Source organism: Xenopus tropicalis, chromosome 7 (genome assembly GCF_000004195.4).
Source record: "Xenopus tropicalis strain Nigerian chromosome 7, UCB_Xtro_10.0, whole genome shotgun sequence".
In the NCBI taxonomy this organism is placed as follows: Eukaryota; Metazoa; Chordata; class Amphibia; order Anura; family Pipidae; genus Xenopus; species Xenopus tropicalis.
Genome location: NC_030683.2, coordinates 92,545,940 through 92,600,509, shown reverse-complemented (window position 1 = coordinate 92,600,509; position 54,570 = coordinate 92,545,940). Strand labels below are relative to the sequence as shown.

Sequence of the window (54,570 nt, the reverse complement as noted above, 5' to 3'; positions counted from 1 at the left end):
GCATTTCTCAGCTGTAATATGCTGGAGGCATTGCATGCTAAATGCTGCAATTCTCTAACCCATTAATTCCCAAACAGTGGCAATCACTGCCCCCTTTGATGTTGTTGCCAATGGCCTTAAAGTAGGTGGCCATTTTAAATTTCTGCCTTGAAGACAAGTTTTGACACATTTTTACTCCAAGCAGAGCCTCCTGCAGGCTACCAAACAGCCAATCGCAGGCTTTATTTGGCATTTTGGCATCCCCAAAGAACTTTTTTTCTGCTTGTGTGGCTCACCAACACTTGAGTGTGGCTCACAAGTAAAACAGGTGAGGGATCCCTGCTCTAACCTATCAGCTTGGTACCACCCACCGGCAATAAATGGAGACCGTCAAGATCTTTGGCTCATACTAAGTTCATTGTTACTAACAAGTCAGAGAAACATAATCATACTGTTATATAAAATACTTACTCTTGGTTTGAATTATTTATGAAGGAAATTCACTGCTGGTCCTGCACTGACTGGTTAGATTTACATAAGTGTAAAAACACAACTGTGTGCTTGATCAAAGAAGTGCATCACTAATATTAACACAAAAATGGTCACTGCTATTAAAGGGGCAGTATACACCCCTTTTCAACATTAGCTGAACAAACAGGGTTTTTGCTGAGAATACATTTTCCCTTTAGTTTTCATTAAGAAATATCTCTGGTTTGTTATTTCTGGCACGAAACAAGACTATGAAGTTTCATATTAGTACTTCCTGTCACTTCTGGTCCTAAAGAACTAGCTAATTAGAAGTAGCTAATAAAACTAATTACCAGTCCACAGAGAGGCCCCTGATAATGAGCTGCTTTAAGGCTCCTGATTAGTGAAGGGAGGGGTTTGTGTGTTCAAAGGTAGATAGGGAGCTCAGAGCAAAATGCTCTGTTTATAAAGGAAGGAAGAGTTCAGTGAACATAGTTCAACTTTCAAATAAGTGTTTTATAATGGAAAAAAACATGATTTTCTTTAAATTAAAACATTAGGTAGAATGTAATTTCAACAAAATTCTTATTTATTGTGCTCATTTTTAGCAAAGGTGTTTTTAGGTGTATACTGATATACTGTCCCTTTAACACCCTATTTTTGCCATTAACACCATATGTTTTGTGTGGCTGCACCAAGGCACTAGGAAGCAGTGGATTAAATGTACATACAAGTGTGGTTGGGCTGGTGGGACCAGTTACAGCCAGAGATTGTGCTTTTTATTTGTTCTTCTAGTCTGGCATGGCAGACTGTGCCTTTATCCCGACACTGTATAGGCCAGAACACAGCACGCTGTAGCAGCACATTGGGTTGTGCTCATGTTACAACTACAGTCTACTTGAGTTTTCATTGTTAATGATCAAACTAGTTGTTCATTCTGCTTGGTAGTATTGAGGCACATCTCCTTACCCTTAGACTGACTGTATATTTCCCTGCACTGTTCATTGTTTTCTATTATCACTTTTTGTATTGCTTCTAACCCTGACATGTTATTGTTGCACAGCAGAAATCATTTTGTGGGTGGAAAATAAAAACAAACAATAAGAAAAACCTTGATTGTCTTTGCAGCGCTGTATCTTGACTTTGGCAGTGGAGAAATGAACTGATAATCCATATATATACTCTTCTTATTTCTAATCTGCTCTTTATGAAAAGAAAAAGAAAAAAAATATTCTGTCCTTATCCACAGTAAGAATGTGACCTATATAGCTGGACATGGTTTTATAATCATGCAATAAATTATACATAATGGGAGCCCCTCCTTAACCAAGCATTTTAAGTTAACGTTAAGTATGCTATAAAATGGCCAATTCTTAGCAACTTTTCAATTGGTCTTTATTTTTTATTTTGTATAGTTTTCGATTTATTTGCATCTCTGACTTTTTCTGGCTTTCAAATGGGGGTCACTAACCCTGGCAGCCAATAAATCTATTATTATTATTATTACTTTTATAACATTTTTAGCCATGCCCTCTCCTATTTGTATTCCAGTCTCTCACTCAAACCACTGCCTGGTTGCTAAAGTAATTCAGACTGTAGCAAGCAGATAGGTGCTGAAATTCTAAACTGTAGAACTGATCAAGAAGCTAAATAATTGAAAAACCACAAATAATAAAAAATGTAGACCAACTGCAAATTTGGTCACGGTCAGTGACCAAAACATCTGTTTTTTGAGCCAATATATTTATATATATATATATATATATTATTATAACCATTTATTTATAAAGCTCCAACATATTCCGCAGCGCTGTACAATAAGTGGGTTGGACATACATTGGACATACAGAGTAACATATAAAGCAATCAATAACCGATACAAGAGGTGATGATAGCCCTGCCCAAAAGAGCTTACAATCTATATTATATAAATATATAGGGCGTGCTCCTGTTTTTGCATTTTATACATATATATATATATATAATGAATATATATTATACACGCTAAAGGAAATAGAACCAACAAGCTACCAGCATCCCAACTTATGCCATAGGCAATTACTTTCACTTTCCATTCAGCACTCCCTTCACCCCCTTCTCTCTCTAATTGTGTAGCCAATGCATGGTCATGGGCACCAGGTCCCCCATTCTGGCACATAAACAAGATTTTGGCATGATGCAAATCTTGCCTTAATAACAGTGTCCACAAAATGGCACCTGCCTGCTTGCTGTAGTTGTGTAATTCCAAGGCTGAAGGAAACAAGATTTATATAATTTATATAGTGTAAGTGAAGTTTATTTTGCTTGACAAACACAATAGAAAAGAATTTAAAATTATTTCTTAGGGTGGCAGGTCCCCTTTAACCTTCTGCAAGTTCCATGAGATTGTGGATAGCAAAGAATCTAAGTACAAACTAACCAAGGATTCAATTACAGTGGAGCACAAAGAATTGCCGTGACACTCCGGCTGCATGAAAACATTCCTTCTGCTTTATATATCTGACCATTATTGGCAATGAGCATATCCTTCAGAGCGGAGCAAACCAACACATCTTGCAACTGAGGGGACCTTACCGAGGGTTTGTATTTCCTAGTTAGCCAACTGTAAATTATTATTTTACATGTTACAACGTAACAACTTAATGTTTCTTAAAGATATTTAATTCTTTCGCAATATTTTTAACACAATTGCATCCCTTAATCCAGGGATCCCCAACCTTTCTTACTCGTGAGCCACAGTCAAATGTAAAAAGACTTGGAGAGCAACACAAGCATCATAAAAGTTCATGGAGGTGTGAATAAGAGCTATAATCAGCTATTTGGTAGCTCCTATGTAGACTGGCAGCCTACAGAAGGCTCTGTTTGGCAATTTCACTGGGTTTTTATGCAACCAAAACTTGCCACCAAGCCAGGAATTCAAAAATAAGCACCTACTTTGATGCCATTGGGAGCAATATCCAAGGGGTTGGGGAGCAACATGTTGCTCACGAGCCACTGGTTGGGGATCACCGCCTTAATCTGTCGCCTAAGAAATATGAAACCACGAATGAGCAAGCGATGCATCAGGGCAGTTTCTCATATGTGCAATGTAATTGTACCAGCAGCAGCTTCAGTAGTTCACCTTTTAGTACAGTTAATGGATCTTTCATCCAAAATGCTCCAGACCAGGGGATTTCTGGATAAGGGATCTTTCTGTAATTTGGATCCTCATACCTTAAAGGTGAAGGAAAGTCATTTTGGCATTTTACTGCCAATAGATTTGCCACATTACTGCCACCTAGAACACTATATTTATTCAGCAGAAACCATTACCATACCCTAGAAATTCCCTCTGATAGCTGCTGCCATTTTAGCTTCCTTAAGGTGGGGGAAGTGAGTTCTTATGCATACTTATGGGAGGGGGAGCAGAAGGGAGAGGGAGAGAGGAGAGAACTGAGCAGACTCAAGCCCCAAACCTGAAGGAGCCCTAAAAGAGAGGAAGTCCGATACCGAAGAACATGTTCACAAAAAAGGAGACAAGAAACTCAGTGCAGCGTTTCTGTGAGTGCTTATGGCTGTATTTACATAGACCTTTCTGATAAAGCTTACCGAGTTTTTACCTTTTTTCCCCCTTTAAGTCTGCTAAAAATCATTTAAACGTTAAACAAACCCAATAGGATTGCTTTGCCTCCAATAAGGATTTGTTATATCTTAGTTGGGATCAAGTACAAGGTGCTGCTTTATTATTACAGAGAAAAAAGGAAATCATTTTCAAAAATCAGATTTGCTTTTAATGGACTCTATAGGAGATGGCCTTTCCATAACTCTTTCTGGAGCTTTCTGGATAATGGATCCCATACTTGTATATTATAGAATATCTAATTCTGATTTGGTCTTCACTTATTGATTTTGAATCATTAAGCTCCGTATTCTGCATATTTTTATCTTTCAGATGGGGGTTACTGACTTGGCAATAATAAAAAAGGCTATTTGACTTTGAGGCTACAATTTTATGATCTTTACTTAGATTTCCATTTAGGCCCTTTCCCTATTTCCCATTTAGTCCACTGCCTGGTTGCTAGGCTAAACTGAACCTATTTGTTGCAGACATACCAAACTGGAGAGCTACTCAACAAAAAGCTAAATAATAAAAAAAAAAATTTGACTAAACTTATGTTTGCAGAATATCAATGCCCACATCATACGTAAGTTAATTTAAAGGTCATCTAACCCTTAAGACAGTTATGCTATATATCTGAACCTATACTGGCATCAGTCTTTCACCTGTGTGTTCTACAATGTAGGGCTTCTCTGTCCTCTGTGTAACAGACATAATGGTATAACATCACTACATTAGGAACAATGTTGCTATTTCCCAAATGGCTCCCACTATACCTTGTCTGTGTACAGTGCTTTGAAATATTTGCAGACCAATATAAAGCATGAACAGAGATAGAAACCTGTATGCAAGTCATAATTTTATTAACAGTATTTTAATAAATTAGTACACTCACAAATCAAAGAGATGGTAACAGATAAAGTCACACATAAAAAGGGAGCAGGAAGGAATGGTAGATGATGGTTTCCCTCTTACATGTGTGTACACCATTAATAAATGATTCTGTCATTAACGTGCTTAATCAAACATGGATTAGTATTTGAACAACTGAACCTAAGTCTGCAATTCAGCCAGACTATGGGAGTAACAGGGAATGAAACTAACATTGAATTATTTTTAGCTCTTTCAGGGTAAAGCACTGATGCCCACATAGGAGATGCAGTAAAATAAATCTTTAGCCAATTAATGTGCTCTTCTTTTTTTTTTTACTTTGTTCAATTGAACTGAGCTCGTTTTATAAAGATGGGGATATTTGACAACAGGTAGGAATTTAATATGGATAACAGATGCATGGAATTTACTAATGATTTTGGGTCACCATAACCATAACCCTGAGAAACCCTCTGCAGCATTCACCAACACATTTACATTTTATTAAAGGAGAAGGAAAGTCTCAACTACTAAGGGGTGCAAAAATGTTAGGCACCCCCCAGTGATTGCAATCACTTACCTGATATACTGGGCTGGTGTTCCTTTACCCAGAAAAAACACAAAGACCCAGGTACCTGCTGAAAAGCTGAACAACTTAAAGTCAGCTTTTATCACTTTATTGCGAATGTGTTGGCCCCGGATTCTAAAGAAACCCCGGTGTGCTGCAGTTTTCAGCTAACAGGAGCACCGGACTGGGGTATCAGGTAAGTGATCACTAACATTTGGCGCCCAGTGATTGTAACTTTCCTTCTCCTCTATCTGAGTCCCTCGGGCACTAAGAGGATACAGACCTCATACCAATTATGCTTTTTGCAACATAAACATCTTCATTCTGAACACAGATAACTATTTTTACAAACACAGGTTTTAATATTTTTCTGCTTCCTCAGCTGCCATTCCACAGACAAAAGCACACACACACAGGCTAACACACGGGCTAACAACAGAAGAATCCCCTGTGCAGCAGGTCCCCTAACACCTATACAGGGTCCAAGTGTGTAATTTTCAGGTGTTCCTGGAAGTTGCGGGAAGCTGCGGTAAGTTCCTGGCGGTAGTTATAGATGGACTGATATTCCTTGCTACTTTTTAGAAATTCGTTATTTTTGCGTGCCTCATAGTGGAACTGTGAGCTTTTCATCTCATACCTGCAAAGAAGCAGAGGCTAATAAATGTAAGGAATTGTGCATGGCTGTGTGTTGTGTCCCTGGTTAGAAAATAACAAAATAAATAAGTAAAAAGGGGAAGAAGAAAGCAAAATAATAAAGGAAAAATCTCCCCATGCTCACCATTTGGGCCTTGGCCCTCTGGTTCGTTCCAACTCTTGCTGCCTCTTAATTTCCAGTAGCAGGTCTTCTTCCACCCGAAGACGCTCTAGTCTTAGCCTCGCTAGCTCCTGTTGATAGGGGGATGCTTCCAATACTGATCTTCCCACACCTCCCTCAGTAAGTGTCTGTAAGAATCTAACACAAGAAAAATCACACTTTCTGAATGCACTGCAGCCAGACATTGTGGGTCTTGCAATAGCAGTATTGGGGAGCTCAACTCTCTCTTAACTTACCCAAACGGGTATAAGGTGCAAATACTGGAAGAACCTCACCTTGCATGGGGGTCAATATCCAACAGCAAAAAAATCCAGTAGCACACTGAAGTTGCAAGCCGTGAAGACAGTGTTTTATTTGCCCAAGTACATACAAAAAACAAGAGCAACGTTTCGGGCCCCTCCGGACCCTTTCTCAAGCTTGATTTTTTTTGCTGTTAGACATTGTGGGTCTTGTCACAGCTGCCATTTTCTAGGCATTCTATACAGTTTGTATCCAAACAAAATAGCGTGCAGAACATTCATAATGCTACTGAGGAAACAACGAGTGTTAAACATTTCTAGAAGCTACAGTGAAGCTTACAATCTAATCTTCATCACATTCACATACACTAGGGTCAAGTTTATGTGTTCTTGGAGTGTGGGAGGACCCCTTAGGAACACAGGAATAACACACAAACTGTTAATGACAGTGCCCTGGACAGAATCGAGCTGCGAGACAGCAGTGCTTACCACTGAGCCATGTGAATACACTCATATACACTAGTATAAAAACTGCAGAATGTGTCTACATGTATGAAAAGTGCATTTAATTCTAGGAGCTGAAATCATTAAATATAATGTTAAACACTTTACAAAGTCTTCTCTCCCATTCTATACATATAGAGCAATGTTCAATATTTAAGCTCTGGGTTAACTTGAGCGCACACACATTTTAATGCCAGTGCACACAAGAAATTGTGATGCGCACAAAGAATTTTGTGCAAATATACCATTTTGCATTTACTCTGACCTGAGCATACATTTTAAAAAAATGCGCATACAAGCTTAAAATGTGTACACAAAATAATTTATCACATAGCCAAAAAGGAATTAGAAGGAATGTTAGGATAGAGAGACATGAAACCTACCATTGGAACATTATAATAAAATATTGTGTTTCGTGTTGATCAAAACATGGTTACTGTCTACATATAATGGCTTGGGTAAGGCCAGGCAGGCTTCCCCCACTGTCTATGATAATACAGCCAGCAGCATATTGTCATACAGCCTTATAATCATTTATGAAAAACCCCATGAAAACCATGACACTCATTCCCAATTAATGTATGTTTTATATAGTAAAAAGGGTCACTAACCCTATCCTTTACAGCTTTCTTTTTTCTATTACTATAATGAGGTAAGGGAAGAGCAAAAGGTCAACCAAATTAGCTATTAATTTATAAATGCAATGCCTTCTATTACTGTAACATAGTACTGTACAGGGTTTACAATAAGTACAGAACATGAGCTCCCAAACAGTGGGACTGAAACGCAATATGGAGGCCCAAATCCCTAGAATGTAAAAGGGGACTCTTACCAAATACTGATGCACAAAGGGGCAGACTATGGGGCTTGCATTTACTTGCATTCACTTTAACAAAACAATTATTTCATGCCCTTGGCAGAACTGTTAAAATACATTGCTGTTAATGTGCTCTAACACCCTATATAACAGATTTTGTCACATTCTATTGCTTTGATATGTATCTCTAGTATAAATAAATTTAAAGCAACTGGACTTGTTAAGTAATCATTGAAGACGTTTCACTACTCATCAGAGCAGCTTCTTCAGTTCAACTCAGCATATATACTCTATATATGCTGAGGACTTCCCATACCAGTCAGTTGAACTGAAGAAGCTGCTCGGATGAGTAGTGAAACGTTTTCAGTGATTACTTAACAAGTCCAGTTGCTTTAAATTTATTTATACTAGATATACCATGACCTGGATGAATGAAAATCTTCATAGACATATTTGATATGTATCATTACTTTAAACAATTGACTGATCATAAAGAATGCGTAAAATATGTTGAAAGGCCGGGCACCCCTTTGGATTTCCAGTCTGATATTTTGTAAATCGTGCCATTATCCTCAGTACACTATACTTGTTTTTGAAATGTTAATTTTCCAGTGACATTTAATAAGGACTGGAGTTGTATTTTTTGTTAGCCCAGACCCTTCCTGTTCCCTTCCCATTGTTCTGATTGGCTGATGGGGGGGGGGGGAGATGATCACTCCAACTTGCAGCTCAGCAGTAAAGTGTGACTGAAGTTTATCAGAGCACAGGTCACATGGCTTAGGCACCCTGGGAAATGAAGAATATGGCTAGCCCTATGTGAAATTTCAAAATTAAATGTTAAAAAATATTTCAAACAGATTTCAATGCAGGATTCTGCTAGAGAAGCTCTATTAACTGATGTGTTAAACATGTTTTCCCATGACAGTATTCCTTTAAGTTGAAATGGGGCAAAAAGACATGGATTAAATCTCAGATAAGCTGTGCACAATATAATGGGTTTTAGCTTTTACAAAAGAAGATATTTAGGCATCAGATGCCATTCAAAACTACAGAATTAACCCTCTCTTTTACTGGTATGGAACCTGATATCTAGAATGCATTGCATCTCAGGTTTTCCAGATAAGGGATCGTTCTGTAATCTGGGTCACTATACCATCAACATTATGTCTGCTAAAAATAATTTAAAGGTTAAATAAACCCAACAGGATTGATTTGCCTCATATAAGGATTATTTATACTGAAATGTATGTAGAATATTATCAAAATTAGGGCCACTTTGGAAACCCAAACAAGAAGGAAGATAGGAATATGTTTGCAGGCTGTTACTGGCAGCCATAAATATAACTCAAGATGAATGGCAGTTTTGCGATAAATACTTGCCTGACAGCTTTCCTATTGGAGAGACTTACTTAAGTGAACGTGAATCTGATGTGAACAGGAAAAATAGGCAAATGCATAATAAAAGCCTTTTCTTACTTACTTTTCGCTAATTTCCTCAGCACTTGGTGCAGATATTGAAGTTGACGGTATACTATAAGGACTCCAGGAATAACTGAGATTACTCTTTGTTTTTCTGAGTGGCGTGACAGATCTTGTAACCACAGAGCCAGGCCTGTAGAACCGTGACCGTGATTGTCTATTGGAGGAAGAAGTTTTCCCACTGCACTTTAGTCGTGGCGCTGGTTGTCCACAGGCATTGGCTTTGGCAGAGTTCGGCCTCCAAACACGATTCGGTGATTGTGAGCGTGATCTCGGCCATCTTGCTTTTTTGGAAACGGGGGAAAATGAGTGAGAACGGTCTAAGGATTGTGACCTTCCTCGCACAACTGAGGCTTTCGATTTTTCTAGAGAGCGAGAGCGGACAGGGACTTTGGGAGGCAGAAGGGATTTGACTCCAACTACATGAGGTGCTCCAAGCTTCACAGGAATTTTTTCACTATAGGTCATATCAAAAGGGGACACAGATGAAGTCATTGAATCCATCCCTGAAATCTCTCTTCCCACTGAATAATAAGATGATGTTGAAAATGTTGGCAAACCAGCACTCTGAACTGCAGAGTAGTTTTCCTGTGCTTTCACAAAGTGATTTGGCTTAAGAAACCAGTCAGAATCTGGTACTGTCTTTACAGAGCTACTATTATATATTTCAGAAGAGGTACCATTAATATGTGTTGACCATTGAGGCTTGTTTACATCTTTAGAGCTATAGGGGTTGGTATCGTTCTCATAGTCCAAATTAAGACTAGAGGCCAAGCTATCTACTTGGACTTTAAGTTTCCGCAAGTTATCCTCTAAGTCATCAATGCTTGGATTTTCTTTGGTGTACTGTGATACAGGACTGCCTAAAACAGATATAAATCTCAGCTTAGCTTTTTTGTTCAAAACAAATCAACATATCAACATATAACAAATAACATATTGCTCCTCAGGTCTTAGCACTCCCAGAGAAGTGGCATATGAGAGGCAAATTCTTACTTACTGATGATTTCTTTAGGCCGGTCATAGCTGGCGTGTAGTCTGCGGTTATGGGCTGCTCCCTGAAAGCTGAGGTTGTGGCTGCTGGTGGTTTTCTGTGTATTGCTCAGAAATTCATATGGCTTTTCACTAAGGACAAAAAAAAATGTATGTTCTAAAAACAAAAACTTACAGAATCTAAGATAAACTAGTGACTTTTCCACAATAACTCATTTATATACATCTGTAACTGAACTTGTACATTTATTCATTGCAAACAATTGACAGCTCCCTCCTACAAACCCCTAGCAAATATTCATTCATGTACATTAATGTGTTGTTCCTTTGATTACTTTATCATTTACTATATTATTCATATGCTGAATTGTCACTGTGTACTCACAAACAGCTACTTTTACATCATAATTTATAAATCTACTCTGCCAGGATCAAAATAGTTTAGGCTTTTTAGGGACTTTTTTTAAAAAGTCACATTTTTTTATAATAGCATAATTACAGTGCAATTGGCTCCAGTATTCCAAACATGTATTTTTCTCTCCCAGCCAAATTTAGTGGTCCATTGGGACTTACTACTCTTTCATATTATTACAAGCAAGACTGGTACCTTGAGATGGCACTCTTTATTATTATCCTTTATTTATATAGCACCAACTTTATCTATGGTGTTTTTACAGAGATTATATATATTCTCTTACATCAGACCCTACCCCAGTTGAGCTTAAAGTCTAATGATCCCATCTCTCTTGCACACATACAAAAGTCAGTTTCATCAGTAGCCGAAAAAAGCATTGCACAAGATGTCATCTAACCCAGATGTGATCCTTGTTCCTTATGACAAAACTTTCCTGTATGTGGAAAATCCAGGGCTACAAGAATTGTGGATAACGGATCCCATTCTTGTACAGGTAAGGTATCTGTTATCCGGAAACCCATTATACAGAAAGTTCCAAATTCGGGAAGCCCATCTCCAATAGACTCAATGTTAAACAAATAATGAAGACTTTTACAAATGATTTCCTTTTCCTCGTAATAATAAAACAGTACCTTGGACTGGATCCTAACTAAGATATAATTAATCCTTATTGGAGGTAAAACAATCCTATTGGGTTTATTTAATGTTTACATAATTATTTAGTAAACTTAAGGTATGGAGATCTGCAAAACCCCAGGTTCTGAGAATTTTGGAGAACAGGTTCCATACCTGTACCATGTAATTTAGCCCATAGATGTTGTGTTTGCTTAAGTACAGTACATACTTTGTCTATGAAAAAATAATTTAAAATTAAATAGACCCAATAAGGATTAATTATATTGTAGAAAGAGTCAAGTACAAAGTACTGTTTTTTCACTGCAAGAGAACTTTCTGGATAATGGACCCCATACCTGTACTACTCAACTAAATATGCCCTATATTTAATCACCAATTTCCCCACAGGCAATTTTCATTTACTGTTTAATAACCGGACTGAACTGTGCTGCTAAAGGAGTTAAAAGTGCAGGCATTATGGGGTGAACATAAGAGTGGATTAGCAAATCTAACCGTAAAAAAAGACAATGCTCCTAAAATGTCATTGCTGACAACCTATTTGGGAAACATCATCATGTGTTATACTCAGTACGTGAACCATTTGTTGGACTATATAAAAACTATATAAAACTATATACTAATACATTTTAATTGGTCCTAAATATCATAATTTCTGCCACTGTTTAAATGGTTCTGCACTGTATGGTGCTTAGAGGGTTACAACACTGCAGAATGTTCCAGGTCTTGTTCTATAACAGACTATGTGGGCCCTCTTAAGAGGTTTCCATGACAGCCAGTTATCCTACAGTGCAATCAACCCTTTCATATGCAAGCATTTTATCTATCACTAGCATTGCAGCAAAAAGAGCTGGGAAACTAGAAAAGGTCGAAAAATGCACACTCTGGTCTGAAAATACACATTTTAAAGTTAATAAATAAAGGTTACATGTTTGGGTTGTATCTCGGGAACCGCTTGGATTTCACATAATATGTATTATCTGTTCCTGATAGACTATACAGTAAAATGCTGATCAAAGCACATGGAATGCTGTTTTATTAACCACTGATTTTTTGTTATTGCGGTTACCAATCCTGAAATCTTACAGTTGTGCCTGTGCATCTCAAACCTACACCTCTCAGTCTGTGATGACACTGGCGACAGCCGACACAGTCTGCTAATTTACTTACACTGAGTGGAGTTAGAGGAACAGTGGCACACTCTAGGTTTTAGCAGTTAAGTGTCTCTATGCCTACATAAACCCCAGTGCCCCTATTCTTTTCTGAGGTGCTCCCCTGCCTCCTGCCAACTCACCCAATACTAACCAGTGTCAGTCTTCACAATGGCAAGTTGAACAGCTTCCTGAATGACGGTTCGCTTAGGGGCAGGACAAACGTTAACAAGGTCTCAGCCTATGAGAATATTGCCCCGCCCCTAAGCATTGTGTGAGGTGGGGGGAGGCGAGGGGCACCTCAATTATAAAGAATAGCAGTGCTAGAATTTAAGTGAACTTACCAATTATTATATATGAGTGGCCTTTTTTAGTTCATGCCCCGTTTGAGGCCCAACTACTGCCAGGGCTCCCTTTACCCCATAACCAGGTTACAAACTAATGAAAACATTGCTGTATCAATATTTAGCCTTAGTCCTAAAACAACCAGGGAATCCAACAAATATTCACCCTAATTAAAGGATAGAAAAGGGAATTTTACCCAAATATGTCCAAAGACCTGCCTTCAGGCAGGGATATCCTACCCTCTTGGTCAAAACTCTTAGAGGGACAGCCTTACAGTTTGGTACTACTGCCACAGAGATAAAATGCATACAAGAAGTGCCTACATGTACTACTTAGAAAACCATAATTAGATTAGCTTAGTTTATAAAAAGTTATTATTTACCAAATAGAACACTGCATGTTATGATGGTTAATGAAATAGGCAGCTTGCATTACTGTTCTTGAACAAAGATCTATGCATTGCAATCACACAGAAAAATGACAAATGACAATAACCTCTGCCGTGTATGTGTGTGTTGTGTTTCTGTGTATATTATGCCTAAAGAAGGGACCTAAGTAGTCCCGAAAGCTTGCATTTTTTTTAATCTACTTAGTTAGCCAATAAAAGGTATCACCTATATTACTTTGGATTTTGCTCTATGGCTGAAAGGGTACAACACTCTGCTATTATGGGGGTGTTGTGTTTATATATATATATATATATATATATATATATATATTTATAAGTATATATATATTTAAAAGTATATATATATATATATATATATATATATAAGTTTTATACAAACGGAGTGTGGCTCGATTGGAAGATATATATATATATATTTATATTATCAGTACTTCAAGTATTTGCATTCAAATGCAAAGACCATTTACAGTTACAATAAATATACCAAAAATTATATTAAATAGGTACATGCTATAAAAAAATGAGACTTGTTTTTTACTCTTGCATAATGTGTTGAAAATAAAAGTCACATTTTTTTATATATTTTATATTATATATTTTAGTGATGAATTTGGCCAAACTATTTGCAGGACTAGGATTCCCCAGTGCCTAACCATACTGAGCATGCAAAGTAGATTCTGCAGAATATTTTGTGAAGGATTACCAACATTCTGGATTTGATGCTTCCAAATATGAATTCAAATAAGCAAAAAAAAAGGCAATGTTCAGCATAGAAAAAAATCAATTTCTCTCATGGGAACTAATCTTCAAGAAAATGTATGTTGGAATTCCTGTGGAGCATGGGTCTTCCATGAACAGATGCTGTTCCCAGGTCTGGCATTACCTACATGCTTAGTGCCCACCACTCCCTGTGATCTAGGTACCCCCTTCCCATATATATATATATATATAACTCTTGCAAGTAGGGCCCTCTGACCCTAATGTTACTCTGTAAAGCCTTGTTTGTTAAATTATTGTAAGATCCCTGTTCACTAAAATTAATTGAAAATCCTGTGTAAAATAAATGATAATAATATTGGGATTATTATTATTGGCAATGTAAGACATGGTGAGGGACCTCTGTCCATTTATATACTGCCCCACAAGAGACACCTGTAATGCTCTATGTAGTCTAGACAGACAGATAGACAATACACAGAGCTATGAGCAGAGGTATTAGCCCCTGATCTACAAGATTACAGGACTCAACACAAAAATGCTATTGAGATGTGCTGAGAGATTAATGGCGCCCAGAGTAAACACAGGTTACCAAGCGCCAGGATCCCATACCTGAGCGCCGCTTTCCTGCCGTGCAGAACAAACGCTCCATCCTCCCTCTGAGCCATGTTGCCTTCTTTGCAGCGCCTCTGCTAGGTAACCATGGGAGGAGCCAAACAACGTGTTGCTAGGCGGAAGTATTACCCGCTTGGTTAGACACTCCCTTACCATCAAGGCTGACGTCGTTTTGCTTTCCCATGCTTTTGACTCTACTAGGCATCCGTCGGAGTTAGTGTCATTTCAGAGGCGTGTGGTACATAGTCCGATGCCGGTTCCCTTTCTACCAATGATATCGCAACACTGTTGTAAACGTCATGGAATGGGCAGGGTGTACAGAATGTGACCTTGCGTTGAGGGTGACTGCGCATGCGCGTTTCTCAGTGGTGAACCCACGTGTGTCAGTGAGAGGTTAATAGTGACTGATCCGACCGGGGGGCTCGCACTGCACCTCTCATTTCACCATGTCCTGGTTATTTGGTCTTAACAAAGGGCAACAGGGTCCACCCAGCGTACCAGGGTTCCCCGAGCCCCCCAGCCCTCCTGGTGGCAGTGGGGATGGAGGGGACAAAAACAAACCCAAGGACAAATGGAGCAACTTTGACCCTACTGGCCTGGAGAGAGCTGCCAAGGCAGCCAGAGAGCTCGACCAGTCTCGTAAGTAGAGTATATATATATATATATATATATATATATATATATATAATGTATCACATATCCTCCAAAATTATATTTTACATGTGTGTATATATATATATATATATATATATATATAGATATAGATATAGATATAGATATAGATATATATATATAGATATAGATATAGATATAGATATATAGATATAGATATAGATATAGATAGATAGATATAGATATAGATATAGATATATATATATATATATAGATATAGATATAGATATATATATATATATAGATATATATATATAGATATATATATATATATAGATATATATATATAGATAGATAGATAGATAGATATATACAGGCATGGGACCTGTTATCCAGAATGCTCGGGACCTGTGATTTTCAACATAAGGAATCTTTACGTAATTTGGATCTCCATAACTTAAGTCTGCTAAAAATCATTTAAATATTGAATAAACCCAATAGGCTTGTTTTGCCTCCAATAAAGATTAATTATATCTTAGTTGGGATCAAGTACAAGGTACTGTTTTATTATTACAGAGAAAAAGGAAATCATTTTTAAAAATTAAAATTATTTGCTTATAATGGAGTCTATGGGAGATGGCCTTTCCGTAATTCGGAACTTTCTGGATAACGGGTTTCTTGATAAGGGATTCCATACCTGTATGTATGTATGTGTGTGTATGTATGTATGTATGTATGTATGTATGTATATATATATATATATATATATATATATATAAGTCTCGCAGAAAGCACTCCAGGAAAAAATAAAAGACAAAAAAGTTTATTTAGACCCAAATGTCTACGCGTTTCGATCCATGCCGGATCGTCATCAGGACCCGGCATGGATCGAAACGCGTAGACATTTGGGTCTAAATAAACTTTTTTGTCTTTTATTTTTTCCTGGAGTGCTTTCTGCGAGACTTTATACTATTTTATGGTTAGCACCCGGACATTGGTGTTTCTGGTTGGTGAGTGCCGATACTTTGAACTTTATATATATATATATATATATATATATATATAATATACAAAATGGAAGGTACCGCACTCACAGGACTTAAAAGGAAAAGATTTATTTTACTTACAAAATTGCATCTAACGTTTCGGCTGCCACTGCAGCCTTTCTCAAAGACATTTCTGCATTTTTTGTACTGCACCCAGGCAATTTCCATTGCCTTATCGTGAGTGCCTGTTACACTACTGAAGATATATATATATATATATATATATATATATATAAATATATCAAGGTGGTATAATTTTACTCCTGTAACACCTACAGGTACTATATTTGCCATTGATAGATGCATGCATGAATGAATGAATGGAGAGATTAGCACAATGACCTTTATTTGGTGACAAAATAGCTTTTTAATTGAAATCTTATTGGATTTTTTAGGTCCTATAATTAGGCCTGCTATCATTCTTGTGATTAAACATGTCTATATTTAGCCAGTAAGATCACTTTAATCCCCAGTATTGCTTATTTTTTTAGAGTGTATAACTTGTCAAGGTTTAACCAGAAAGCTCTGGTAAGCCACAATAAAGGGTGTTTCTTTTCCTCTGTCTTCCTTAAATGCCTTTGGAGTACACTTATTGCTTTTTAGTGATACAGTTATAGGATCTATTATCTGGAATGCTTGGGACCTGGAGTTTCACAGATAAGGGATCTCTTAGTAGTTTGGATAACCTTAAGTCTTCTAAAAACCATTAAACCTAACGGAATTGTGTTGCCACCAATATTGATTTATGCAACTTAGGTAAGGTAATGTTTTATTATTACAGAGTAAAAGGAAATCATTTTGTAAAAATTAGAATAATTTGCTTACAAAGGACTTTCAGGATATGGCCTTCCTGTAATTCAGTGCTTACAGATAGTAAGTTTCCAAATAAGGGATCCCATACTGAAGTTACATGGCCTTTAAGCAACGTTGCATCATTCAGTTGTAGCAAAAAAAAAAAAGCTAAGTTCAGCTCAGGATCTCCTGTTAATCCAGACAACAACATATGTGCTGTATCATCCAACAACCATCCCAATAATTTAAGGGGAACTGTTATGCATAATAAAAGAAATTATAATTGTTTGCAACTTTCAAATACACATTGATTAAACAATTTCAGTGGATTTAAGGTTTTTTGAAAATGCAGTGTTCTCACCAGAAAGTTATGAAATTGTAGCTAGCTGGAGGGAAATAATTTATGTATAAATAATCACCTTATAACACTGCTTCTTGAAGCCTCTGTAAGCCAGAAGCTCACAACAGCCCCTTTCATAGGAAGAAAAGAGGAAAGTATGATGGGGGAGCTTGGAAGCCCTGTTGCCACTTTAGAAGGTGAATTACACAGTAGAGAGGTGAGAGCAGAGCTGGGTGTCTTTCAAAATAAATGCTGGGTGGCGTACCCAGCTAAAAGCACCTGTCTATATTGTCTGCACTTCTGGTTCTAACTCCTGTAACAATGCAGCAGACCGGTGTGCAGGAGAGGTGACTTCTGCTACAGAAGTCTCAGAACCAGACACAAGAAAGGGATAAACAAATACTGCCTTTAGTAGACTTTACATTTACAAATAACTTCAAATCTTTATAAATGCTTTAATGTATATTGGAAAGTTGCTTGGAAGTAAATTTTGTTTTGTTATGTGAACAGAAATTATTGCATGCAGTTGAATTTGTTGCTTGTGTGAATAATTAGCAGCTTTTGAAATACCTTATTTTGGTGGAGAGTCTGTTAGTTCTGAATATCAACAAAAAACTTTTCAGTCAAAGGCTATCCTGCAAAAGTTTCTGTAAAGTAACCTTAGGGGATGATACCTTTTAAGCTTTATTACACACGTATTGATGTTAGGGCAGTCTGCAAATCCAATTTTCTCTTGTCATTTAATCAGAAGAACAAACGGGTTGAGAGTCTGAATGGAATTAACAATATAGGTAAACTGCACAGTATGTTCAACAGTCAATCCCCTGCCTTGAAATTCTGCTATACAGGGAGAAAATATGACCATAGCTGAACGCAATAGCTTATTCATTTCTGACAAGAAAATGCTTAAATGTTTGTTTTTTCCTGTGTGCCCTTCGATTGTCTGGCACATGGGACTGAAGTTAATAAGCTAATACTCTTTGAACATGTATATCTGTTATGCTCCTTTTTGGTGGGGGTACCTGCACTTGGCAATTCTCCTTCTAAGCTAAGGTTTTCTTTAAGCCCTACACTAAAATATCTGCCTTTAATTGTTGTTTCACTAATCATTGAAATTAAGATTGTCTAAAGTACAAAGGAACAATTCTGTTCTTTTACAAACATAATTAATTTTTTGTGGAAAAGACTTTTGTACTAAGAGTGGCTTCAGATAATGAAGAATAGCAATATTGTGAGGCAGTAATAGACCCATAAGAATTATTTATAAAAGAATGGAATTGACCACTTTCGTATATGTAGCCTGTAAATGATGAAGTCCTGGTTTCAGAAGAAGGTGGCATTCTCTTGGGGTAAAGGTATGTGAAAAGCAGGTGAGTTAACTGTAAGAAGTGATGCTGACATTGTTGCAGTTTGTGAACTGTAACTTAAGGCTTGAAAGTACTGACCATACATACTGCTTTTACTTAACTTTGTTTTTGTTGGTCTTCTTTAAGGCCATGCCAAGGAAGCTCTTAACCTTGCAAAGGTGCAAGAAGAAACACTGCAATTGGAACAGCAATCCAAGATCAAGGTTAGTTGCTGGATTTTTCCCTCCTTAATATGACTGAGAAAACTGTGCCCAGGTTAACCTTTCAGAAATACGTGTATTGAGAAAATATGCCGTGCAATTGGTAGTTCATTGTGTAGCCAACATGTATGTGGTAGCATGTTACACCAAGAAAAATTAGAAAGACAGTGTAACTGTTTACTGTTTCATTAGAAGGCATGTTTATACTGATTCTCTGATCGACTTTCTGGTTTAGACCCGCATTGCTAAAATAACTTTTTACCAACACAGAAAGGCAGTTACAAGTGTTTATTGAGTAAATGGACTCATTGAATACCTGCCACCATTCTGCAGCAGCACAACGGCTTAGTCCTGTTCCATCGATTTTATCCTTCCCTCTTATTGGGCAAATTTAAACTTAGATGTTGTAACTTTTAAAATGACTAAAGGCTTTATCAGTATTCTGATTTTGAAAGCTTTAGTAAACACACATATGTCGCATTATTTAACCTTGTACAAATTCTCTTTTAAGTGCCCCTTTCCTAATTTAGCAAAATGATACAGCTTGTAAAATTGATTGGCTAGATGTCTTAGTCCTCATTGCCTAGAAAACTGCTTCCTAATGTCCTGCCAGTGTGCATGGAGGAAGTATACCTAAACATGGAATGTAAAGTTGTTTATAGCACATAATTATATGTTTGTTGCCTAATAGAACAGTAGCATCAAAAAATGGAAGTGTTTAATTGTAATAAAAATATAATGTACTGTTGCCCTGCATTGGTAAAACATGAGTGTTTGCTACACAAAGACTGCTATAGTTGATATGAAGAAGCTTCTGTGTAGCCATGGGGGCAGCCATTGAAGCTGGAAAGAAGGATAAAAGGCACAGGGTACAGAGCAGATAACAGATTCTCCGTAGAATATAATGGTGTTTTATCTAACTTGTGCATTTTCCCTTTTTTTTTAATATAAACTATGGTAGTCTTTCAGAGGCAAACATACTAGTTTTACTTTTGCAGGGCAACAGTACATTATATTGTATTTACTTTTATATACTTTTTTGTTGTTACAGTTTTGGGGCACAAAATATTTCCTGTCAAACCTTAAAGCTGCAGCTCTTCCTATACACTCATTCTGTACTGCATGCAGTACTAAGTTATGCAATTAAAAGCTAGAAACAAGAAAGCTGCCCCCTATTCTTTATGTACAAGGCCAGTTAGGGCTTACCTCAGAGTGCAGTCAGAACACCAGTTATGTTTTTTTTTCCTACACACTTGGTAACCTAACCTCTCTGGAAAGTCAGTTTAAGACTTTAGGCCCCCTGCATGTAAAAAGCATGATCAGACAGCAGAAGTTGGCAGTGGACTGGTGCAGGGGTATAATGAAAGGCCTATGTATTAAGGTTTCTAGAATTAATTTCTTTGTATTTCTGTTGCCTCATTAATTAAGGGGAATGTTGTCTTGTAAAAGAATGCTTTTTGGCTGAAGTTTTTGGAAAATGGCACAAATATTTTTATTTTTCATTTGTTAGGAATATGAAGCAGCTGTGGAACAGCTAAAAAACGAGCAAATCAGAGTGCAGGCAGAAGAAAGGAGGAAAACATTAAATGAGGAAACAAAGCAGCATCAAGCGGTAAGCAAAGCAAGACGTTACTTTCATCTCTAAATTTCGCCTTTGTCACCATAGAAATAGACATCAGTGCATCTTCGTAACTTTGGAACAGTGGGGTATTAGGATTGTAAATGACCTCTAATGCAGGGGTGCAGTCTCCCCTGTCTGTCTTCAGCACTCTTTTTCGATCTCCACCACTGCTTGCAAGTAGTAGTTCAAAACATAAGTCATTTGTTCCTTACAGTCATGTGCTCCATTTAAAGAATCTAATCCAAAGAGCATATTTGCTATTGCATCTTACAGAAATAATTTTTTTATATAAAGTGTATATTGAAGAATTGATGTCTCAGTTGACTTAGTAAAACTCTTTTGCTTTGGTCAGCTTTCCATTTTACTTATAATATGTGTTATTACTACTAAAACATGGGTTTTGTAACTGGTTTTTACTAGGTTTACTTTAGGCTGTGTATTTCATTAAGAACATTACTACTTTTGTAACTAAAAATTCTATAGACTCCAAAGAAACAGCAATCCTAGAGTCCAAATAATCAAGATATACTAAGGCTTGTTTGACATTTCGTAGCAATCAAAGGGGATATAAAACCCCCAAAAATTTGCTGGGTGCTAACAAAAATAATGCATCAAACTCAACAGTAGAAAGCACTCACAGCTATGGCATCAATCAAGTCAGTGATTTATTTCAGCATACCATCTACGCGTTTCGATCACCACAGGATCGTCATCAGGATGATATACAGGAAGTGAAGTGTCAGGTTAAAAACCAGCAGTATCCAATCAGTGTTTATACAACATTAACCCATTCAATAACATGTGCAAAGTGTAATCAAATACCAGGCACTTAAAAATCCCCATATGATCAAAAATAGAATAATTATCAAACATCTAGACTCATGATAATACATAAACTAGGACATACCCCATATATATCAATGTAGTAAGCCACATGGCAAAGCTCATAGTGAAATATAGCTGTGAGTGCTTTCTACTGTTGAGTTTGATATATATATATATATATATATATATATATATATATATATATATATATATATATATATATATATATATATATATATATATATATATATATATATATATATATAGTTCCATGAAGTACAGCACTCAACTGGTTTTATGCAAATAAAGATAAGTTGTTTTTATTTTAATTTAATTTACAAACCCGACGTTTCAGTCACTGCTTGTGACCTTTCTCAAGGGAATACGGCAATTAAGCCCCTCTCCCATATATAATTTAGAGTATATTATACTATATTTGTAAATGCATTATCAATCTATCCCTTTTTTTGCCTTTCTACGTCTAATTATGAAATCAGATCTGCACCTTGCATGTTACTTGACGGGTCTCTTAACCAGCCTGCTTGCAGTAATGCAGAGAATTGCAAGGAGAAAACCGATTCTGCTTTTAAAGGAGAAGGAAAGGCTAAGTCACTTGGGGGTGCCAAAATGTTAGGCACCCCCAAGTGACTTAGATCGCTTACATTTTACCCCGGGCTGGTGCCCCTGTACGGAGAGAACAGCACCAGCCCGGGGTAGCAGCGAGAGCTTCCTACTTCCTATTCACTTGCGTGCGCATGCACAGTAGAGTGAAAAGCCGAACTTAAAAGTCGGCTTTTTTCTCTACTGCGCATGCGCCGGCCCACGGATTTCACCTGCAGAAGAAAAAGGAAGGAGTAAGCGCTTCCTACAGGTACCCTGGGCTGGTGCTTTTTTCTCCTAACAGGGGCACCAGCCCGGGGTAAAAGGTAAGCGATCTAAGTCACTTGGGGGTGCCTAACATTTTGGCACCCCCAAGTGACTTAGCCTTTCCTTCTCCTTTAAAGCTGTTTGTAATTTACATTTCCAAATAGCTTTAAAACAATTAATGTATAAATAATATATAAAGGAAATATTATTATTGAGTTGTTATTGCTTGAGTTATATTTTGGCAAAATGTTGTTTGAGTTTAAAACCTTTTTTAGTTATGTGGACGTCCCTTTTTATGTCAAGAAAAGCTGCAAACATTTGTTTCATGATCTAGTACACTAAAATATTTGTGTTTTTTTGGGGGGTTTTTTTTGTTTTGTTTTCTTAAGCAGCAGCTAAACTGTACCATTCACAACTCTGATTTATTTTCTTTTTCCCCTAGAGGGCACAGTACCAGGACAAACTTGCCAGGCAGCGCTACGAGGACCAGCTGAGGCAGCAAGTAAGTGGTAATATTTTAATATCAAAATCACTCTCTTGTGGAGTTTTGGCATGTATAAAAGTGTTTTTTTTTTATATACATGTGTTTAGCACTGCAAAGAGTCACACCTTTCACTTTTGCATCTGACCAAAAGCAGTTACACCAGTGATTTATAGTTTATTCATAGTCCATCAGCCACGTTTTGATAAACCGTACCACTATTTAGCATAGCAGGGCCACAGCAAACATGTATTGTTTCCATATTAACTTCACAGCTGATTACTATACTGTCACAAGAAGCACACTGTTAGGGATTGGGAGTGTTTGATTATGCTGACATGATGAAACTTTTTTAGCATGATATCCAGAATGCTCGGAACCAAGGCTATTCCGCATAAGGGGACTTTTGATAATTTGGATCTCCATACTTTACATCTACTAAAAAAACAATAAAACCTTAATTAAACCCAGTAGGACTGTTTTTGCATTCAATTAGGATTAATTATATCTTAGTTGGGATCATGTTTTATTATTACAGAGAAAAAGGAAATACATTTGAAAAATCTGAATTATTTAATTAAAATGGAGTCTATGGGAGACAGGCTTTCCGTAATTTGGAGCTTTCTGTTTAACGGGTTTCCAGATAATGGATCCCATACCTGTACTTAGAGACTGTAATTAGGCTTATTGTTTTTTTTTGTGTTTTTTTTTTTTTTTTTTTTTTTTTTTATTATTTTTACTTTTTATTTTTTATTAACAATTTATTTTATAGCTCACCAATTTGTCATTTGAAATTGTATCTGCTTGCTAGGCCCCACATAACTGGCAGTATATTGAGTAGTAAATTACTATTCATATTTAGAGTGATGTCCTTATGTGTAGACTATTGCATGGGTGTCTGTTACCAATGTAGATGTTTTAAATTTCTGATCTCATCTGTATTGGACAGTTCCTGATGTTGTGCAAATATTAGATGTCCGCTTATAAAGCATGTACTTCACCCTTTGCTTTACTCCTCTACAACTTTGTTGTTAAGTAAGTTTGTATATATTAAGTATATAACTGTCTGTCCTTTCAATTTCGAAAGCAATTACAAAATGAAGAGAATTTGCGAAGGCAAGAAGAGTCTGTCCAGAAACAGGAAGCCATGCGCAAAGGTAAGCAGATTGTTTGATATTGTGGATTTAAGTGGCTTCAGAATAAACAAATCTTTTTATTTGGACTACAGATATTATTTGGCTACTTCAATAATACTATAAATACTGACAACAAGGACCCATAATATTTATTACATAATTCCTGGTACTTATATTAAGTAGATCAAAGGAGGAAACACCAATAAATAACATAATTATTATAAATTCCCCACAGTACCATTCATTTAAATTCATACTGTTGTGCAGATAGATACATTGATAGTCCTGTGCTCACATTCTTAAAATCACACAATCACTCAGACACTACCTCATTCGCACGTACCGATAGTAGCTGCCTATAACGGTCCCTTGGACCGATTCGGCAGCTTATCAGCCCGTGTATGGGCACTTCCGACGGGCCTGCCCGACCGATATCTATCAGGTTAGAAAATCTAGTCGCATCGAATTATAATGACGGGCGTAGGTAAAGTCGGTCCGGGGACCGCATCAACGAGCCGGTGCGGTCCCCGGACCGACTTTACCTATGCCCATCATTATAATTCGATTGTTTGGCCCCAGGGATCGGATTACCCTGGATTCTCCCGATATCGCCCACCCGTAGGTGGGGGATGTCGCGAGAAGATCGGCTCGCTTGGCTATCTGCCAGTGTATGGGGACCTTTACTCACATTTGTGGTCTTGCACTCACTCATCACTTATTTCCGATAAGCCATACCTTTGCACTGTAACTTGCACGCTTATTTGCACATACTGGTACTGAACTTTGTGCAAACTCACAATTCTGCACACTTTGTCAATTACATGAGAGTACAAGACACATGATCATTATTCTTGCTTTATTTAAAATTAGTCTGCAGAGGTAGGAGATAATGAGGTTAAAGGCAATGACAGTTTGAGCTATTTGATTGTTGTGCCTTTCTTCACAGAAATACATGGTGGTCCAGCAGGGGAACTGGTTCCTTTTCCTGTCATAACTGTAGCCTTTATTGAACACATGCAAGAGAACCCCTGTTTCCATCTTGTGTTAGACATTAGGTGCTTACATGAGACATAAGCTGAGTTTTTTCCCATATGAAGTTGCTTTCTTAGACCTCTTTCAGGCTTGACCTTGCTTGTCCTTTGTGTTTTATTGTCCTCAATATCTGTATTTCAGAAGGCCTAGAATTGTATTGTAATTCCACTGAGAGACATTTTTAGATACTGTTCCACTCTGTTTAAAAAAAATTTAAACATGATTATCTATCTATCTATCTAGATATAGATATATATCTATATACACACACCTTTATAGCTTTTTAACCGGGATGGTATCAGGTCATATTCAAACCAAATGACCTATAGTATTGTAAGGAAATAAACCACACTAATGGGCCTAATTATCAATTATCTAGTTTGTGAATTCAAGATTTTGTTTTTCTAATTCAAATAAACTCACATTTTGAATTTTTTTAATCATATTTCAAATTGTGCGAATTTTGGCACTAAAAAACTTGAATCGTGAAAAAAATCTCAAACGTTGATAAATCATCACCTAGAAATAAGAACCTGTTCAAAGGTTTGGCAGTGTATCTTTCAGTGGGAAGAATTATGCCTCAAATGCATTGTGGCCTTTTAAACTCTTTGAGGCTAAATTCCTGCCAATACTACGTTACTGCAACAGATCAAAGCCCAATTCGAAAGCTGTCATTGGTCTGGGATCACAAAATAATTCCTTAAAGGAACAGAAACACCAAAATATGAAAGTGTATCGAAGTAATTAAAAGATAATGTGCTGTTGCCCTGCACTGTTACAACTGGTGTACTTTAGTTTATATAAACAAAGCTCCTGTGTAGCCATGGAGTCGGCTATTCAAAGGAGGAAAGCAGGGCTGTGGAGTCAGAGTCGGAGTCGGCAAAAAATTAACTCTGACTCCTCGACTCCGACTCCACAGCCCTGCTTTCCTCCCCTGACTCCTACTAAATTTAAATGGTAATAAAAAAAAAAATAAAGCAAGTTTAAATGTCCCAATTCACAAACAGTCATAATTACTTCTCTGCTATAAGAATAAAGCCCAATGCACGCAGTGCATAAACGAACACGTTGAGTGACCATGAAGCATGCTTTTCATTGACTGTATGAATGTATAAAATACATTGACAGAGGAGTCGGAAGTATCAAAAACTGAGTCGGACAATTTATCTACCGACTCCACAGCCCTGGAGGAAAGTCACAGATTACTTAGCAGATAACAGAAAACCCCCCATTATATTCTACAGAGCTTATCTGTTTTCTGCTATGTAACCTGTGCCTTTTCTCCTTTTTCCAGCTTGATTGACTGCCCCCATGGCTATAAAGCAGCTTATTTATATAAACTATAGTAGGGTTTCTGTAGTCAACACACTAGTTTTCCCAGTGCAGGGTAACAGTACATTATTTATTAATTACTTTTAAAACCCTTTCATTTTTTTGGTCTTACTGTTCCTTTAAGGAAACTCCACCTTCAGTAAGATATATAAATAACCTAAATATCTGCAGGCAGGAGTGTAATGTTGCGCATTCCCCCACCAAATCACTCAACCAGAATAAAAAGGTACTTGTATACATTGTATATCGCTAACCTGGAATAGAGAGAAAGCTTTCGTTTTTTTGCTGTTGTTGTAGTATTGCCCCCAGCACATATGCACACAGGAAGTTTGTCTCTTGTCAGGTTTCATCTCTATTCCCAAGTTCTTTACCTACACATTAACAGCCAGTAAAACATAGGTATCTCAGAATAAATTGTCATTTTAATATTTTTTTTGTGGATAACAGTTGAAATTGTTACGTGTTCATGATGATTATTACGGCATCAGTATTATTGCTTGTTTTCACTGTTCAGCTACTGTGGAACATGAGATGGAACTACGGCATAAGAATGAGATGCTTCGCATTGAGGCAGAGGCTCGCGCTCGGGCAAAAGTGGAACGCGAGAATGCAGATATTATAAGAGAAAATATCCGACTAAAAGCCGCTGAGCATCGTCAGACAGTTCTAGAATCTATCAAGTATGTCTAACTTAATCTTCTGTATGATACAAGGTGCATATATTATATTGTATACAGGTTGCACTATTTTCTTTACCTGCTTAATAACATTTAACATAATATATATATATATATATATATATATATATATATATATATATATATATATATAATATATATATATATATTTGTAATTCGGATCTTTCAGGATAACTGGTTTCAGAAAAACTTATACCATACCTTTACTGGCAAGCAGCATTATAGTAGAGTGCTAAATGCTATATCTGTCAGGATATTATTTAGGTGTTTTAAAGCATCTTAAGACTGATATCTTATTAAAAGAATTTATTTTAGTGTATGTGCCAGTGAATAGAAGAGTTTTCCAGTGTCCTCCAAAACTGTTGCGCAACAAGCAGATTAAATTAAATATGTTGTCTTCTGTTTTCAAAAGACTATGTATATATGGCTTTATGAATACATTTTATGTGTACATTAAAATCCTAGTGCATCTAATTTATAGGACTGCAGGAACAGTGTTTGGAGAAGGGTTTCGGGCCTTTATCTCAGACTGGGACAAAGTAACAGCAACTGTAAGTATTAAATCATAAGTTGTGCTGAAATGTCAAATGTTAAATGCAATGCCACATGGCATGTGCAATAGCTACTGCTTGTATCTGTGATCAAAATGCCCCTACCTCCTGCAAATTGTTTCCACTGAGAGTGGGGAGAGCAGGGAATAATCACAGAGCAGAGGGAGATCTTAAGTAGTGGCAAGCAAAATACTCTGTGTCCTTGGAATTAAAGGAAAGCCCTTTTGGCATGTTACTGCCAATAGATTTGACACATTAGTGCCACCTAGAATGCAATATTTATTCTGCAGAAAACTTTATCATACCTGAGTAAAGAGCCCTAGAAGCTTTAAGATTGCAGCTGCCATTTTAGCTTGATCTTTCTAGCTTCCTGCTTGCACATTCCTAAGGGTGGGGGGAGTGAGTTTTATGATTTCTTATGGTAAGGGGGAGCAGGAGAGAGGACAGAACTGGGTAGACTCTGGCCCAGGGAATGAAGGATTTTTCTGAGAGGTCTTCTTTTTTTTTTTTTTTGCTGAGAGAAGTCTGATACCAAAGAACATGTTCTCAAAAAAGGAGACAAGAAATCTTGTTTCTTTTGATAGAAGAAAGTAAGCTTTGATAAATCTTACTTAGTTTTTACCTTTCCTTCTCCTTTAAGAATTAATAGAACCCATGATGTTGTGTTAGCTGGAAATAAACTATTACTTTGCTTTTGAAAACCTGTGCTACTTTTATCAATTAAGCAGAAACCCTGCTTGAGTTATGGAGCTGGCACAGGGTTTTATGCAAAAATACACAAAGTTTTTTATTTTTAAATTTTATTTTTCCCCAAGTGGGCTTTCTTAAGTAATAATAAGTTTGGTAGCTTTTGGGAATTTTTCCCGAAACCCCACGTGAGTTTCATAACTCACATAGGGTTTCGTTTATAATTGCTCGAGCAACCATAAATGTGCCCCTTAAAGGGTAACTCTGGCTTCCAAACAAAAATTTGATTACAAGCCCCACATAACACAGAAACCCCTAATATACCTAATACTGAAATCTGTTCCTTTAAAAGTATGAATAAATACCATTTTATATGCTTCATGGAAGGAGGGACTAAAACATTGGTGTTACAAATTGTAACAACTCCACAGCTTACAAACAGCATGCAGAAACTACCTAACCAATAATGCATTGCACTGTGATGTTCCTTTCCTTAGTGACATCACATGTGCAGGGAATTAAAACATTTTGATGTCCCATAACTAAAAATGTATTACAGTGTTTTTACAGTGCACAATATTATTTTTATCTGTGCTGATAACAATTGGGGGGGAAAAAATCTAATGTTATATGTATAATAATGCTATCTGTAGGTTGCCATGTCATCCACAAGGTGGTGCTGCTTATTGAATGGAAGTCTCTCTGCGGATATCTGCGGCTTTGGAATATTGTAAACACTGTGCTTTTCTGTGTTGCTAGGGTGATTTTTATCTGTATTTCAATGCAGAAATTGTCTCTCTGAAAAACATTCTCAAAATTTGAAGTTGTTTTTGGACATACATGAGCATAAAAAAGTCAAGACAGTATTTTTATATTGAGTGACTAAAAAAAAAGCTTCTTCTTTTACACATTAGCATTAAATATGTGAAAATTGAATGAGAAAGAGCAAAGAAGGCAGGGGTGGGTAGAAAGCACTGAGAAAGGAAATAGATATAGGGAGAGAGAACTGTCTGCATAATCTAACATAGGCTCTTGGCAATATTCTACTATTGCCGCAAACGCCACCGACACTTCAATTAAGATGTCAACTCTCTCTAATGATTCTTCTGTACTATAGAGACCTAGGAGTTATCCGGCACCAGTAGGGGGCATCAGTTCTTAGGTGATAAGTGCCCCATAAATAGCAGAGCAGCTGAATACAGAAAGTGTACCAAGGCAAAGATTAAACGTCCTTGGTTTTTGTCTCTTTATGAACACTGGCTATCTTCAATATTATTCTTATTTATAAAGTACCAGCATATTCTATCGGACTGTGCAATAGGGGGTGTGTACATATACAGATTACATACAAAAATGCACCTATATGCAATGCAAAAAGTAAAGAGGCCCTGCTAAATAAAACTGCCCACTACCAACTATACATGCCTAAAATGTAATCAAAGGAGAGAGTTTATGGCATTTTACTATCTTTTAATACTGCTCATTTGTGCCTTACAATGGGTCACAGCCAGAAGCACAAATATAAGGAAAAGAAGTGCAGAATGTCTTTCAGGGCAAAACAAGCCAATTTATTGTACCTTATCCATTACCCCCTGCATGTGTGTGATCATAGCCACCGGCCAGTTAAGAGTCAGTTTATACATGTATAATGGCACTGTGTGAATGTAGGGTGAGCTACTGGACTGGGAAGAAAGGCTACACCTAAGGAGCAGAAAGTGACATTTGCATTGACTTTGAGCAGTGCCCCTCATACCCTGCAGTTCCCCGGTAGCTCATTCTGTTAATGGAGACCCGTCTGCAGCATGGCTGATGGAAACTTTCATTTGACGAGCGCATAATTGCTAATTTGCTAATGCATGCACAGATGTCAGATGCGAAATAAAAAGCCCCCCTCACCCCATCTCCATATGATGCTATAAAGGAAATGACTTGACAATGCAAAATACGTTCCTTTTATAGAGGCAAGCATATAAATTCTTTTTTTCATCAACAAAGGAATGAAATTAGTCCAGAGGGTACTGCCGGCACACAGGTGTCCGCTGTACATTGGTTCATGCCCTAAAAACTACACAATGTTGCCTAGTCACTTATAAGCAAGGCATTGGCACGGGTATGATATTTAATTGTGATTAACTGGCTGCAATGATCATTTCTATTACTCATGAAATGATCAATGAGGGTAGAATTTCAGGTCCTCGGTGTCATGTAAAGACATGGGTAGAGATTAACTGTAGGCTAGTAACTATGGCCAAAAGTGGATATCAGAAATAATCCATATGACTCTTGACGTCTCCTTCAGTATTTTTATTTGAAGTTGCAGCAGATTTTGGTGCTGCAGTTCATAGGCACTGATAGAAACATCATTAGCATGCTCTTCTGGGTTATGGGAGAGCTAGAATAAGCAGGGCACTTGGCAGCAAACTATGCGATACATATAAAAGACGTCTATTGTGCTCTTGCCCATCCTGAGGAATGGGTATCATAAACATTTCTTGCATGTTTTCAGGTTTTTATCCTAGCAGCACAGGTGAATGGGTAGTTTTAACTGTTGCTCCTGTACTGCTTGGGGAATATCGTAAAACTAGCAGTGTTAAAGGGGATCTCCACCCAAACTCAAGGTTTTTGAAAAATGTAAACATAATTTCAAGCAACTTTGCTAAATTCATCAATTAAACATGTGGAGAAGTTAATAATGCAGAAAGAGAACTGTTTTGCAGCTGGATTTCACCATATGAAACGTTATTTATTTATACTTTTTGAAGGAACAGATTACAATGATAGGTATATTAGGGGTTTCTGTGTTGTGTGGGGCTCTTTAACAAATTTTGGTTCGGAAGCTGGAGTTCCCCTTTAAGATGTCTGAGGGGCATGCTTTGCATGAGGTTTTCCCTTTCACTCTATTCATCTTGAAATCTACTGCCGAACGATGGTCATATTATACATATATACAGTATACATGGCCTATCAATGGTTATATTAGTAGCTTGGGCATCTTGTGACCTAACATCCAACCTATGGCTGTGATTTACTGCTTCCCTGAGGATATAGGGTGTTCTCTTCTGCTGTTTTTCTACTGCCTGCTCCTCCTTCAAGAATTACTTTAAAAACCCTGAAAGCTAGAAAGGTTCTTTATAGTTTCACTGTTCCTTTTTTTTACTGAAAAAGGGACAGTGAGGAAAAAAAATGAAGATTGAAATAAGCTTTCTAAATATGATCAATTAAAAACAAAATGACATATTAACTGTAGAAAAGAAGTTACCTCTTGAGTACATTTTTTTTTCAGCCACTATGTAGAATAAGCATGTCGTTTTTCTGCATGGCGCTTATGCTTTAAGATTAAAGAAGTGTGCGGGGCACTACCCCTTCAAGTTGCATATAGTTACCGACCGTGGGTACAGTAAACCCCCACTACCAATATACAGGTATAGGACCTGTTATCCAGAATCTTTGGCACTGGGGATTTCCAGATAAGGGATCTTTCCATAATTTGGATCTCCATACCTTAAGTCTACTAAAAAAAAATCTTTTAAACATCATTTAAACCCAACAGGACTGTTTTGCCTCCAATAAGGATTAATTATATGTTAGTTGGGATCAAGTACAAGGATCTGTTTTATTATTACAGAGAAAAAGGAAATCATTTTCAAAAATTAGAATTATTTGCTTATAATGGATTCTATGGGAGATGGCCTTTATGTAATTCGGAACTTTCTGGATAACGGGTTTCCAGATAAGGGACCCTATATCTGTATTCTTTCATTCAAAACACTGAAGGTACTTATGTTTTGCTACCTAAAATAAGCAATAGCATACTTGTCATTAGCTAAGGCCCATTTACTTAAAAAATTTGTGCAATAACCTAAAATAAATGAAAAAGTAGTATAATGATATGATCTTGCTAGAATATCTTGTTGTTATTCCATAACATTCAAGGACCTCAATAGATGCTAAGCAGCTTTCATATCAATACATGTAGATGTTTATTAAGGGAGTGCAGGGTCCTTTGGATTCCTGTAGTCTGGTATGGATTATGCTAATCCCTTCATGACAATCCTAAATTGATGAGCAGGGTAAACACTGAAAACTTGATATTTTACTTTTATCCACCCATTGGTGCAATGTTTCAGTCTATGAATCCAGGAATACAGCCATGCCCACTACTACACATGTATACAGGAGGCAATAAGGCACCAGAGTGCATATGGCAAAAGCCTACTTTACTGATGTATCATCAGTTGGTGTAGAACATGTCAGGGTACCCTTTTTTTTCAGGTGCCAAATTTCTCATGTTATTTATATATCAAGGTGTATTATACATTTGATAGAAATGTGGTAATGTTGGACCACCGAATGGGAGGCACAGGTCCAAAAAGCCTTAAAATCCCTGCACTAGAGGAATTCACCATTCTACTTCCTTATTGAAGGGTGTTTGCAGATTCGCTATACTGATGTCTCTTAATTTATTGACCAGAGGTGCTGACCGCCAAGCAATAGGTCAGGGGTTAATTTCTCTGGCTGAATGCTGCAATCTCAATAACACATTATTCAGCAAACAAAATGTCCTCATCCTAGTTCATCTGACTGGTGCCAATAAAGATAATGGGCTGTGTGCTCCAAAAAAGATACTTTGCTTGGAGCAACACAGCACTGATCAGGTCTTGTATAGAAACCCCTTATCCAGAGCTCCAGTATAAGGCCGTGTCTGCGTCCCATAGTGTCCTATTTATACAAACAGTTCTTCGTTTTGACAGATTTGCTTCTTCTCTGTAATAATTATGTAGTAGGCAGTACCTTGTACTTGGTACTAACAAAGGTGCAGAAATCCATATTCTTGGCAAAACAATGCTTTTAGGTTTTTTTATTGATTACCTTTTTTAATTAGTAGACTATGGTACAGTGCTCCTAATTATGGAAAGACCATTTATTGGAAAGTTATTGTTTAAATCGTGAACATTTAAATTGTTTAAGGCCTGAACAGATCAAAACAAATTATCTTTTACCTTACATCCAAGTGTAAAAATACAGGTTTCTTATCTGAAACTGGATATTCAGAGAGCACACATTTACATCTCCAATCAGTGCTTGCATTGGTTTGAAAAAAAGTGGAGGGGGTCTGTGTGTCACACGTAACCCAGCATGACAAAAAAAAAAATAATCCACCCCACTGGTTTCATCCACTTTAAAGCACAGCCATCTTGCTATTTCCATCTACTGAACGATATGATGCCCAATATACATAGACCAAAGTTTGTGGCCTGTAGGGACATAGAATGAAAATAGTGTATGATTTTTTTTCAGCTGGCGATTCAGCATCTGCAAACAAAGCCCCCTGCCTGCATATTTTGTGTGATTACACAGCACAAACACAGCATATTCTATATGACTCTACATTATTTAATATACAATAAAACCTTAATCCACTTATTTTAAGATAATTTACTAAACTTGCGTTTTTGTGGCCCACCTATATATAATGCATTTTGACACCATTTTTTTCTGGTCCTCTGAATATCATTCACTCACCATTTGTCAGTCTACTACCCATTCCACATTTCTTTTGTTTCGTCTTCATTCATTTTTTCTGCTTTTATTTCTTCTTTCTCTATAACCCTTTTTGTATATCCACCTTCTTCATCTGTATACTTCTTTTAATGTTTTTCCTTCTTAACTTTTCCACCATTTTATCCTGGTATCCAACCCCTCATACCTTTTTATACACCATTTCTTCTTTCTCTGTTTTGAGTTTTAGATTTTTATTTCCTTAATTTTCTTCTTTCACATTATTAAAGCCTGTAATTCCTGCTCTTCCCTCTTGATATATATTGAGTTATTGGCATCAAATGAACATTTGGTCATCCCTTCTATTGGGGATACAGTCTATATTGTAGAAGAGAACATTGTATGCATTGTAGATTGTAAGTAGGGCCCTCTGATCCTATTGTTACTCTGTAACCTTTGTTTGTTAAATTATTGTAAGACCCCTGTTTGTTATAAATTGATGTAAAGCAGATTAATGTTTGTTTTTAAAATGCTATGTATTGAGCTCATAATAAGCACAGGTGTTCAGTCTCCTGATTATTTCCTGATTCCAGGTTGCCGGACTCTCCCTACTTGCTGTGGGCATCTACACTGCCAAAAATGCCACTGGTGTGGCCGGTCGGTACATTGAAGCCCGCCTTGGAAAACCATCTTTGGTCAGGGATACTTCTCGTTTCACAGTGGCAGAAGCAGTAAAGCATCCAGTTAAGGTAGGTAACTATAGGAGAAGCAAGTGGTGATTATGTCGAACCATCTTCAGCAATGACTGCTCATTTTGTATACTTTTCATGACTTTTGTGTTCCCTGAGAGCTATAGTGCAACACAATAGATAATTTGGCAATTTTTTGGGGGGAGGAGGTTACATTTTGTTTTTTTAAATGTGCCTCTGTTATGAAAACACAAGATTTTAAATAGCTTATATAAAGTTATTACTAACTGTTTACTTATTTTAACTTGCCTGTGAGACACATTGTGTCATAATCCACTTCATCTCTCCACAAAGCCCTCCTGTCAAGCATAGGTATGGGTTATAAGCATAAATGTTAATAATAAACCTGAATAAATTTATATAGTCTTTTGTTCGACTGGTGAGTTTTTTTAGTGATCCAGTGGCAGAAAAATCAGTCGGTGGATGAAGGTGTTTAGCTTAGTAACACTCGGGCCAGGCATCCTTTTCTAAGTAGGAAAATGTTCAGTGAATCCAAGGGGAGTTATTATAGGCAATTTACTTTTTATTTATTGCTTTTCTTATTTAAAGGTAGTTAATCATATAATTTTTTTACCTGTTTTAAAATAGTTTGTTTCATTTATTTTCTTGTTTTTCATAGAAGCTGTTCAGTAAGCAAAGTCCTTGATTCTTTCTAAACCTTTAGAATTTGATTCATTATCTAAGGTTTCAACCGCAGCTTCAGCTCCTACAGGGTATGCTTCCTCACCTGAAGCTTTAAGCCAAGGCACATGATGCAGGTGACAGTTCCCTCTGCAGAGGAAAACAGAAAAGCTGATCTGCTCTCATCCACTCCTTCATGTAGCTCTGCTGACACTCACTGAGCAGTTTTTGTTCCAAAAATGTATAGTTGCTACCCAGATCTGTTAAGAGCATCTGTAAAATCAGATACCATACTTGCTGACACTTCTCAGTAAAACAGTACTACATAACCAATTAAACAACATTCTGTAAGACCACTTGTTCACAGTGCTTGTAGGTCAGAATTGCTGCCAATCACACTGCTCTATTCACAGATTTTCAAATACCCCAGTGCAACTGATTACAACTTTGAAGGAAAGTATTTTCATAAAGTTTTGTTATTTTGTCAGATTCCTTTTAAAGGAGAAGAAAAGGTACCAAATGTTAGGCACCCCCAGTGATTGTAAACACTTACCTGAGCATTTTCATGCTGAATTCTGCGTGTCACTGCTGGTAACAGGCACCCTCTTGATTCCTGCAGCATGTAAGCTGGGGCTGTCTAATGCAGATGGGGGCACCAGAAGCTATATGTATTAAACTGTAGAAAATGCAATCTATAGTGTAAACTTGCCTTTTTAAAAACAGAAGGAAAGGTACAATCCTCCTGTTAGCAGAAAGTTGCACCGGCCCGGGCCCCTCCTGTCTTTCTTCAAAATCTCGGGGCCAAAATATGTGCAGTAGATTGAAAAAGATGCCTTTTTTGTTAAAGTTTGGCCTTTCGCTGTGAGTGTGCAAGCAGCGTGACGAAAGGAGGAAGAAGAAGATTTCACACTTGCTTGTACCCAGGTCCGGTGCAGTTTTCTCCTTACAGGATTGTACCTTTCCTTCTCCTTTTTAAAAAGGCAAATTTTGCACTATAGATTTTTTTTTTTTTCTACTGTTGAATAGATGTAGCTTCTGGTGACCCCATCTGCATTAGGCAGCCCCAGCTCACATGCTGCAAGAATCAAGAGGGTGCCCGTTACCAGCAGTGACACGCAGAATTCAGCATGAGAATGCTCAAATGCCCACTTTCTGGACAAAATCTTCCTGACATGTGACAGGTGGCTTCTATTAAATTTATTATTAATACATAATTATAAAACACCACCATATTCCGCAGCTTAATTAAAAAGACAGGCTCTTGAGCCTTATTCAGGTGCTTCTCTACCCGCTGAATGTTGGCAGATAATATACTGAAGGTGCTATGAAAAGTGCAGGAATGTAAATTCAAAATTGTCCTCAACAAACATGATTATAATGGTGTATAAACCCAAAAATATAATGTTGCAACTTTCCAATATACATTGAAAGGTTTTTTTGTTTGTTGTTGTTTGTAATTGCAAATAAATGCAGTATTTTTTCTTTCTGCAGCACTGGTTCTGTCCCTTGACACTATGTGGCAGAAGTTAGCAGGGTTTTTTTTTGGGGGGGGGGGGGGAAATCAGCTGACTTCTTCTTCTCCATTCAAGTAAGAACAGAAAGGGACAGACCAATATTGCCTCCAATAGCATACATATAGCAAAATAAATTTTAAATGACTTCAAAACCAGCTGAATTGTAATTATTGGATATTTTCTTAGAATTACATTTATCTTTCATTCGGTATAAATATATTTTTGGGTTTACATCCCGTTATTCCATACCATCTTATTTTGGGAAATTCTTTCTGTGATTGATAAAGTTAATCTATTTCAGACTGCTCTGTAAAGTATTTATATTAATAGAGTTAGAGAACTTAACAAACAAGAAAAGCACCATATAAACCTGAGCATTGTATTTCCTTTAGATCAGCAAGCGGCTCTTAAGCAAGATACAGGATGCACTAGAAGGCGTCATCCTGAGTGTAAGTATATGTATTAGTGCCTACTGACTCAAGGGGCCAAAGGAATCTTTCCCTGATATGCCTACCCATAGGACAAAACAATCTGATGATAGGGAATAGAATGCAGGCCGAGGATCAGATCAACGAGCCAATACATTCCTGTCCTCCACAAAATTTTTAAACCTGCCCAGTCAATGTCCAAATTTTCTACCTAATATCAGTGTAGCAGGCTGCCTGAGGGCCCCTTATGTATGTTAAGCTTCCGACGTCCATCGGCCTTTAGGGTCATAGGCGGAATCAGCTTGTTTGTTTACATCCATCAGCTGAGTATAATCTGTATATAAATGCTCTCTTGCCATATCTATATTTTTTTTTTTTTTTTTTTTTTAGCCCAAACTGGAGGAGCGGGTGAGAGATATTGCAATTGCCACAAGAAACACGAAGGCAAACAAAGGCCTTTACAGAAACATACTGATGTATGGTCCTCCTGGGACTGGAAAAACACTTTTTGCAAAGGTAAGGTACATATGCACATATATTTAGCTTAGCCTGACAACATTCTAAAAGCAAAGTTTTACGTTTAGAGTCAGTGTCACTTTTCCAAGTTCCAAAAGAATCTAAAATGAAATGTGATATATTTTAAATGTATTATTAGCAATGCAGCTCGTCTTCCTGTCCTGCAGACCTTGCCATTTCCAATATTTAAATATTTTATGGCTATGGGACCCTTCTCTGACACCCTGCAGCCACTCTGATGACCGAGTGTTGATTGCTGTAGGAGAATGGAGGCTGCTAGTATTGATTTGTGGTTCAGATTTGCTGAGCGATGTTAAAGCTCAACCTTGTTTCCTTGTTAATTGAGAAATGGGCCATATTTATGTGACATGCACAGCCCGTTGCTTTCTGGGATTGATGGACCAATTCCCCAAAAGCACGATATACACAATTGCTCCCTTGTGGGCCTTCTAGAATGTTTAACAAGATCGTTGATGGAAAATGGAGTAATGGATGTTTTTCATGATACAAAAAAGGGAAAGCACTTTCACCAAGTGGCTTCACTGTCAGATTTAAATGAATCAATGTGCACTCACTCATCTCCCAGGCAAAAGTAGCTTTGCTGGATGCGAGTTGGTTAGATGCGAGTTGGTTAGATGCGAGTTGGTTAGATGCGAGTTGGTTAGATGCGAGTTTAGATTTTACTAGAAGAGATCGCCTCTCTTTTTCCTTAATTATGAAATTTTAGTTAAGGCATTTGGGCCATATTCTGCACCAGTGTTTTTTAGATGGTGTAGAAGCAGCTTGTCATTTCTTTGATTGGAATCCAACCGCCATCGCTAGCAAGATTAAAACTGATTCATACTTATTGCACATTTTAAATTTGCACTCACACAGTTCAAAATATTTGGGCAGCCATTATGAAAATAAAATTGCTCACTTTTGATTCTAACTGCATTTGTCATATTTTTGCAAAACTTAATTTGTTCCATTTGAATGGAAGTTTTGCAAGTAATACTGTTTATAAAAAACCTCAGTGAAATATAAGTGCTCTGCTGTACTTTTTTCTAGTGTTTCTTCTTGTTCAGGGAGAATGCAGGGGTCAAAATCACATACTGCCAGTGACAGCAATTGCCTCCCTTTACTCCCTTTCACTAAAGGGAAATGCTCGGCTTATGTTAGACGCTGGCCCCATAAGAACAGACCACGCAGGAATTCTGCCCCCTCCTCCCACCATCTGCCAAAAGCAAAGTTTTTTGCACTGAACTGTGATCTCTTGATAGTTTGAGCCTAAAGGTATAGCCACAGGTTGACAATGCCCAGGTTGAGTCACAATTCACATTCACACAATTCAGCTGGCTGGTAATTGTTTCACTAGGTATTTATGTTCTCTGAAGGGCTTTCCCTTCTACCACACCAAGCCAGTCTGTTTATCTTGCCTAAACATTGCTAAATGATTTACAACTGTAGCAAGCTATAGGAATCATGTGGTATAATGTTGCCAAACTTGAGCATTGTTTTCTTTATCTCCCCTTTGTTTCCATACAGAAATTAGCCATGCATTCTGGCATGGATTATGCCATCATGACAGGTGGTGATGTTGCCCCCATGGGGCGTGAAGGCGTTACTGCAATGCATAAAGTTTTTGACTGGGCAGGCACTAGCAAAAGAGGGTAAGTTAAGACACATGCAAAAAGGTGTTTTTTAGAATTTAGCATGTCTGGATTTGCCAGGCACTTCCTTATGTATAACAGCACAGCAGAAAATATGGCTCAGTAGGTGGATAGGAAATGCACCTGTGACCTTAGGGCAGGTTTGCGAATCTCTGCATGAGACATATATTTTCCTGCCTCCTACAAAGTGACCAGATGCAGTCATTTCATTTCTGCAAGCATAAGAGAACCATGTGTGTACAGTTAGGTGTTCACTACATTATATACCGTTACTTGGGCTTTCCTACAGAATAGCCAAGGACCTAACACTTCGCTCTGGGTAGTGTATTTTAAATGGTCATATCAAACTCATTTTTATTTATTTAAATTCTTGTGAGTATCTATGTCAACATAGTTTTGTGGTATCTCTTTATACAGGTTATAAGTGATTGTAGCATGTTGCTCCTGCTGCAGCTGTCCTTTGAGTATATTGTATAGTGTATTTCATACTGTACAATGTAGCGAAAATCACAGAGGACCCTCATTGTACTTATAAGGGCAAATCTTGGCACACATCCTTGTAGCGATCCTTATGGGTTATGAACATTGCTTTGTATATGGCATTATGGGTTAGGCACACTGCCTTGTAGCAAGCCTTATGGGTTAGGCACATTGCTTTGTATATAGCATTATGGGTTAGGCATGCTGTCTTGTAGCAAGCCTTATGGGTTAGGCACATAGCTTTGTATATAGCCTTATGGGTTAGGCACATAGCTTTGTATATAGCCTTATGGGTTAGGCACATAGCTTTGTATATAGCCTTATGGGTTAGGCACATAGCTTTGTATATAACTTTATGGGTTTGGCATGCTGCCTTGTAGCAAGTCTTATGGGTTAGGCATGCTGCCTTGTAGCTAGCCTTATGGGTTAGGCACGCTGCCTTGTAGCTAGCCTTATGGGTTAGGCACGCTGCCTTGTAGCTAGCCTTATGGGTTAGGCATGCTGCCTTGTAGCTAGCCTTATGGGTTAGGCACGCTGTCTTGTAGCTAGCCTTATGGGTTAGGCACGCTGCCTTGTAGCTAGCCTTATGGGTTAGGCACGCTGCCTTGTAGCTAGCCTTATGGGTTAGGCACGCTGCCTTGTAGCTAGCCTTATGGGTTAGGCACGCTGCCTTGTAGCTAGCCTTATGGGTTAGGCACGCTGCCTTGTAGCTAGCCTTATGGGTTAGGCACGCTGCCTTGTAGCTAGCCTTATGGGTTAGGCACGCTGCCTTGTAGCTAGCCTTATGGGTTAGGCACGCTGCCTTGTAGCTAGCCTTATGGGTTAGGCACGCTGCCTTGTAGCTAGCCTTATGGGTTAGGCACGCTGCCTTGTAGCTAGCCTTATGGGTTAGCTAAGCAAGGCACCTTACAGCCTCTTGGCCTAAGCCACCATGCTCTGTATCCAGGCACTTTGGGAGACCTTTGTACCCTGCCTTGTATACAGCTTTGTAGGCTTGTTAACATGCAGCAGAGTAACTAGCAAGTTAGACAAACTTCAAATCTTCCTCTAACTAAGAAAGAATCATCTGCCTCACAAATCCAATGTTAATATTGTCCCATTTAAGAGATCTCTAATACAAGGATCATGTGTATTTCTTTTCAGAGTAACAGACTTTGCTACAGGTTTGCATGTACCAGCCTGACCCACATACTGAATTTCAAACCAGGGCATCGTCATTAGAGAGCCTGTAGAAGCTTTCCTAAAATAGATGACAAAAATTGTCATACTGTGACTGAAACATATTTCTTCTCATATAATTCTGTTCAAGCCTCTACCCTTATCCTACAGTTACATTAGAAAACTCCTCAAGGATTGTAGCACAAAAAGTATTTACTGCTGCTGTTGCTTTTTCAAGGCCAAATAACCAGAGTGAAAGGCCAGGACTCCCCATATATTGCACTGAAATCACTTTATCTTATTCTTGGGTATAATCACAGACTGTGTTTTGCTTGCAGCACCCTTTATAGTTACAAGGAAATGACCCACATTTATTGTCGTAAAATAGGACAAACTATGCTACAGGACTGTTTCTGTGTGGATATCTTGAACCATGCTTGGCTGTAACTGTGTTAATAGGGCACGTGTTTAGGCAAAGAGAATAAAATCAGATCCTGGAAAAACCTGAAATCTTTCTCGCTAGTAATATCTAGTTATCTAATATCTAATCCTGGTGCACATCTTTTAAACTGTACCAAAATATTTCCAACCCCCCTAAATATTAAATGTTTGCAAGTAACCTACAGACCATGTAAGGGGGTGCTCCTTTACTGTCATTTTTGGTTTATTTGTATTATTGATTTTTATTATGTTTCTGCTGGAACATTCCTTTTTATATAATAAATATTGTAATAAAGAGTGGATTTCCCCTCTAGCACCTCATGTGCATCAGCATGTTTTTGGGGATTACCAGAATTTGCTATTCCACAGGTTAAATGCATTTAGCTTAAAGGGGAACTCCGGCTTCCAAATCTAAATTTAAGTGCCCCACACACTTATACCCATCACTGCAATCTGTTCCTTTAAAAAGTATGAATAAATACAATTTTTATATGCTGAAATCTGCATTATTTGAAACCCTGGCAGAGGAGGAGGGACTAAAACTTGTTATAAATTGTAACATCTTTTCCAAAGCTTACAGATAGCATGTAGGAACTACAAAAACCACACGGGATTGCACTGATATGTTCCTTTCTTTATTGACATCACATATACAGGGAATTGTGTGATTTGGAGGATGCAGGCTGAAGGCAGGCTGAGGACAGTTGACTATCTTTTTTTTTTTTTTTTTTTTTTTTCTCAAAGTAGTCAGATCAGCAGGGAACAGGGGACCAGGCTTAGGTACCTGTTCCAAACCACCCTTTAATATGTCCCATATGACCCAGTTTTTGTTCCATTGCATAGTCATTAAATTATATCACCAAATGACTTTATTTTGAGATAATGATGTTGTCTTTCCACAAAAAGGAATTTGTTAGAACAGGACAAAGCAACAATATCTGTATAACAATCTAGCTCTTGCTATATGCCAGAATAGTGAAAGTTGAATACACTGTTATTTTATTGGAGGGGAAGTCATTATTTTTGTGTGCAGCATGGGGCTTTTAATGAAAGTATGGCACATTGCTTTATTTCAAAAAACCTAAATTGCAGTCCTGCTACATGTTCTTGCAGAAAGACTGTAATAAAGCAGTGCAGCATTGCATGTGCTCTTTGGATGTAGAGGACAATTGTATGCAGCACAAGAAAGTCATTGAGTGTTGCATATTACTTGGTGCATATGCCATATATCCGGCACATCTTTGTCTAAGTGCCCCTTTGGTTATCAGCGTAAGTGTAGCAGTGTCACACTGGCAACAGAGAGGCACCTTGTTACTCTGTAAGGAAAGTGCTCAGTGACTCATTTTTGTGCTGTACATTTCCTTTCCTGCTCTCTTTCATGTGCATACACCGCTGGGGTGATAATTTAGCCTTTCAGCCTGTACTACCGCTTCACTTTTCATGCTTGTTCTGAGCTGGAAAAAAGCTAAATGAGGCAGGCTGCTTATACCTGTCAGATACTTCTGGCTCTTTGATGACTCATGCCTATCTCCTCTTTCCTCACAGCCTTCTTCTATTCGTGGATGAAGCCGATGCCTTTCTAAGGAAAAGATCTACAGTAAGTTCCTTTGGCAAGTAGTACAGAGTGATTCATGTTTAGGTGCTTCACTGGAAAGATGTCAAGTGCTGAAAGGTTTAATAATGAAACATGTGGATAGAAAGGGGTTACAGAAACTGTTCAAAAATAAAAAGGCACTTCCATGAGAGTAGTAGTTTGCTCCCTACATCAGGGAGTCACTTATGGAGTAACTATAGCCACAATACACGTTACTGCAGTCTCCCAATGCTTACTGCCAGCCGCACTGTAAGAGCTTTAACCAATGCTGTTTGGCCATCTAACTATCTGAGGGAAAATTGTTGTGTAACTTCCTGCCTCATGGAAGGGTTTAGGAAAGGGCATTTGCCTTTGGAACCAAGCATCAAAACAAAATGTCAGTAAGTATACAGAGAACATATTACATATTGCTGTTGTTTCCGCTATATAAATCAGAGTTTTTCAATCTGCCCTCCAAATATTGTTTAGCTCATAGCAAACTTGGGGAGGAGGCTGAATGTTCTAATAAGGTAATTTTATTGCTTAACTCAAATTAGGCCTCTAGCTTTCCTGTCTTACTTAGACTTCCTCTGTTCTAACTCTGGTCATGCCAATGGCCCTGACGGCCCAGTAACCCTAAAACCATCCCGTGTTCCGCTAGATTAACACAGGGCAGACCTGTTATAAAATATGTGTCTGACTGCTACTTCCATTTTTTTCAGGAGAAGATCAGTGAAGACCTTAGGGCAACTTTAAATGCTTTTCTGTACAGAACAGGAGAACAGAGTAACAAGTAGGTGTTGCTGCTTATCCTCCCCATATTTTACTTTCTTTTAAAATGTAAAACTCTTTTTGTTTGACTGATTTGCTTTTTCTGTATAATAAGACAGTACTTTATGCTGACGACAATACAGTCTTATTGAGATTTTTAATGTGTAAAGATTTTGAGTAGCCTCAAGGCAATGGGGTCTACTTTTCTAAAAGACCCTTTATCTGGAAAACCCAAGGTCCCAAGCTGTTCTACCCATGTATGGCCTTTAAGACCCACAAGGGTAGGAGGGATTGATTCTATGACCTGCTATAGCATCAAATAAAATATCAGTGTTATTTACTTTAGTTACCTTTTCGGCTGCAATATGTATTTGAATCGACTTATACAGGTATGCTGAACAGAATGCTCAGGACCTGGGGTTTCCCAGATAAGGGATCTTTCCGTAATTTGGATCTCTATAACTTAAGTCTACTAAAAATCATTTCAATATTGAATAAGCCCAATAAGGCTTGTTTTGCCTTCAATAATGATTAATTATATCTTAGTTGGGATCAAGTACAAGGTACTGTTTTATTATTACAGAGAGAAAAGGAAATTATTTTTTAAAAATTTTAATTATTTGCATATAATGGATTCTATGGGTGATGTCCTTTCCGTAATTCGGAACTTTCTGAATAACTGGTTTCCAGATAAATGATCCCATACCTGTGATATAAATATTATTTTTTTTCTCTCCCTGTAGGTTTATGCTTGTACTGGCTAGTAACCAGCCTGAACAGTTTGACTGGGCAATTAATGATCGAATAGATGAGATAGTCCACTTTGACCTTCCTGGTTTGGAGGAGAGAGAGCGTTTAGTCAGACTTTATTTTGATAAATATGTGTTACAACCAGCATCAGAAGGCAAGCAGTAAGTATTCAGGAGGACATATATTAATGGTCACATTATACACCTGATCTAAATGGTTAGTTCTCTGTTGGAGGTTCTGTATTTGCTTTGTGTATGCTGTCATTAATGTGCCCACTGTGAATGCACTAAAGCCTGTAGGAGGTGTATGTGCATGCGTGAGGAGTCCCTGAAGAGTGCCTTGCTACAGAAACCAGACTTCACCAGTCAGGAGTCGGGTTCTGAGAGGATTTTTTCCCCCTATGAATGCTTGTATGTTTGTTTAATATTGCTTTTGAACATTCATTTTAGTACACAGGCCCTACGTAGGCACTATCAGTCTGTACATAATTTGTACATTGGTACATAAAACGTGCAAAAATTGAGGCAGTTTGGAATCCTGGAGGAAAAGCTTTATTGATTTACAAAATGGCACTGCAGAATCTTGCATCCATCTAAGGTGCAAGCAATGCTAGAATTGTCAGTAATGTTTAAAAGAGAACAAAAATACTGCAGTACCGGCTGTGAGCAGGGTCCAGCAGCAACTGTTTCTGTATAGGTCAGGAACAAGCCAACTTGCTTGCCTCATTGTTGTACCACAAAAACATCTATAGGTCTGCATGTTGCTAGTGCCTGCCTTGGGTAGTAATGAAGGCTTCAAAGGCACCCTTGGTTCTTAATGTGTGACACTTGATTGGTTGCTTAGAAGTGAAGATCCCATTTCCTTTGCAGTTTGACTGTTTAATTTACAGTGTCTGAAAAATTAACCCAAATCTGCCCCCCCCCCATCTGCAAAGAATAAGATTTACTGTTTAAAACCCATCATTGTACTTTGTCCTTTCCTTAGGCGTTTAAAAGTTGCGCAGTTTGATTATGGCAAAAAGTGTTCCGATCTTGCCCAACTCACTGAAGGCATGTCTGGCCGAGAGATTTCCAAGCTAGGAGTTGCGTGGCAGGTGAGTTTAACCAGGATGCGTTTGCACAAATTGTCATTAGATCAAATAGCAAAATATGAGGGCACATGTACGCTCACAAGTGAAGTGAGCAAAGCAATATCAAGCACCAGTCGCCATGTTTTTTCGAATTCCAAAGTCATTGCAGTCGCATTGGGGTGATGCACTGTGCCTGCTGCAATTACATCTAATTTGCATCAACAGCAACTGATTGTGCTCTTTGCCACAAATTGTGTGCAGTTGTGCCGAACATTTAAAATCTGCCTGATGTCATTTTGGGTGTTTAGCATGTGCACCCTAATATTTCGGGGCATCTGAACTGAGGTGACTCAGGGAGGGAACCATGGAGCTACTGCCTGGTCCAGAGATGGTGGGAGCTCCTGGGTCCCCCTGTGTCAATATGTGCAATAAGGCAGGAAGGACTAAGCAACACCAAGCAAAACTATAGAGCAAGGAGCACATTTTGACCCAAGTACCTTTAATGAAGGTGGTTTTACAAGCAGCTGGGGAAATTGCGCCTCCACCTGCAATTATACATGAGCCCTATTATGTGCACAGATCTGGCCCTGTTCCATGTGCACATTGAAATGTCAGCTGTGCAGCTGTGTTTAAATGTGGGTCCAACAAATAGACACACCTAATGGTGGGCCGAATTGGGCTGATCTGAATGTTGGCCCAATTTTGTTCAAGTCAAGTGATGGATTCTGGTCTTAAAGTCTCCCAAAAATAGATGGGTTTTTTTGTAGAAGAATATACATCACATTCTAAGAACCTCTATTTTGTCAACCTCATGTTGCACATATCTATGTATTTTTATTTTGTAGGACAAGGAAATCTCTATTCTCTGGGAGTGGCAAAATGTTAGGCAATGGATACCTCCATGCATTCAGTGAAAAAACTTTTTTTTTCAATATATACACTCCTTGCAGCATATGGCAGTTTTGTTCAAAATATACCTAGTGCTATACAACTTAATACAATAATTGATAACTGAATGATGGTTTATATCCGTATTAATCTTTCTATTTAAGTTTGTTGGTAATTCTTATAGGCATCTCTAGAATCTGTTTTTTTTTTTTTTTTGAGTCCATAGGTTTACTGTTTCCTTGTGCAAACTGCATAATAATCATACAGTTAAAAAAAACCCAGCACAAAAATGATGTTGTGCCGCCTGACTGAGCATCAGGCAGCTGAGCCTCTGTGACAAATTGCAGCAAATGACTTTGCGGCACGGCAGTTTAGATGATTATCTCCACTGGGTGGATAACCGTACATTAGTAAGGGCCATAGTGCAGGAGGCTTCCAAGCTGCTGCTCCTTCTGCATTGAACAAAAGTTTCCATGGACTGTTTCCCCACGGGCCGCCTTTAGCCTTTTGTCAAACTCTGGTTTATTGGGATGTACAGTTTATTCCAAGCCCTGCAGCAGATGCTTACTGTGGGTCAGGTTTGCAATTGCAGATGGGAATAACAAGTGGACTTAATGAGAGTGCTTGCATGTTAGCTGCTCTTTCCCCTTTAAAGAAACCCTTCTTTCAAGGCAAAAGTAACACAATGAGATCCGTGCCTTGTTCCTGGCATCTCTTACGTACTAACCACATTTTTCATATTGTGAGACTAATGGATACTTAATAACCATAACCCTGGGACTAAAAGGCTGCAGGTGGATATGCCTGTGTTAGATTATGCCAAAGTGACATTCCTTTAATACAAGAAGTTGTCTTTTATTAGGGGGCGGTTTGATGCCCTTATGATATATGGCATTCTTAAATCAAAGAACTGTGCCTACTTTTGGTGGTAGCATTGGCTACAGGATGTGTAATTGCTTACAGACTATAAAAAGAACGGTTATCCTTCCATTCTGTCAAAGGGCAGCAGTTTTGTTGTGCTATATGGCCAAGATTATATCTATTTTTATAGCAGCATTCTGTCCAAATGGTCGTATTTCCTATATAGAACCCAAAATTTATATCCGCACATGATCTAAGAGGATTAAGTGCCATGTCATTTAGATAAGAACGCTTAACCAATCTAAAGGAGACATCATGACTGTCCTAAAATGATATACATGTTTTAAAGCTGCAATGTGGTATATTTAATAGAAGCACACACTTAATTAGAAATAATTATGTAAAAAATAGAAAAGATAGAGTCCCAAGCCTGGATGTGGCTGCACAGTACAGGGACCAGTTCAGGGCAGGTGTTTGGAGCTATTTATTTGGCTGATATTATGTGAGCTATTCTTGTTGCTGTGCATAAAGGAGATTCCTGCTCACAGATGTTGCCTGTATATTGTAAAGGAACACCTGCAGTGTTATTAAAATGCAAGAGCATATGGAATGCAAGGAATATAACATTGTGATTGCTCTGCTTCCAACTGCAGTGCTTTCTAGAACAGAGATGAATGAAGTTTATAAGTGGAAGTGGGGTTAAGCCTTTGCCTTTTTCCTGAGCATCATTACATGACTGAGTCGTGCTCGTTGCATTAAGGTGGTGAAATGGTTCCTACAGCATCCAGCAGAGAAGGGAAATAAGTCCAGATGAATATACTAACTATGGCACTAAAACCTCCACTCTCCCCCCGCCTCCCCATTAGCTGCTGAGAGGGTAACCTTGTTAAAGGGTATCGCGCCTTCCAGCTTGCCTGAAGAGTTGCTTTGTCAGCCAAGTCTGCGGAAATGGGTTAACGTGTCCGCAGGGGGAGATAAAGTAAGTATGAATATGAATGAGGCGGGCTGCTGGTTTTAGTACACCAGCAGCTCTCAGCAGGGACTGCCGCTCACTTCCTCCGTCATCCTTTCCCATCCCTCGTTCCCCCCTTCCCATTCGCTTCCCCTGACAGCCAGGGACCCCGCAGCTTGGCTATTTTTAGAAAGTCATTCAGAAAAGCAGTCAAGCGCAAAGCCCGGCAGTATTCAGCAGTTAGGTGGAGGGGCCGGGTGATGGCGTGTGAGGAATGGGCGCTTTGTACTTATTAGGTACAGGAGCCATTGTTACGGCTTGTTGCAGCACTGCGGCTCATAAAGTTAGTCACCCTGAGGCTTCTGGGGGATTGCTTATAGAGTATCTACTACCTATCCCCTCACTGCTGGATCCAACGGTATTTGTTTAGTCAAGATGTAATTCATTCATCTTTCCAGGCATCAGACCCTGGCAATCAACCAACCAAATGCTTATCTCTCTATAGTGTTAGTGTATACAGGAGAGCAGCAGCATATGGTGTCACTAATTAGGAACACAATTAGCACTAGCAGATGAAACCCAACGTGGATCCGGCTGAAGGTGTGTCACACATTTCTACTTAAGATAATGACCCCCTTTAATAACCAATACAAGCACTTATTAGCAGTTTAGCACAATTTATGGCCGAGCGGTCGCTCATGTGCAGTTTGCTTCTATAATCCGTAGAAGTGTTGTACAAGGTCACAAGAAACCGTATCTGCCGTTTGTGAGCCCATTTTGATGTGTGAGTAATTGCTTGCAATTTGGCACTGACTGGCTGGCAATAACATTCAGTGACAGACATCAAGGAGACCCTGAGCAGGAAATGGCTGCTTCCTGGCTCGCCGTCTCGGGAATATTATTTATATGCTGAATTATGTGCAAGCCCTCCCTGGGCAGCATAAGTGCCACTTGCTGTTCTCTAGTTATGCTTTCGCCTTCTCCTGACCTTGAGCCAAGGATGAAAAGAGAGCGGATTTCCCCCTTTCTTTTAGTTCACATTACTCATTGGCTACTCTGGAGAATAAGGGAAGAATTGTTCCTATACTTGGCAACAGCAGGAGTCACAGTGTAATGTTGTGGTACTGGCAGCCCTCCAGCTGATGGCAACGCAGAACCCAGGCTTCACTCTGATGGGAAAGGTAGTTCATGAAAGCAGAACGGATGAAAGCCTGCAGCTGGGGTTGCTAGGTTTTCTGGGGAGAAACAACCTTTATATCTGTAATAATAATAATCTGTTTTCCATAATATTGCAATAAAGCATCCTTTTCTGCACTCGCTGTCTTATGGACTGCAAATGTTCTGTTTTCTCGGGCATCATAAACAGAAATGCTCTTCTGTTTCTTGGGCCGTGTGCTCACGTCATTTATTTCATTACAGTCACCTTTCATTGCAGTTCTAGGTAGTAACCATTCCTCTGCTGCCTGCGCTGCACTGGGCTGATAAATAATGCACTGCATAATAACACAAACACTGTATGTCGGCCTATCCTTGCAAGAAAATAGATTTTCCCTTTCTGCAGTGGCGAGAAGGAAAAAAAGGTTATGCTGCTTCAAACTGACAAACATCACATTGATACACTGCAGCGGCAACAAACACCTATTTTCAGCTTGGAAGGGCCTGTCACTTCAGCTCTAACTCATTCCTGTCTGAGATGGAACCCCCCCCCCCCCCCCGTAAGCTGAATGCACAGAGATAGCATTAGCCCCTGTGACAAACATAGGCAAGCAAGGAGGATGGAGGGATACACAGCTCTCTCAAATGTGGCTTTAACCTAAACATAAGATCCATTTGGGTTCAGTGTTATTCTACACAGCACCTTATTTGGAATTTGAAAAGATCAAAAACTATTCTGAAATGTGCAATTATTATGTGGGCTTAAGAAAAATGTCCCTAACAAAAGCCCAGGTATAATGATGTTCTATTGATGTTCTGCTCATTTGCTAGTTTTAGCAAACAGGCGTGTATTTATCACCTGCCACTATTGTAGTCTGGGGGTATATAGACCCAGAGAGAACTTGGGTTACCAAGTTAACCAATTGCTTGGGTGCATGTATTTTATATAAGAAATATGGTTCTTTTCTTCTACATATACTTCATGTTGACTTTACACATTGACATTTTTCTTCTCAACCCTAGGCGGCAGCTTACGCCTCTGAAGATGGCATTCTGAATGAAGCCATGATTGATGCTCGCGTGGCCGATGCGATACGGCAGCACCAGCAAAAGATGGAGTGGTTAAAGGCAGAGGGCAAGGAAAATGCCGCTAAAGAAAGTGGGAAAAACCCCCTGCAGCCACTTCTGGAAGGAACCCCAGTTTGATAAAGTATAAATGAACCTTACAGAAGACCACAGCGGCCATTTATCTGCCTCACCCTACTGTCTACATACAATGGGTCCATAAGCTGCTGGTGATGCAGTATTCACCTCACTGACTCTACAGAGAGCTGCGTCGCCCACGCGGAACTCTAGGGCAGAGGTTATAGGCAGCAGGGATGCAGGCTCGCACACTCAGGAGACGTCCCTTCATTCTTGCCTTTCTCATTCCCTCTCGAACTCGTGTTTTTTTTGTTTTATATTCTTTTAGCAACCATGATTGTTAATATATTATAAAAAAATAAATAATTGTTTTAAAATGAAATGAAGACGCTGCATTAAACAGTCCCTGATGAAAGAGAAATGATTTGGTCAATGTGCTTGATTGGTTTAAATAGAAAGTAACCTCCCCAGTGAGTTTCATCACCTATTTAAACTAAAACTCTGTATACTTTTATTGTTTCACCTAGAAATGCCAATATGGAAAAGCTGGCAAAGCCCTGTGATTCGTCATTTACTCTAAAAAGATCTTCCTGCTTTCATCCATTAAAAAAACCCCAGATATCTCTTGCATTTGGTAATGTCTAATAAGCATCATTTGATCTTGCTTGTGATTTATCAAAGCTTTATCCCTCTGAACATTGTCAGCCTTAGGAAAGGGCAATAAATTACTGAATATGTTCAGGATTTAAGATCCATATAACAAGCACAGTAAGCAGTGTGCAGAAGGGTTTTGTATCTAAAGATGACATTGCCTATTGCTAAATTGGTGTAGAAAAGTAGAAACACCGCACCTGATTGGCCTAGATACAAACCGGTACTACTAAGTGCCACCATTGCTCAGTTTGTATGAGTGGATGTTATAGAAGAGAACAGCAGCAGTGGAATTTGAAATGAATCCTTTAATTCAGAATGTCCCTGTTCTTTAAAATCAATCACTTAGCAGCCTATCAGAGCTTCTGCTTTCATTAGTGGAAGTGCAGCTAACTGATCAGAACTAATTGCTAGATGGTTGCCGTGGGTTATCTGTCTAGAATAAATTCAAGACAAGTTAGTGCAAAATGCAGAAACACAGACCAAAGTTTCACAAGTCCAATCGTTGGCTTTTGCTGACTTAATACAGTCGTAATAAGTAAATATTTTCTTGTTTTACTGGTTGCTGTACTAGGGCAACTTTTTCTGAATTGTAGTCTCCTTTATTTTACATAACACTGACTTGTTTATACAGAACTTTACAGAGAATTCATCATAATTCGCATCCGTTCTGGCCCCCAGTAATCTAAGGCCTGCATCGCATTCACATGTGGTCAAGTTCATTAGGAACCCATTAACCTGCTGAATGTTTATAGTGTGGGAGATAACTGTAATAAAAAACTGCTGCACCCAGAGAGAACCCAAACTCCTACAGATAGTTCAGAATTGATCTCAGAACCCCAGCATGCTGCCCATGAATTGCAAGAGGATAAGGGTGGTAGAGTGAAATGTGATTCATTTTAACCCTTTGCTTGATTGATGGTGTCTCCTTCAGCTTCTAATTAGAGGGGAGAACTGGCAAAACCATGTCCCTAATTTCATTATAAAATGTCTTCTGCTGCAGTGATATTCTGCTGATCATTAAAGGAGAAGGAAAGGTTAAAGTAAGCTTTATCGGAAAGGTCTATGTAAATACAGCCATAAGCACTCACAGAAATGCTGCACTGAGTCCTCTATCAAAAGATACACAGGATTTATTGTCTCCTTTTTTGGGAACATGTTCTTTGGTATCTGAATTTCCTTCATTCCCGGGACCAGAACCCTCTCCTGCTCCCCCCTCCCTTAAGAATTCATAAAACTCATTCCCCCCATTCCCTTAGGAATGTGTGATCTGAGCTATAACGGCTAAGCTGTAAGCAGGAAGCTATGAACCCAAAATGACTTTCCTTCTCCTTTAAGGGGTTTGTTATGTTGGGGTACCCAGAGGCCCACCCTGAATACTTACTTGACTTCCTGCAGCCTGGTAGGGCTTTTTTTCTGGTGATTGGTTTGAAAGGTGTAGTACAGGGGTCTCAAACTCGCGGCCCGGGGGCCATTTGCGGCCCTCGGTACAATATTTTGTGGCCCGCACAAACGCCTTCTCAAAAGCAATGAATGGATCACGATTTTCATTGCGATTCAAGGGATAATGCAGTTATTATGGGAAGACGTTCTGTGTGCACAATTAGCTGCTAAGGAGCTAATTGTGCACACAGAACGTCTTCCCATAATAACTGTTATGATGGCATAACGTCATTTCCGCAATCAGCAGCTCCCGCCCGCCGTGCCTTGCATTATCCCTTGAAAGACAATTTTTTGTGAAATCCCTTATGCGGCCCAGCCTCATCCTGACTTTGCCTCCTGCGGCCCCCAGGTAAATTGAGTTTGAGCCCCCTGGTGTAGTAACTTAGTAGAATCCCTCATTTTACTTTGGGCTTCTAGACATTGTATGTGTCTCCAAGTGCTAGATCTTGTGCCCCAGCCTGTCATCATTAAGGGGTTTCATGCCTTTCATGAACAGAGCTATTAATATCATTAATCCTACAACATTACAAACCGGTTAACCTGGCAGGTGAGACGTCTGGGCCAAGGGAAGCCCCCCCCCCCGCCATGATACCTAAGCTGTGCGCCTGCATAGTCTTCTAGATGCTCTGTGTTCATTAAGGGTTTTCTTTGCAATACAGGTACTAGAATACTAGGTAATACCCTGATTACATCAGGGTGAGGATGCCATGTTTTGACACCAATTCAACATTTCCCTTTAAAGGAGCAGTTCAGTGTAAAAATGAAACTGGCTAAAATATATAGGCTGTGCAAAATAAATGTTTTCAATATAGTTAGTTGGGCAAAAATATAATCTATAAGGGCTGGAGCGGACAGATGTCTAACATAATTGCCAGAACTCTACTTCCTCCTTTACAGCTTTCTAAGCTGTTAGCAGTCAGTAGCCAATCAGTGACTTGAGGGGGGGCCATATGGGACATAACTGCTCAGTTTGCCTTTGAATCTGATCTTTGTGCTCACAAACTAACTGAACAGTTATGTCCCATGTGGCTCCCCCCTAAAGTCACTGACTAACTAAGAGGTTAGAGAGCTGAAAGCAGGAAGCTGAGTTCTGGCTATTATGTTAGACATCTGCCCACTCCAGCCTTTATACATTACATTTTTGCCTAACTAACTATATTGCAAACATTTTTTATTTTGTGCAGTCTGTCTATTTTACCCAGTTTCATTTTTACACTGAACTGTTCCTTTAACAGATGTCTGTTCTCAGGTCCAATCTGATTTCCTGTTTTATTGGCAGATTCCTGACTGTCCTTGTACCCTGCCTGCCCTGGCATCTGCCTAGACAACAACTTTGCTTGACCTCATTGTTACCTAGCTTTTGGACTTTTTGCCCACGTTGTGTGCCCGCCTGTCCTGCCTGCTCCGCGTACCTGCCTTGCCTGCCTGTGTAAGCCTGCTTTACAGTGCCTGCCCTGTCTGTGTCCCAGTTCCTACCTCAAAGGTATCAGTCAATGATGTCCGACCTGCAGTCCTTACATGTCCTTATGTTGTATTTATATTTTCCCTTTATATCTGGGCCAAGGCTTAATGCAATGAATAATCCACCATATCTCTAATGGCTGCCTGGTTTAACTTTCCACAAATCCCCATTTTTAACCTCTTTGACTGTGACAAAAACAATACAATTGGATGTTTCATTTAAAAAAAAAAAAAAAAAGTTCAAAACATTCTCATTTCAATGGTAGAAAAAAAATTCCCAGTGTAAAACTAAGGGGGGCATTTATTAACTTTCAGATTTTTTTCTCACAATTTTTTTTTTTTTTTTTCCAACCAAAAAATCATATTTTTGTGCTATTTTTTGCAACAAATCTGAAAGTAAAAATCCACCATCTGAAAGCTGGAAAGGTAATGTAGGAGTCGATGGCCGGGTCCTTTTGAGAACTGGAAGATCTTTCTTCTTCTTAGTTTTAGAGGTTTTTGGGGTTTTTATTTTTTCATTTATGCAACAATACAAAAAAAATTTTATTTTTTTTTGTGATTTTTTTTTTTTGTGATTTTTTTTTTTTTTTTTTT

General features: G+C 38.3%; 2 protein-coding genes across 2 annotated transcripts; one reads left to right on the top strand and one right to left on the bottom strand.

Annotated features, from left to right (window-relative positions):
• Window positions 1-4,886: 4,886 nt before the first annotated feature.
• On the bottom strand, window positions 4,887-14,827 carry LOC100485840. The gene is made up of 5 exons (XM_002938851.4): window positions 14,612-14,827; window positions 10,337-10,461; window positions 9,338-10,199; window positions 6,262-6,435; window positions 4,887-6,120 (listed from the first exon to the last, which is right to left on the bottom strand). The coding sequence occupies exons 1-5, from the start codon at window positions 14,665-14,667 to the stop codon at window positions 5,955-5,957; spliced, it is 1,383 nt and encodes a 460-aa protein (XP_002938897.3). The 5' UTR covers window positions 14,668-14,827; the 3' UTR covers window positions 4,887-5,954.
• A 150-nt stretch (window positions 14,828-14,977) lies between these two features.
• Window positions 14,978-50,704, top strand: atad3a (ATPase family, AAA domain containing 3A). The gene is given in 16 exon segments (NM_213684.1): window positions 14,978-15,253; window positions 18,898-18,974; window positions 20,482-20,583; window positions 22,727-22,786; window positions 23,853-23,922; window positions 26,780-26,945; window positions 27,445-27,514; window positions 34,294-34,449; window positions 36,977-37,033; window positions 37,403-37,528; window positions 39,056-39,180; window positions 42,805-42,856; window positions 43,555-43,625; window positions 44,347-44,514; window positions 45,338-45,446; window positions 50,302-50,704. Coding segments are annotated over 16 exon segments (1,785 nt in total). The 5' UTR covers window positions 14,978-15,060; the 3' UTR covers window positions 50,485-50,704.
• Window positions 50,705-54,570: the final 3,866 nt, after the last annotated feature.

Bases quoted from the DNA above. Each gene is read 5' to 3' on its own strand.
- LOC100485840 (XM_002938851.4), bottom strand. From the start codon at position 14,667: ATGGCTCAGAGGGAGGATGGAGCGTTTGTTCTGCACGGCAGGAAAGCG. The intron at 10,462-14,611 runs GTATGGGATCCT...TTTTGTCCTTAG, and splicing joins GGCAGGAAAGCGGCGCTCAG to TGAAAAGCCATATGAATTTC. The intron at 6,436-9,337 runs GTAAGTAAGAAA...TTCTTGTGTTAG, and splicing joins GCTGAGGAAATTAGCGAAAA to ATTCTTACAGACACTTACTG.